At 36.0% G+C, this 72,089-nt stretch overlaps 1 protein-coding gene and 2 non-coding genes across 3 annotated transcripts; all 3 read left to right on the forward strand.

Annotated features, from left to right (window-relative positions):
- Positions 1-24,414: 24,414 nt before the first annotated feature.
- CENPW (centromere protein W) lies at positions 24,415-32,589 on the forward strand. The gene is made up of 3 exons (XM_034991515.1): positions 24,415-24,718; positions 30,349-30,462; positions 32,437-32,589. Exons 1-3 carry the CDS (start codon positions 24,593-24,595, stop codon positions 32,461-32,463), a joined length of 267 nt encoding a protein of 88 aa, XP_034847406.1. The 5' UTR covers positions 24,415-24,592; the 3' UTR covers positions 32,464-32,589.
- Positions 32,590-34,819: 2,230 nt separating this feature from the next.
- LOC118001678 lies at positions 34,820-34,923 on the forward strand. The gene has a single exon (XR_004676787.1). It is a non-coding gene; the product is annotated as a U6 spliceosomal RNA (small nuclear RNA).
- Positions 34,924-37,926: 3,003 nt separating this feature from the next.
- Positions 37,927-38,032, forward strand: LOC118001690. The gene has a single exon (XR_004676798.1). It is a non-coding gene; the product is annotated as a U6 spliceosomal RNA (small nuclear RNA).
- Positions 38,033-72,089: the final 34,057 nt, after the last annotated feature.

A 72,089-nucleotide genomic window follows, 5' to 3' on the forward strand; every position in this document is an offset into this window, starting at 1 on the left:
TTGGGTTTTTTCTTACCTTCTTGGCTACTCTTTCTCGCTCTCTTCACATTTGGACTCCTTGTTTTGTAATATTTTTTTTAACTCAAATTTTGTGGTATAATTCACATAAATAAAATGTTCTGATTTTAGGTGAACAGTTGGATGGTTCTGACAAATACTTATACAGCTATTTAACCACTACTCCAATTAAGTACAAAATCATATCCAGTTCTCCCCCAAATTCTCTCTTGCTTCTTTATAATCAACACTCCCCAGCCCTGCCTTTAGGCAATCAGTGATCAATAAAGATGCTGAGCATTGTTTTGTATGCATTATGGCCATTTTTCTTCTTTTGTGAAATATTTGTTCAAGTATTTTGTCTAGTTTTACTTCAGTTTGTTTTCTTGTTATTGAGGAAATCTTTATGTATTGTGGATATAAGCCCTTCATCAGATGTATGTATTATGAATTTTTCCTATTCTCTAGTTTGCCTTTTTATTTATCATTAGCAATGTCATTCGAAGAGCAAGATTTTAAAATTTTGATGAAGTCTAATTTATTAATATTTTTATCATATAGTTCTGCTTTTTTGTGTGCAATCTAAGAGATCTTTGCCTCTCCCATTATAGCAGATTTTCTCCTGTTTTCTACTAAAAGTTATATAGTTTCAACTCTTATATTAGGCCTATGATATATTGCAAATTAATTTCATATATTGAATGAGGTAAGAGTCAGGAACTAAGTTTTTTTTTTTTTTTTTTAAACAATATGGCTATTCTATTGTGCCATTTGTTGAAAAGGTTACCCTTTCTGCATTGCACTGCCTTGGCATTTTTGTAAAAAATCAATTGACCATATATATGTGGGTTTATTTCTAGATTCTTCTGTTTCATTGATCTACATGTCTAATCTTACATTGTACCATAATGTTATTGCATTTTTATAGTAAGTATAGAGATCAGGTAGTATAAATCTTCTAACTTTGTTCATCTTTTTAAAAATTGTTTTGGCTCTACTTGTTCCTTTATACTTTCATAAGAATTTTAGAATCAGTATGTCAATTTTTACAAAAAGCTTGCCATATTTTGGTTGAAATTACATAGAATCTATAGACCAATTGGGCAGAATTGACATTTTAACAATAGTGAGTCTTCCTATCAATAAACAGGGTATGCCAGTCCATTTATTTCACACTTCTTTAATTTCTCTTAATAGTATTTTGTAATTTTCAGAGACAGGTAGTTTACATCTTTTGATAAACTTATCCCTAGGTATTTTGTGGTTATGCTACTATTGTAAATGGTATTTTATAATTTTGAGTTTTCCCATTGTTTTTCAATAGCATATCCTCATACAATTGATTTTTTATATTCTTCTATTTCTTCATATGAATTGTATCCTACAGCCTTACTAAATTCACTTATTGGTTCTCATAGTTTTCTTTGTTGATTCATTATAAATTTCTATGTACTCAATTATCTTGTTTGTGAATGAAGACAGTTTTCCTCTTTTTTTAAATATCTGTATACATTGACATCTGTCTACATTTTATTTTTTTCTCTTGCCTTATTTCCCTGGCTAGGACTTTCAGTACAATGTTTAATAGAAGGGATGAGAGTAGATATCCTTGGTTTGTTCTTGATCTTGGGGGGAAGTAATTTTGTTTTTCACCATTAAGTTTATAATAACTATAAGGTTTTTTAGATGTTCTTTATCTGGTGAAGGAATTAATTTTAGTTCTAGTTTAATGAGAGTTTTATCAATAATGGGTGTTGAATTTTGACAAAAGTATAGGCCCAGTTTCAATACTGGTTTTCCCTTTTATCTTTAATTAAAACATTTACTTATTATAGTCATATCATTCAGATATTAAAAAGTGCAAAATTCTTCTGTTCTTCATCTTCCCAGTTTCCATTCTTTATCCACAGATAAACACTTTTATTAATTTTCTGTATAATAGGCTTTCTGAATTTTTAAAATGTAACTAATAGAAAATATCAACATATATTCTAATTTGCTCCATCTTTTAAACACATAGCATTCTATAAAATGGTTTTGCACAGTGCTTTTTTTCCCACTTAATAGACCTTAGAAAACTTTTCTTGTGTAGTGCTGTTATGGACTAAATATTGTATCTCCCCTCCACTTCCCCTAAACCCCCATGTGGAGCTTTTGGGTTGTAATTATGTTTAGATGAGGTCATGAGGGTGGAGCCTCCATTAAGGGATAGTGTCCTTATTAGAAGAGGAAGAGACCGGAGCTCTCTCCATCTCTCCATCATGTGAGAATATAGCTAAAAGGTGGCTATCTACAAGCCAAGAAGATGGCCTTTGCCAAGAACTTCATCCCTACTGGTACCTTGATCTTGGACTTCTCAGCCTCCAGAACTGTGAGAAATAAATGTCTGTTGTTTAAGCTGCCTAGTCTATGGCAATTTGTTATAGCAGCCCAAGCAGACTAAGACAGTACATAGAGTGATACCTTATTATTTCTTATAACTACATAGTATTCTATTGCAAGGATATACATTTAGAAAACCAGTGCCCTTTGATGAAAATCTGGGCTGTTTCCAATTTTTTGTTGTTGTAGGAATGCTGCAGTGGATAACCACATATATATGTCACTTCCCATAATTAGTAACCCAGTTCAAAGGGTACATGCATTTGTAATTTTGTTAGTACAAATTTGCATTGACTTGTTATTTCTCATTATCATGAAATGATGAGACTCTTGCTCAGATGTGTTATGGGAATGCTCTGTCCTGCTCTTGTCTAGAACCTGTTCTTCATTGATTGTTCTGGCTCCAAGTTATGTGCTCTTTCCCTTTTAGTTTCAACAATGTATCTCAGAATAGACTGTCAGGATGATTACATTATTTATCATGATTTTATAGTGACTGTAAAGAATTCACAATCCCTTGATTTGCCGTTGTTTCAGTTCATTATCAGTTACATTCAGTTGTATTTTTGCGACTAAAGCTGCTGGCGTTGCTAGATTACTGTAGAAAACATACATGCAAAGTTACAACATAAAAAGATCTTTATTCTCCAGTCAGGTTGGAAAATACCTGCTATAAAATTAAACCTCTTTCTTTCTTTGCACTGTACTCTTTCTTTGCACTATTTCTCTCTGTCCTTGAGAAAAGGGTTATACAGTTCACTTGGAGTAGAAGGAGTAAAAAGACTGACAAGTTCAGTACTATCTAATTAGTTTCCCACATTTTGAAAAAGGGATTGACTCTATCTTCTCTCAAAAACAATTGTGTTGGCATCGAAGCATGTTTTATTGAACCATGTATGTACCCTGGGTGGAGACCATCCCTGCTTTTGTTATCTCATGAAAAGGAATGATAGGAACTTTCACAAATCCAGTAGATGGGGCCTCAAATATTACTTGCCTATGTATAGGGCTGACTTTAGATTTACTCATTACATTCAAATAAATGCCAGCTTCATCTTCTTTGTATTCCCTGTGGAAAAGAACTAGAGATGGTTATGTATGCTAGAAATAATACTTCAGATGGCCAGTAAATCCAAATAAAATAACAAACTTTGATAATATATTATCCTGCTTTCTCTGAAGCTTTTGATAATAGGCCCTTTTCATCCCATTCCTATCATTTCTATCTTTGGAAGCACCTCTGAAGAGAGTACAAAAGGCAGAGAGGGGGATGCATGCCAGGAGAATAGCACTCACTGTACAGAAATTAAAAGTGTGATGAAATCTCTTGGAGGAACAGAACAGTATGCAAAGCATTCTTGTGTGACTTTAATTTGAGCAAATGACAATGCTATAGAATTTAATCAACAGTATTTCAAGAAATGCTACAGAAATGTACAGTGTCAAAATCTCTCAGACCCTATGTTAGATTTATATTCCTCTCAAGTAGTTTTGGATATTGGTGTGAGCGAGCAAGGAGATATTTAGGGCTAGAGACTAAGCAGAGCAACAAATTCCCTCCTACTGCTTTTAGTTAAAGTGAATAGGTTTTATTCATTTATTATGATCTCTTCAATGAAGAATACTTAATTGGAATCACTTTTATATCCCTTTTGTGCTAATATATTGAGTTAGTTTATTGGTTTGCTGACTTGAAAGAAATATTGATTAAGAGCAGTGGTACTGGAGCTAGACCCTGACTTTGAATTTTGGCTTCCTCATTTATTAACTAGTTGTCTCACATAAGCCCTGATTTCTCAGAGGCATAATTTCCTTCTTGGTAAGACAGACATAAAAATACTTTATAAGGTCATTGTAAGGATTAAATGAGATAACATATGTTAAACATTCAACATAGATTGCTGGCAAATAATAATTGTTTAATAAATGATAGCAAAAATGAAAAGAACAAAAATTATTTTCCATTCCAGGATAGCTGCACTAATTGAATATGAGGAAATATACTTTGAGATGATTACTTTAAGTAAAACAATTCAATATACAACAAAACTTTATATAGACATACATATATAGATGCACAAACACAGATACACCCACAAACACAGATACATATATGCATATATATAAAGCAATGGAGAAAAAGCACTTTAGGTAGCAAGAAATGAATATGCTTAATCCATTTATGTATGTGTTACAATTACTTATTCTAATAATTGTATCTGTTTCTATATTAGCACATTTCAGAAAAGTAAGCAATGTTTCTAGCACTGCTTACTCAGAAAACACATCTGCATGTACTTTAAGAATCCATTGGGTTTCTAGGCTCCCTGTAGTATAATGCTGTTGAGTATAACTTAGGCTGGAAATCTTTCAGGGATAGCATCATAACACATCCCGTGACTTCATGCATTATCTGGCTGGCATTGTTCCCAGTAGGGCAAGAGAGACACACACCAACATGGCTGTCGAAACAAGTTAAGATGAATTATCTGAAAATATTTTAAAGAACAGGATTAGTGAGGACAGCCTACTAATTTTCATGTAAGTGTTTTGTAATATCAGTGGATATTAGACCGTCTGTTCAGGAACATACCACCTGCAAATTCTATTTCTTTATTAAATCCAAAAAGTCTAACTTTGGAGTAGATGACAGAGAGCTAAAAGGAAATGGGGAAAAGTAGAAACTTATAAAGAAGAAGTTTTAAATGAGATGACTGAAATTATCCAGAGAATCATTTTTATCATCAGTAAATATGCTTTTCACCCTTTCCTCTTGATTCACATAAATTTAATAAAGAGAGTAAAAAAACGTGTGCTGGCCTGCATTTTATTATGTCATAACTTTTGCATGGTACCGCTTCTCTGTTTCTCACTTCATCAGAGCTGTTTTTCATTTGGTTGGACCTCCTCAGCTGTGACAGTGTCGGAAAAAAGCATCTGTAGTTGTGCAATCATCTACTGAAAGCTATTCTGTTTCCATGTAACTATACGTCTCTTTGAGACCAAATGGGAGATGGTTAATGTTAATAAATAAGCAGTTTCTGCATAAATAAAGACCAGGCCCTGAACTCTACAGACTTGATTAATTATTTTTTTCTGTGCCAAGCCAAATGGACTCATAAAACAAGCGATAAAGCTGTGAATTGTACACTTAGTTACGAATGCATTCAGATAAATATGGTTTCTATTTGTAAATACAAATATTATAGCGCTACGGGATTCAACCTTAATCCATTACAATAGAGAGAACTACAAATATATGACCCTTGTGCATAAAGTGCATTTGTGCCAAAGTACTGCAGCAATGGATAATGTTTGTCTTTGTTTTGGACGCCAAAAATGTGCCTCAGAGCCCTGGAAGATGTGACCAACTCACCTCCTTTCTGGCCTCTCACTGTTCCTCACAACCTTTAATATTTAATCTGATCAATGGGGACATTACATGGGGATTTTCATACTTGCTGTGTATATTTTCATGCATTAAAAAAGTAGTGGTACTAATTTTTTAAAAAGCGATTGCTTTATACTTCCATAAGTGTAGAAACTGAGGACTCTAATAAAGGAGGAGTACGTTAGCTTTTATTTTTCTGTTGCTATGAGGATAATTTTTACTACTGTCTGAATAATTTGTACAAATACTCTCTTTTGCTGCAATTTTTCTCATTTGCTACAGTGAGACCATAAATTCATGGCTGACTACAATAACAGTCGGTTGCCCTGGGTTGGATTTTGATGTCACAAATTCACCATTTCACTTTAGGATCCAATAGCTGGAGTACTCAAGTTTGGAGGAAGGAAAACCCTTTTCAAATATAAATAGCTTTGCCAATCATCTGGGATAGTTAAAAGGATTATGAGAAACACATGAAAGGTAATAGATACTTTTTTCTTGACAACAGAGTTCAAAGTTTCTTCTGTTCTGAATGTTCTACTTTACAAAGAGAAAATATAAATTAAAATGATAAATTATCATATTTAATTTGTGGCCTTGTTTCCATTTAACAACAAAACTAGTTTGTGATGATAAGATCCTGGTAAACTATTGTCTTCTTTTTAAAAATCAACTACTTTTTTTACTAGCAGGATATTTGGAAAAATTGGCCCTTCAAGAATACCCATTCATAATTAATGTAAAAATATAATTAAAAAAATAAACTATGCCTTAAGGAATATGAGGTCCCCGTTAAGAAGCCCCATGCGTTTTCTGAAGTCCTGATAGGCTTCAGTTGGTTCCACTGGCAATTGCCTTCTGCCCAGTCTGTATTTAATACCTATTACATTCAACTATCCCCCTCCAATCTGAATCCAGTATCTATGTACCACTCTGTAAATATTTGTATATTGATTCCTGAAAAGGAGGATGGTGACCAAAACCACTTCTACACCAGTATATATTTTTCATGCATAAATTTAGAGTTGCGATGGAATTAAGAAATTGAAGAGAACGTCACAAAACAGGTACAATTTGATTTGAAAATTGAAATCAATTTTCAGTTTAGGCATGAAAAATATATACTTACTTACTTCTGTTAATTTGGGCCTAAAACATTTTAAGATTCCACACAATATATACACTTTAAGAAATGAACCATCAAGATCTTATCCATGTTTGGCTAAAAGTGATAGAATTAGCTCTCAAATTGGTCTAAGTTAAAAAGGAGAATCATAAAAAAAATGCCAGGGTGGACCACTAAAGGAAGGTAACAGGAACTAAGATAGCCCTGGATGTCAAAAACTTTCTGCTTCTAATCAGTGCTTCTTTCTGGGTGTTAGGGACATGGCTGCTGGAAATTCTGGTGTCTTTGAATTTGAGCTTCATGATCAGGAAGGAAAGAGATTCTTATCATGTCTAGCAGAAAAATCCTGGGGAAGAACTCTGATTGGCTTACCTGAACACATAGACCCTTCCCTGGACCTATCCGTGTAGCCAGAACTAAAGCAAATTATGAGTTATCCAGCCTGGATCTCATGATGACCTCTATGGTGGAGAAATAGGATTTTTTTTTTTTTTTTAAGGAGGGTGATGGGGATGCCAGGCCAAAAATGGCAATTGCTGCTACGAAGAGAACCCAATCATTTTTATTTCATTAACCTTTTATGCCTCATCTGTAATGTCTTTGAGATTACAGAAAAATAGATTTATATTAGGTGCCAAATATTTGTAATGGTGCTATTAATTTAAAGGTGATAATATTTTGTCTGTACAGCATTTAAATATTTTCTCCTGCTAGGGATTATTATGAAAAAAACAAAAACAAAAACAAAACAACAACAAAACAACACTATTGAGGCCAGAAGTTAAAGTGAAATTTTAATTGAAATATTAGAATGTAATGGGCTATGAAATTCTAAAGTGAGATGCCAAACCAAGAAGAACATTTTCAAAGGAAATGTCTATAAATGGGCTTCTTGATATTAAAAATCTCTTACTCTCATTGGGAATATAAATAACAAAGAGCAGAGGGGGAGTGGAGATTAGTGAACAGGATTTTTTTTTTTAACAAAATTAGGATTCCCTCTTCATTTAAAGTCAAGAGAGGATTTCTAACAGGATTACTCAGAGACTGAGCTATGGCTTGGCAGTTAGGGAGTCACAGAAATGTAGAGGTAAGGGAGCAGCTAGCTACAATGGGAGTGGAATGTAGCTCCTCTGTTGGGATTGTCCTGCTATACTTGTGTGGGGAAAAGAATGCCTAAGTGTTTTGTGCTCATCATATATGGTTGAGAGAGAGACTTTTCATAGATGTTTATTAGATAGTATACAAACGGGTCCACAAGAAGGCAAACAAGCCTCAAAAGGAGAAGGCTAGAGGTGAATCACCAAACTCAATATGGCAGAGAAGGAGTAAGTGACCACAGAAATAGAGTGCATTTGCCCTTGTCAAGAGAACTGCAGATCTGAGACCACCTCAAAAGGGAGGAGGGTGGGGGAGGGCATTCCAGACAAATATAAAAGTTCCCCAGAAGAGAAAGTGTTAGCTTTAAACATCTGCCAGCTCTTGAGAGATAGAGAGCAACTTCAGACAATGGCGGTCAAGTAAGAATTTTCTTGCTCCAACTCATCTCTTGTACTTCCTCTCAGAGTATCTCCAGGGGGAAGCTTTAATAACCACAGTTAGCAAGAGAGTGGTGTAGGATTGACGGCTTAAGGAGAAGAGGAAGAGGGGAAAAGATCCAACATGAGTACCTCTCACCACTTTATTGGCTTCTTACAACAGGCCTATAAGCTCCACATCAGGGTCTAGGTGTAGCTCTAATTTTCAGTGAAGTTGGATACTTTGACTATTACATGAGACTGGACAGTCTAAGTACCAAATCCGGGCTTTGAAACCCAGAGTGATCATAGTACTTTTTATTATCTGTAAGTGAGAAGAACAGTTATGGTGCTACTTGTGTTTTATTCCTGAGTCAAAGTGAAGAGCTCATATCACTGAATAAATTTTGAAAGGAGAGTGGATGGGGGAAGAAAAGTGTATAATCCTTACGTTTTTTTTCCTTGCTTGCTTGCTAGATTTTTCTTTTTCTTTTTTAAGCAGATATAGTCCCTTAGCTGAATTATCAGGTTCTTAGGCTATACCTAACCAAACAATTCTTGTGAAGAGGTAGACCTTTTATTTTATCACGTTTGATACATAGAAATTCTGTGTACTGCATTATTTTTGTTTGTGTGCATGTACATTTTGTGTTCTTTATCATTTAATTCATCTGATGTCCCAATACAATATTAATTATAGGAATACCTTTGTTGAACTTAAAAATTATTTGAGAGTCAGATTCATATTATGAAAGCAATAGAGAAAAATCAACCACTAATTAGAGCTTGGAAAATATATTTTTACAGATTAAAATGAAAAACAAAATGCCATTTAAATGTTTTAATTGGTTTCAGTTTTACAACTGCAAACCAGATGGTTTCTTTTCAAGTAGTTTACAATGTCTTTGCCGAATAACTGAATTACCAAACCAGCTGTTATTATTGACATTTACCTAAACAGAAAAACATGTCTGCTATTTGTTTGCTTAAAAAGTACCTGCTTTGCAAAAGTTTGGCAAATAAATACTATGCTCTGGATAGCATAGTATTTTAATAAAATAGAGAGCAGAGATAAATCGAGGTGCACATATTAACTTATGTACTAAAATGAGTGCTAATTTAAAATTTTAACTTATTTACCAGGTATCAGAACCAAGCAATCTCTTGTGGATTCTTCCAATTTTATGATTCTACAATTGTAAAATCCATTTACATTTTTAATGTGAAGAGACTGTTTTTAGACTTGTTTTAAAACCCTGTTAATAATTCTCTTTAACTGCTTGTTAAAATATTATATTTTGGAAACAACTGGTCCTTGTAGAAATTTGCTTCTGATGTAAGCTGAGGCTTTCTAACTCTAAACTGTGAGCAAATGTAAACTTGTAGATACCAATTGTAATTGGAGTGTTGAATGCACAATCAGTTCTCTTTAGAGTCCGTTAAGAAAGAAGACATTTAAGGGGAAGTAATGGTGAAGAATGCTATTTCTATTCTTTTACCAAAAAGATAAATTATCAGGGAAAATTCTGACTACAAAAATGACATTGTAAACATTCTATTACAGTCATTTTCCAATCAGAATTTTCCTTGTAATTTATTGCTTTGGTGAAAGAACTGAAAACTGATTTTTGTCTCACAGCTCTATGATTGGCTGGGCATTTTTATTGATCTGGGTTTAGCTTAAATGATCTCAGCAGGACTCTCTCAGACATCTATCAGTCAGTTGGAGGCTCTGAGGGGGCCAGTTGGTGCAGGATGATCAACATAGTGATGACTCAGCTCTCCTCCTGGTATTCCTCACATTTCCCCAACAAACTAGTTCCGGTATGTTCTCGTGATTCCGGTAAGGAGCAAGAGATCAAGTCACGGTGCACAAGAATTTTTCTCACCTCTGCTCGTATCATGTTTGATGACATTTCTTTGGCCAATGCAAGTGCTGTAGTTGAGCCCAGAGTCAAAGAGTAGGACGGAATGCCCTGACTTTGATGGGAAGCAGAAAGAATTGGAGCCATCAATGCAATCAATCAAATACACATTCATATAGGTTTACACTAGCATTCCTGGGCATGATGTACTATAATTTACTTACTCATTTCCCTATTTATGGATATTCAATAGATTCTAACCCTTTTTTTTTTTTTTGCAATTACAATCAATGCTGCAATAAAAATCTATGTACGTATAGCTTTATGCATAGGTACGAATTTTTTTTTTTTTAAAGATTTTATTTATTTATTTGACAGAGACACAGCGAGAGAGGGAACACAAGCAGGGGGAGCGGGAGAGGGAGAAGCAGGCTTCCCGCGGAGCAGGGAGCCCGATGCGGGGCTCGATTCCAGGACCCTGGGACCATGACCTGAGCCGAAGGCAGACGCGTAACGACTGAGCCACCCAGGCGCCCCGGTACGAATATTTTTAAAATTTTGAACATACAAAAATATGTCCTCACCACTGAGATAAAGTAGCTTTTCATATTTTCTCATACTTGTTTCAATATTTGTGAGTGTCTTGTTTGTTAGTTTGAAGAAACAGTACCAGCTGAAGCCCCATCGTTTATCCATCCCTCCATTTCCAGAGGTAACCACTACCCTGAAGTTGCTCTGTGCAATTCCAATATGTGCTATATATATATGTCCAACTATACCGCTTGCTTTACATTCGAACATTTTTATATCAGTGTTATCATACTATATGTAAGTTTCTACAGCTATTTTTATCCAACATTATGTTTTTGAGATTTAACCATATTAATGCATACAGATTTACTTCAATAATTTTTTAACAGCTCTATGCATCATTCCACTGCATGAGTAAGCCAATTATTGGGAGGTAGTTGTATTTTTCCAAAGTTTTATTGTTGGCAGAGTGCTCAGTGACCATCCTTGTATATATTTCTTAGCATATGTATGTGAAAGTTGTCAAGGGCAGAAACCCAGAATAATTTTTGGTTAGTAGGGGCACCTGGGTGGCTCAGTTGGTTAAGCATCTGCCTTTGGCTCAGGTCATGATCTCGGAGTCCTGGGATTGAGCCCCATGTCGGGCCCCCTGCTCAGCTCCCTGCTCCCTTTCCCTCTGTGCTCTCTTGCTCTCACTTTTGCTCTCTTTCAAGTAAATAAATAAAAATCATTAAAAAAAATTTCTGTTTAGTAGAGTATGTGCATATTGTTTGCTTTTTTACAATCTTACCAGGAATGTATAAATGATTTGCCTTTCCTCACATCTCACAAAACTTTGATATTATCTAACCTAATAGCTTATGTCAATCTGACGATTCTGAAATTGTATTTTGTTACTTAAATTTATATTCCCATGATTTTAAGCATATTTTCATATGTTTATTTTGTATTCCAGTTTATGTCCTGTCCGTTTATTTATTTATTTTTTTTTAAGGGCTTAAGATCTCCTGGTTTCACATATTCAATTTTATTATTATTTTTTTAAATTTTATTTTATTATGTTATGTTAGTCACCCTACAGTACATCATTAGTTTTTGATGTAGTGTGTCTCTTCACTTTTTCATATAAATTTTTGGATTTACTTGTTACGTTCCATAAAAAATGCTGTGGATTGAAACTGCATTAATTTTATAGATTAATTTTGGGAGAAACTGTCATATTTTTATTATTCATGATTGCTATTCATAAACATTTTATAGCACTTATTTAAGACTTTTACATGCCTTTGAATAATATTTTGCTATATTCTGTAAATGTTGTGCCTCATTTATTAGGTTTATTCTCAGGAAACTTATGGGTTTTGCTACTATTGTAGATGTTATCTTTTTAAAAATACATTTTTCTGTTTGTTGCTCAAGTATATTGACCACTATTGATTTTATATACTGAGCTCATGTCAGAAAAACTTGCTAATGTCTTTTATTCACTGAAATTATCTGCAAATTTTCACAATAATGTTTTTTTGTTTTTGTTTTTGACAAATAGGGACAGTTTTCTTTCTTCATTTTCAAATGCTTCTTCTACTTCCTATTTTTTATTAACTCTTTTACCTTATTTAACTGGAAAGATCTTCCAATATAATGCTGACTAACAATGTTTCTGAATTATAAGGGATTGCTTATCATGTTTTGATTGCTTATCATGTTTCAGAATTGAGTTTGTTATCTGCTGTGGATTTTGATAGATAACATTCATCAGGGAGAGAAGTTTCCTTCAATTCCTAGTTTGCTAGTGGTTTTATTAAGTTATACATGTGTGATGAGTTTTATCAGAATTGTTTACATCTGTTGAAATATTCATATGATGTTTTCCCCCTCCTTTAAAGTCACTGTGGTGAATTTACATTCGTAGCTGTAGAGAGCGAGATGGCGTCACTCATGTCCAGCAGCGGCCTGTGTCCAGCAACGACGCCAGCAGTTAAGCCCAGACCAGCACCAGCTGACCATACCCCAGAACTGATAACAAGCAGAAGCAGAGGAGGTCTGCAGGGGTCCAAGACTGATTAAGTCCCTTTAAAAAGAGGATTTTTGCAGCAAACTGTGACTCCTCCCCAGACACTGACCCTTCTATGTCTGACCACTTCAAAAAGGCAGCTGCCGCCAGAGGCTCTGCCCGATTGATCTCTGAACAGAACTGAGGTCCTTCACTGCTTGATCATAACAAGCAGTGAGTGCCCAGGGCTGACCTGGACTGGACTGAGGCCTTATCTCAACTGTGCGCCCACCAGACTGACTTCGGGTTTGGCTCATTAACTTCCTCTTCCCTGTGCTATCTTGTTTGTTGTGTAACCTGTCTTGTGTTCTGCTTTGTGCGCTGTTGCAAGAAGTCAAGTTAATCACGTGGTGAAATGGCACTCAGTTTGGAATCCCGAACCTGCTTTCTAATTATGTTAACCTTGGTTTATGACTGAATAAAGCCGACACTGTGGAAAGACACAACTCATGTGTATGCCTTCATAGGGTGCTCATGACAGTAGCTGTTACAAAGTTAATCACCTTACATTCCTGGGTTAAATCGATTTCTTAACATGTTGCTAATTTTTTTTTTTTTTTGCTAAGATTTTTATTTAAAATTTTCTATTTACTTCATAAGTAAGAGCCTCTTATATTTTTCTTTCTTTTAGTGTCCTTATCTAGTTTTATGTTAAAATTATACTCTCATCATAAAAAAATGTGAAGAACTTTCCCTTTCATCTTGTTCCTCTTAAGATCCACCCTATTTCTTGGGTTTTCTGCAATTTCCCTACAGTGCATTTGTTGAATATTAATTCTTTTTTTTCCTGCTTGTACTATAGGAATCTGAGATTTTTGTATCTTCTGTCAACTCTGGAAAATTCCAAGCCATTCAAAAAAGTATCACCTCTCCCTTTATCCTCTCTGTTCCCTTGATCTGGAATCATCTTTATGTTGGACATTCTCATTCTATCCTCAACACCTCTTTACTTCTCTTTAGGAATTTCTATAATTTTATATCTCTGTTCCACATTGTAGATAATTTGTTAGATTTATTTTCCAGCTTAGTAATCCTCTCTTTAGTTTTTATGCATTTAATCACTTTAAGAATACTGATTTCCCTTCAAAGTTTTGTTCTATTATCTCATATACTTGTGGGTAATAATGCTGTTGTTTATACCTTCTGCCTTTGACTAATTCTGTCTTCTTTTGGATTATTTTTTGGTGGAAGTTATATCTTCTATTCTTTTTTTAATCCTTTCTTATTTTAATATACATACTTAATAAAATATAAAGTTATCCAATATTTCTACTTTCCTTCTCCCAAACAGAAGAATATCACATTATTTTCATTCTGATTATTCTTCCTTCTACCTCAAATGTCATTGTTGTCTAGGATTTAACTTCCACCAAATTCTCCCAAATTGAATATTATTATTACCCTTTATGATCAATGTTTGTTTAGATTTACTCACGTGTATATTCATTTTTCTTTCTGGTTTTAATTTCTTTCTTCCTGAAAGACATTCTTTAGACATTGTCTCTGTAAAAGCTATTGATGGTAATGATCATTTTTTGTTTGTCTGAAAATGTCTTTTATATTGCCCTCAACTTGGATAGTTTAGTTATAAAATTCTATGTTGAATCTTATTAGCTGCAGTAGTTTGAAGTTGTTATTCCCCTATCTTTTGCCTTCTATCAATACTACAGCAAATTGTATTCTCAGCTTATTTCTCTTCTTTTGAAGGCTGTGGTTAATCTCTAGATGCACATACCATATTTCCTTTGTTAGTGGTATCCAAAAGTTTTCCTAACATGTTTCTAGGTGTGGATTTTGTTTTATTTGTCTTGCTTGAGATGTATAATGTTGCTTGAAAGTAAAAATTCAGTTCTGGAAACTCCTAGCCATTAAGTTTTGAATATTTCTTTTCTTCCATTATGTCTACTCTCTCCTCCTGAACTCTTATTTTTTTCTTCCATATTTAAAAAATTCTCTTTCATATTTTCCATCACTTTGTAATTTCCTCAGTTTACAAGTCACTACTTTCCTATTTTGCTGCTCCTAATGCCTTAATTATTTAATTTTAAATAATACTTTAAAAATTTATTAATATTCCATTTTATTTTTGAAAAAATATGGCTGGCTTCATTTTTATAATGAGTTACTTTCTAATTTTTTAAAAAAATTTAAGCATTTATTTTATATTCTATAGTCCATCACATTTTTATCTGATGTTTTTGAGGATCTACTTCAGATGCCTATTACTTCTCTTGTGCTTGCTGCTGGTTATTTTTTTACATGTTCCCTAATTTTGCATTAGAAATTTATGTACAGAAGTAGATTGGTAGAGAGAATAGAAGCTTGGATTTTGGAGCATATTACAAGGATACCATTTTCATCACCTGTTCTGTAGTCAAATGCAAAATTTTTCTTTTAAAATACATCTTTATAGGAGGTGTCTGGCTGGCTCAGTCAGTAGGGCATACGACTCTTGTTCTCAGTGTCATGAGTTCAAGCCCTTCATTGGGTGTGGAGCCTGCTTAAAAAACAAAAAAACAAAAAAACCCAGATCTTTATGTTTGGCGTATGATTATGATAATTGAATCATATAATTTGATGATTAATTTTTGGTTGGAAAATATCTTACAGAACAAAATAACAAATTATAATAGGAACATTAATGTAAACAGAAAATTGTTCATATCTCGTGTACTGTGATGACAGCTTTACAAGACTCACACAATAATTATTTCCTGTCAAAATAGGAAGGCAGCCAAAACTATACTATATAGTTATATACTATATAGGCAAATGTATACTATAGTCATAATATTAGGTATTTCCCCCTTTTCAGACCTTATATTTCATGGATATATTTGGATATGATATATATCATGGATATATATGGATATATTTCATGGATAAAGAGATTAGTCATTTTTTTAAGGTCTCAAAGCTAAGTTATAGACATGTACTCAGAGTCTAGTTTATTTGACTTCAAAATCCATTCTAATCTCTATTTATATTGACTGTCAGTAAAACCTCATGTGTCAAAAGCTGCCAGTTATTATATATCCTTTGGTTTTTAGCTGGGCACATTGTAGCCCAAATACAAATAGCATTTTCTACCCTGATTTATGTCTTGGTGTCATGATGTATCAGAATTCTTTTCAAGGGGCACCTGGGAGGCTCAGTCGTTAAGCATCTGCCTTCAGCTCAGGTCATGATCCCGGGGTCCTGGTATCGACCCCCACATTGGGCTCCTTGCTCAGTGGGAAGCCTGCTTCTCCCTCTCCTGCTCCCCCCTGCTTGTGTTCCTTTTCTCGCTGTGTCTCTCTCTGTCAAATAAATAAATAAAATCTTTAAAAAAAAAAAGAATTATTTTCGAAGGAACAGAAGTGATGGGGTTGTGTAGTTTTCAGATCCTGACCTTAAAGAAAGGGGCATGTACTTCCCTTCTGCTTCCTCTTTTGTTCTTGCTGGAACACAGATGTGCTCATAGAAGATCAAGTTTAAGGATATGGCCATGTTAAAAAATGAATTTTCAATAAGGTGTAAGAAAATTTTGTGATTGTCATTGCTAGTCTGATAATACTAAAAATCTAGCTTAAGTCAATGTTTGAAATATAAACCATTTGACTGGTTTTGATGAAAATTTCAAGTGAATTACTTTTTCCATTTTATTCATTTATTCTTCCAGTAGAGATGCAATGTTACCACATTAAGTAAATAGGAAATTACAGAGAAAAAAAATCACCCATAAAATTAGCACCCTTTCATTCACATTTTGTGATTTTTCTTCTGGCCTTTTTTTATAAACTTTATTTTTAACAAAAGATGTATAAACTAAATCACCAATGATAGAATATCTTGATTTTTTTCATTTACCATTATTAAGCTATATTTTTACATACTTCCACCTGGTGGTTAAGATCATTGCTCTAAGTGAATGTACGACAGTCCAAGGACATGTTTATTTAACTGGACATTTATGTTATTATGTTTATTTAACTAGACATTTGATGTTGTTTCCAGGTTTTGCTGTGATAAATCTCATCTCATCTCTACTAAAGGTGTAAGTTTTGCAAAGTTACCACTGGGTATCCCTTTCCTTCTCTGTAAATGAGGATAATAATAGTACTTACCTCTGGAGTTCTAGAGAAGATTAGATGTACGCACATGTGTTTGGTATCTAGAGCAATCTGGGCTCATGGTAAACATTCACAAAAGTATAGTTATTTTTATCATATTTTTTGTAATGGCTTAAGATTATTGAACAAGCCAGATTTGATGAAGTGTAGGCAGAAATTAACTTTATTCCTCCCTCCAAACCTGTTCTTTTTTTCTTGGAGGGAAATCTCAGGATTTTATTATCTCTCGGTGATAAACTCAAAACCCCTGTATTTTGATGATTAAAAGTTTAGTCTAGTCTCAGAGGATTAGAAAAGATGCCCTTAGCTGAATAAACTTCCGAAATATGAATATTAATTAAGAGATGCTCAAGTAAGCTGAAATTTTCTGAAGCTTCTGGAATACTTTGTCTTACAAACCACTGTGTTGGTGAAAAACTGAAATAGTGCAGGTTCCAAAATTTTGTGAAATTCTGTATCTCCCAAATGATGAAGGAAGCCATGACGATGGTATTTTATTTTATTTATTTAATTTTATTTTTTACATTTTTTATTTATTTGACAGAGAGAGACACAATGAGAGAGGGAACACAAGCAGGGGGAGTGGGAGAGGGAGAAGCAGGCTTCCCGTGGAGTATGGAGCCCAGTGCAGGGCTTGATCCCAGGACCCTGGGATCATGACCTGAGCCAAAGGCAGACGCTTAACGACTGAGCCACCCAGGCGCCCCATGATGAAGGTATTTTAAAGTTACAAAAATTTTGGCAACTGTGCTGCATCTGGCAGATTAAAATTTTTGTTTTATTTTATTTATTATTCAATATTATTTATTACATTATTTATTTATTCATGTTTTTACTTAAATTCTAGTTAGTTAACCTATAGTGTAGTATTGGTTTCAGGAGTAGAATTTCGTGATTCATCACTTACATACAACACCCTGTGCCCATCACAAGTGCCCTCCTTAATACCCATCACCCATCTAGCCCATCCCTCACCCAACTCCTTCCATCAACCCTCAGTTTGTTCTCTATACTTAAGTCTTTTATGGTTTGCTTCTCTCTCTCTCTCTTTTTTCTTCCCATATGTTCATCTGTTTTGTTTCTTAAATCCCACGTATTAGGGAAATCATATAGTATTTGTCTTTCTCTGACTGACTTATTTTGCTTAACATAATACAGTCTAGCTCTATCCACATCACTGCAAATAGCGGGATTTCATTCTTTTTGATGGCTGAATAATATTCCATCATCTTCTTTTATATATATATGTAAGGTAGTATCTCATCTTGGTTTTGATTTGCATTTCCCTGATGATGAGTGATGTTGAGCATCTTTTCATGTGTCTGTAGGCCATCTGTATGTCTTCTTTGGAAAAATGTCTGTTCATGTCTTCTGCCCATTTCTTAACTGGATTATTTATTTTTGGGGTGTTGAATTTGATGAATTCCTTATAGATTCTAGATACTAGCCCTTTATCTGATATGTCATTTACAAATATTTTTTCCCATTCTGTAGGTTGTCTTTTGGTTTTGTCAACTGTTTCCTTTGCTGTGCAGAAGCTTTTTATCTTGATAATGTCCAAATAGTTCATTTTTGCTTTTGTTTTCCTTGCCTCCAGCAATGTGTCTAGTAAGAAGTTGCTACAGCCGAGGTCAAAGTATTCTCCTCTAGAATTTTGATGGTTTCCTGTCTTACGTTTAGGTCCTCCATCCATTTTGAATTTATTTTTGTGTATGGTATAAGAAAGCGGTCCAGTTTCATTCTTCCGCATGTTGTCCAGTTTTCCCAACACCATTTGTTGAAGAGACTGTCCTTTTTCCATTGAATATTCTTTCCTGCTTTGTCAAACATTAATCATTATTATAATCAACCTAATTTTCTTATGTCCTAATAAAACAAAAGTGTCAAAACTTTTTGCAAACTATAAGATTCTACCTACACAGTGTTAACTATTATTAACACTTTTGTAATGCTTTGTTAACAAGCACAAAAGCACAAGTCAGAAACAATCTTCTAAATCGTTCATTTCATTTAAAATGATCCAAAAATGTTAATTCACATGAATACATTGTCTAGTAACATATTCCATATGTGTGCATTAGTTCAATATATGAAAAACAAAATCAAATTATTTTCCAGGATGTGTCAAATACCAGAAAGTATCATCAATTATTTTTTAAAGTTTTTCTAATGTAGCTTTCTTAGAGAAATATGTTAATGAAATTTATTCAGTAAACATTTTAAACTATATACAATATCAGTTAGCTGAAATATGAAATATCTCATCATTTCTTTTTTAAAGTATGTTTATTGTAGAAATTGGACATTTAAAATAATAAAAATATCATCCATATTCCCATTATCTAAAAACTAAGTTCATATTTTGCTATATTTCTCTCAGTGTAGTGTGTGTGTGCATGCACATACATGTTTTTCAATATTCTTGGGGTCATACTATATTCAACTTGGTATACACATATTTTTCTCCCACTTGACATTAACATCACCTTCTTCTTTTTTTCTTTCTTTCTTTCTTTCTTTATTTTTATTGTTATGTTAATCACCATACATTACATCATTCATTTTAGATGTAGTGTTCCATGATTCATTGTTTGTGCATAACACCCAGTGCTCCATGCAGAACGTGCCCTCTTTAATACCCATCACCAGGCTAACCCATCCTCCCACCCCCCTACCCTCTAGAACCCTGTTTGTTTTTCAGAGTCCATCATCTCTCATGGTTCGTCTACCCCTCCAATTTCTCCCCCTTCATTCTTCCCCTCCCGCTACCTTCTTCTTCTTCTTTTTTCTTAACATATATTGCATTATTTGTTTCAGAGGTACAGATCTGAGATTCAACAGTCTTGCACAATTCACAGCGCTTACCAGAGCACATACCCTCCCCAGTGTCTATCACCCAGTCACCCCATCCCTCCCACCCCACCCCCCACTCCAGCAACCCTCAGTTTGTTTCCTGAGATTAAGAATTCCTCATATCAGTGAGGTCATATGATACATGTCTTTCTCTTTTTGACTTATTTCGCTCGGCATAACACCCTCCAGTTTCATCCACATCGTTGCAAATGGCAAGATCTCATTCCTTTTGATGGCTGCATAATATTCCATTGTATATATGTACCACATCTTCTTTATCCATTCATCTGTTGATGGACATCTTGGCTCTTTCCACAGTTTGGTTCTTGTGGACATTGCTGCTATAAACATCGGGGTGCACGTACCCCTTTGGATCCCTACATTTGTATCTTTGGGGTAAATACCCAGTAGAACATCACCTTCTTCTAGACTTAATTCTTTCATAAATGTGATTTTTAATATGGCCACAATAATAGTTAACTGAATGTATGTGTCCAAATTTCCACATTAGATATGTTTTTTAAAAATATTTTTTAAAATCTCTGGGCATAAAATGGATTTTATATTTAGGATAATTTATGTAGGATAGGTTCTGAAAAAAATGCATCCATATTAAAAAAAAGAATCTTAGTGGACATCAATAGATGTCACCAACAAAAAAGGCAAAAATTCTTGAAATTTATATTCATAATTGTTTCTCATATGTTAGAATAGCATGAGGGGGTGAAAATCTCTCAGTAATTTTCTTTGAGCAAGTTTTATTTTTGTAAAGAGCAAAGTAAACAGCAGTAGCAAAGGGGCTTTGTGCTTTTCAAATCAGGGCAAAATTTACATTAGAAGAAGTAGTTGGGATAAAGAAGGGGATGTATTTATCTTCTAGTGTAAATGCAACTCCTGTCCAGACCTTGTTCTTTCTATCTTGATTCCCTTTTACTTTCCCTGGATTTGGACTTAGGGCTGTCATCATTCAAGACACTTTCAGTTTTGGGGGAAGATTCTAGTTTTTGGGTAGGCCAATAGCTGCCTTGTGATTTTTCACCCTTTGAATCAAAGGAACTTAATTACTGAAAAACCATAAAATAAAAGAAGAATGTTTTGAAAATTTAGGTTGTGATGAAATTTTCCAATGTTTTACTCCATGAAGGTGAAAGTCTATAAAAAAAGTTTTTTTAAAGGAAAGCAATTGAGCAGAATTTAAACACTTCTCTTCTATTTAAAGATAGTATAACATATTGGAAAATGAAAATACCAGAGTTAATGCCTTAAATTTTCCACATAAACTTTTTTACTTTGGGCCACTCAAGCTCTCTGATCATTTAATTTCATGTACAATAGAAATAATAACACCCCATACCAGCCCTACAAATACCATAGGTTTGTTAAGATCAAATAAAATAATATATAGGGACATGCTTCACTACAGGGATAAATACAATTATTACTGTCATACTCTACTTAACTATTGTTTCAAATGTGTAAAAATTTAAAAACAAAGTGTTCTCATTGTAGAAAGTATGAAAAATGCAGATAAATTGAAAGTCCTTTTTAATCCTGTTCCCTGGCTTCCACACACCTACAAAAGTGTCAAAGAGAATTACTTGTTGGAATTACTTGTTAGTTTGCTCTAACTGCACTGTCCAATATGGTAGCTACTAGTGACATGTGGCTAGTAAATATAAATGTAAATGATATTTAAATATATTGTTAGTGACACTAGCCATATTTCAAATGCTCAATGGCCACATATTGCTACTGTATTGGACAGAGCAGATATAGACCATATCCATCACTGAAGAATGTTCTATTGAACAGTTCTACTCAAGAATCAAGTCCAGGAAGAGATCATGTAGTAAGCAGAATAATGCTCCCTCCCCCTAAAGATAGCCATGTCCTAATCTCTAGAATCTGAAAATGTTACCTTACTTGGCAAAAGAGTCTTTGCAGATGTGATTAAGGATCTCGAGAAGATTATCTGGGTAGGCCCAATGTGATAACAAGTGTTCTTAGAAGAAGTCTGGCAGATCAAAGTCTGAAAAAGATGTGCTGATCAAAAGAGAAGGTAGACTGATGTGCTTTGAAGATGGAGGAAGGGGCCTTGCATCAAAGAATGGAAATGGCCTCTAGAAATTAGAAAAGTCAAGGAAACAGACAGTCCCCTAGAGCCTCCAGAAGGAAGGCAGCATTGTTGACACTGTGATTTTAGGAGTTCTGACCTGCAATCTGAAAGATGGTAAGTTTGTACTGTTTGAAGCCATTAAATTGGTGGTAATTTGTTACAGTCATGCTAGGAAACTAATACATACAACAATAGGTATTTCCAATCCCCTCTTAATGAATATCAACTATCTCCAATTATTTCTATAATAAATAAAGCTAGAGTAACATTTTCCTATATGTAGAAGCATTTATTATATGATGAAAAGTGCTATAGAGAAAAATAAACCACAGGGTGGGTTAGGATGTTCATCTCAGCAGGGATATGTGCAGTGCTATGTTGGTAAACGTTTAACAGCTTTCTTTCCAGGAAACAAAAACAAAGACCCCTGATTTGTGTATTTGCCAATTCCAGTGGTGTAAATATTTTTGGCTACCAACCTAATGTCACTGAACACAGTGCTGAGACTATAAGTCAGCTTTTGCACACTGCTGGGCCTGTGTATGTGTATGTGCACATGTGTGTCTAGGTATATGTGTGTGTCTAGGTATACATGTGTATACATGTGTGGAGTTTCTATTTTAAATAGGAGGTCTCTCTGATACTTGTTAGAGCAGAGACTTGAAGGAAGTGATGGAGACGCTTATGCAAATAAATGAGGAAAAAGTATTCTTGGCAGAGGGAAAAGTAAGTGCACCTGATGGGGGAGTGTTTGGTGTATTTAATGGATTTCAGGTGTATCTGAAGGCTATCAAGGATGCTAATACAGCTGGAGGAGAGTGAGTTGCTTAATTGTGGGAGATAAGGTCAAATGGTTCATTGTGCATTTGTAAGTGTGTTTGTACTTGGAGGGCAGGTAAGGCCTCAAAAGTCATTGTAGGAACTTTTATTTTGATAGAAATGGAAGGGGCTTGAGGAGAAGAGTGACATAATCTGAGTTAAACCTGGCTCTTCTCTTGAGGATAAAGAGAAACAGGCTGAGGCACAGTCAGGAGGGTGTTGCAATAATCCAAGTAAGAAATGATGGTGACTTGGCCAAAAGTGATCAGAGACTGCAAATAGAGCTGACAAAATTTGATGAAAGATTGAGTATGGGGTGATAAAAAGAGAGGAGCCAAGGATGATTCCAAGATTTTAGTTTGAGTAATTGGAAAAATGGAAGTACCATTAGCTGTAATAGGGAAGTTGGTGTAAGGAGCAGGTTTGGGATATAGGGACTTATCAAGAGCTAATTTTGGATGTGTTAAATTTAAGATGACTTAAGATTCCAGTCCAGTGGAGAATTGGATATGCATGTCTGATTAGGGAAGAGAATTAGCTGGAGATGGCTAGAGAGCTGAGGTGAAATGCAAGGGAATATTCTAATAATGCACAATGGACCACAGGAGGGAGAATAAGGAGTAGAGAAGGGTTGGTGGCCTGGTAGCGATAGAAAGAAAGAGACTGCTATCCCATCTAAGTGGCATCTAAGAATTATTGGATTTGGAACACTGGAAGGAGTGAGTTGAAAAGATAGATGAGGTTGAAGAGTGAGACAACTGATTGAGAATATGGAAGGGTATGGTATTTGGTAACGATATGCCCTAGTGTATGACTGCAGGTGTGAATGATAAGATATCATCATTGGCAGAGAGGAGGTCTTGGAAATGGGAGGCCAGATAGTGGAAGGATCATCTGTGTGGATATTGAAATCACAATAATTACTACAGGTATAGTATAACATAGATAATTACAATGAACATCACAGTGATCTCAGTGCGGTCCTCAAACTAGGAGTACCAACAGGACCTACTTGTTAGAAATGCAAATTCTCAAGTCCCATACATTTCTATTCAATCAGAAACCCTCAGAGTGGTGCTTCATCTGATACATAATGAAGTTTAGGGACTACTTGTACTGATAGCACAGAAGATAGAAAAAGTTAATTGCTTGGAGAAATAGCAAGGGTTTTCAAGAGGTAGCATTTAAACTATATCTGAAGTAAGTGCAGGGGCCTTAACATGAAAGGGAGCTGCGTTTCTAAAAAAACAGCAAAAAAGCTAGAATCATGAAAGGACTTCAAGTAAGATCAAGTGAAATTACGTAAAAGTGTAAATTGTTAGCTATTGATATTAGAAAATCATGCCTTGCTATGAAGTCATTGGTTCTTTAGGAATCCTGATAAAACATCACAAACTTCTATTCATCTACTTCTTAGTCCACCGGTAGTAGGCTCAGTATATAGAATAAGTGTAACTGCCTTGGCATGCCAACATTTTCCAGTTTCTCAACACTCCTGTGAAATACAGGAGAAATACTTCCAAAGCTTAGGTACAATACAAATGGCGATTAACGGAAGCCTCCGACCTTTAAGGATATCACAGGGTCTCCACCGAGGGTGTTTTCTATGAACAGCCGGCACTCCGGGGGCGGGGCTTGCGCCAGGCTGACGTCACTACCGAGCGCCGGGCGCTCTCTTTCGGCGGCGGATTCAAACGTTTGGGCGGGGGTTTTGGGGCCTGAAGAAGTGTCGTAGCGGCTGAGTTGTTCTTGCTGTTGACTCCGGTGTGAATTTCTGTGCCGTCCCCGGAGGATCTCGGAAGCTAAGGAGGCTGGTGCCTGAGGGAGAGAATGGCGTTCTCGACCACAGTCTCGCAGAGAAAGCATATAAAACGGAAGGCTCCCCGGGGCTTTCTTAAGCGCGTCTTCAAGCGACAGAAGCCTCACCTTCGCCTAGAGACAAGTGGCGACTTATTGGTGAGATTCTGTCCCTTCTTTGGCTGGGAGTGGAGCAAGAGGGAGGTAGAGGAAATAAACCCCCGCTTTTATTTCGCCACCCCTAGCACCGTCAGGCCTACGTTTAAGGTGTTTCCAGCAATGACGAGGCAGGTTTGCCCCCGCCTGACTGGTCAGTTCATATTCCTGACGCTTAGTTGCCTGGGGCCCTGTGAGATGTAGATATCCGGACCTTTTTTTTTTTTTTTTTTTTTTTAACGGGAGGCTATTAGCCGTATCATCTTAAGGGGGAAAACTAACTTAAGTTTCTGCTTATGGCTTTTAAATATCACTTTTCCAGAGCATGGTCTGGTACTGCGCTTAGTGTACTTGCGAAAGGTGTGAAAGATACAGTTTAAAAAAAATAACTTTTTGAATTCAGGCAAAGTCCTATTTATTGAACTATTGTAAAAGGCATTACTGACATGCCTCTTACGTGGGTGCCTCTTTCTTTGCCTTCCTCCTTTTTTTATGTTGTTAACCAAACATCTTGCCCTATTTCCCATACTTTAGCTTAGTTATTAAAGAACCCCAATTCAAGTTTACTTGTTAGTATGTTTTCAACTATGAATTCATTTTCCTAGACAAATAGAGCACCTGTTAGTGAATATTCAAGGCAAACCACGAAAGCTTGTTTATCTGACTCATAATTCCTGCAGCATCATGCTCACTTAATAGCCATAACTAAACCCCTGTATATTTCTGTGTTGAAATAAATTTGGAGGGCGCCTGGGTGGCTCAGTTGGTTAAGCGACTGCCTTCGGCTCAGGTCATGATCCTGGAGTCCCGGGATCGAGTCCCACATCGGGCTCCCTGCTCAGCAGGGGGTCTGCTTCTCCCTCTGACCCTCTTCCCTCTCGTGCTCTCTCTCATTCTCTCTCTCAAATAAATAAATAAAAATCTTTAAAAAAAAATAAAATAAATTTGGAGTTTTTATGTTGAATGCCTGGAACATGTATTTCTCTAGCAGAATAAACACTCTTTCCCTAGGTTTAAACCATAAGAGACACCTCCTCCCTTTTGTCACAAGAGCTTTTTGAATAAAGGAGCCATTATACGTGGGCACCTAATTTCCAGGAAATCAAGGTAAAGAATTGTTGGTAGCCAGGGCATAGGGCATGGAGAATGTCTTCAAATGCATTATCCATCTGTTCTTAAGCTACATTGGGTTTTTCCAACTCTCTTCTCTACAGCCTCCCCAAGTTCACTACTGCCTTCCCATCTGTTGCCTGCAAGTGCAGCATTTCTCTTTTTGCTACACTACTATAGAATTGTCTTTACTTTTCCATTATTTGGTCTCTGAAGCCAAAACAGCTTTCTTGGAAATGTAGTTCTTCTACTATCTCCTGCCCTTCATTTCTTAAACTCTGTAGGGAAAGACAATATAGTTGACCTTTGAACCACCCTTTAATGACTCCTCTAACCCCCCACAGTTGAAAATCCATGTATATCTTTTGGCTCCCCCAAGAACTTAACTAATAGCCTATTGTTGACCAGAGCCTTACTGATAACATAAAACAGTTGATTAACACGTATTTTGTAAATGTATACTGTATTCTTACAGTAGTGTAAGATGGAGAAAAGAAAATGTTAAGAAAATCACAAAGAGAAAATGCATTTACAGTACTGTATTAATAAAAAGAAAAAAATTTTTTCAAGGGTCAACCTGTGCCTACTGTTTTGAATGCCCCCGCCCAGTGGTGTTAAAGGTAACCTAAGTGAACTGGATTAAATGAAATTGATCTGCAGAACATTTTCAGGAATTTATTCTGGAGTTTTCATTGGAGCTGGGGTTCTAAATGGAGAGGAAATGTACCTGTTCAGGAATATCTAGGAGATTACCAGCTGGTATAGATTGTTTGGCAGAAATTTCTCAAGTAGAGTCCTCGCACATCCACAGCTGTCTGCCTCAAAGTGATCCATGGACACCTGGGCTCTACTGTGGAGTGGGATTGGGATCCAGGTGGTGTGGGAAAGAAAAGGAGTTGCAGTGGTAGGGGAAAGGAAGTTCTTTCTGTTGGCACCTATTCCTAGGTTGTATGCTCATCTTTGACTTGCGTTGGTTCTCTTACTGTCTTGTATATGCCATGCATCACCCTGGTTTCTTTGCTTATGGTTTCCTGCTCACCTTTGACACTTCGTAATCTTACCCAGGCAGTTGTCCCACATCATCCATAAACTTCTCTACAATTAAGGCAGTCTGTTTTGATCTCTTTTTTCTGAACTTTGATAGCAGTATAAGAGTTACATAATACAATTTAGCTATTGAGACTCTGACACTGTTCTGTTAAGTTTCGTATGTCGTTTTGTCACCCGGTGTGGTATGCAGCTTTTTGAGAGGAAGGAACCATACAGATCTCCTTTTTGTGTCTCTCATTATCTTTAATACAAAACTAATCTACTTTTATGCTGTCTTTTGTTATATTGTATTTCTTCTGCCTGAAGATAACCTCATTCTACTCCACTTGGCAAACTCCAATTTCAAAATCCAGTTCAAATGCCAGCCACTTCCTGAGTCTTCCTTAATCTGAGAACCAACTTTATCTTTATCCTCTATTGTCACATGTTTGCCTTTAATTTCTTATGGGTTTGGTTCTCTCATCGGATGGGAACTTTGAGTTGGGAATTTTTTGTATTTCTAATGTTCGGCATAATACTTTGAATATTATGAGTGTACAAATAATGTTGGGAATGCATTGTAACTAATGTGGGTTGATTGTTATTTCTAACATTTTACTCATAATTTATGTTATTTCATAGTTCTTTTGCACCAGCTTTTTGTTTTATTTTATGCTTTATTTGATTGTATATCTCCAGGGCCAGTACTGGTGAGTACATCTGTTAATCTGAATAAATTGTTCAGCTTTCTCATGGCTCAGTTGGTTTTCAGATTTCTCACTGAGGAAATATCTGGATGCTTATGGTTTATGTAAAACTCAAAAGTCCTATGATGAAGGGAGGAGGAAATCAGACTGGCCCAGTGTTTTGGTCAACTGACACTGTTAAGGAATGGATATTTCTTTGTAAATTATCTTTTGATTTACCTTTCAAGCAAATTTTTGATGGAATGGCCTTTTTCAAGTTTGAATGTCTAGCTGAATACCTTAAAATTTGTTTTTGTTTTGACTATTTTAATTTAAACCTTAGTGCACGGATGCCTGGGTGGCTCAGATGGTTGAGCATCCAACTCTTGATTTCGGCTCAGGTTGTGATCTCAGGGTCATGAGATCGAGCCACACTTGGGGCTCTGTGTTCAACAGGGAGTCTGCTTGAGCTTCTCTCCTTCTGCCTCTCTCTGCCCCCCATGAGCTCTCTAAAATAAATAAATCTTATTTATTTATTTATTTATTTATTTATTTGGCAGAGAGGGACCCAGCGAGAGAGGGAACACAAGCAGGGGGAGTGGGAGAGGGAGAAGCAGGCTTCTCGCAGAGCAGGGAGCCCGATGCGGGGCTCGATCCCAGGACATTGGGATCATGACCTGAGCCGAAGGCAGCTGCTTAACTACTGAGCCACCCAGGTGCCCCTAAAATAAATAAATCTTAAAGAACCCAAAAAACCTTAGTTTGTGCATTTGAGTGGCACCACTCAATTAACAGTTTTACGAGAGAGAATTGGGTTGCTTAAAAAAATTCTGTGACGTCAAAAAGTAATATTAATTTGTCTCAGAACCTATGGCTCATGCTTATGAAGAGGAAAAGACTTTCCATATAGGTTAATAGGGTGAACTAAGTCTCAAAACGGTGTAGTTTTTTTTGTTTTTTCCCTTTTCATTTTTTCAAAATTGAAGTATAGTTGATGCACAACATAGTGATCAACAAGTTTGTATGGTATGCTCACCACAAGTGTAGCTACCACTACCATACGAGGCTATTACAATACATTGACTATATTCCCTAAGCTGTGCCTTTTATTCCTATGACTTATTCATTCCAGTGGCTTATTCATTCTGTAACTGGAGGCTTGTATCTCCTATACCTCTAAACCCATTTTGCCCATTCTCCCCCACCGCTCTCCCCTCCAACACCCATCAATTCTCTAAAACAGTGGGTGTGGTTTATTTGGGATTGACTAAAAAAATTTTTTTTTTGCCTAATTCGGGGAGATATGGAGGGATCTTTTGTTCATGCAATGATAATTGTTGACTATGTATTGTGCCATGGACTAAAGATCACTGAAGATATAATGTTGGGGAAGATAAACATAGTTCTTATCCTTGTATTTGATTGAGGAAGACATGAGAAATTGCTGCATGGTGTATGTAGTATGTGCAGTGGTAGGAAGTTCAGGGTGCATAACAGATATTGGGGGGAATTTGACTTTTCAGAGAAGTTTACAAACTAGTAGAATGCCTGTAGGCAAGGTTTCATTTGAATACAGAAAGAAGTTCAAAAGACTTACTATAGAACTGTAAGCTGAGAGATGAAACTGGAAAAGTCTAGTCAAGTGGGGTTTAGTATTGGAATTTATCTTGGGCATAACTGGAAGCTATTTATCTTTAGAAGTAGGAAATCTAGATTAACAGGAATTGTGCCATGTTATGGAATGTTTTTGCTGCAATAGGAAATGGGATGTCCTTGGAAGTTTAAAAAAAAATTGAATAACATGGTATTACATAATCAGAATTGGGTGCTTTACCCTAGAGTTCTTGTGAGAATTAAAGAAGACCGTGCATCAAAAAAGTACCAAAGGAAGATGTCTTCCATAGGTTCTTTATCTTATTAAATTTAAATTCCCAAAGTCCTATTTTTTCCAGATATCAGTAAAACATTCTTCAACATCTATAACCATCCACTAAAGATTTCTGCATAATATTTAAATTTAAAACACCACATTACCTAGTTATTTAATGTTTAATAAACTGTGGGGGAGTGGTTGTGTGCGGTACACATAGTGAACATTAGATGAGTATTCTAACTGCAAAGAACATGTAGTATATAAATCACCAGTATATTAAAGATATTATCTAATTTTACCTAAATAATTAATATTTATTATCTCCTTATATTATCCATTTTAATTTTTTAAGAGCCTCAAAGATGATTAATAGTAGATATGATTATTTTGATATGTTGGATGACATGTAACTTGACCTTTATATATATATACTTTTCATTCCAGTAAAGTTAACATTTCAATTATTAACATGGTTTTGAATAGATTATTTCAAATTAAATATCTGGTTAAAAAATCTTCAACCCATGGATTGTAGAATGAGAGATTGATTAGCATTAAACAGTTGGTGATATGTTTTGTTTTTAAATTTTTGGGAAATCCCATTATGAATTTAAATTTATTTGGAATTGGAAGCAAGAATATTTGCTAGTTAATAAAGTCCTACGTAAGCTTTGTAATTATGCTTTACAATAATGTTATTATCTATGGCCTTTGGTCAGCCTTATATATAACCTTGGTTTATGTTTGCAGTAACTAAGTCTCTTTTGTATAGAATTTAAGTTGGACTTATAGTAAATTGAATTCTGTGTTACTTTAAATAATTGACTTAAGCACACTAGTAAATTTACAACAAATTTTGGAATCTTTTTAAAAATCATTATTTCAAAGCATCAGTGTTTGAGTTTAAAAATCCTTTTGAATTTTCTCTTTTAAAGGTGCATCTGAATTGTTTACTGTTTGTTCATCGGTTAGCAGAAGAGTCCAGAATGAATGCTTTTGAGAGTAAGTGTGGAGTCATTAAAAAGGAGCATGTACAGGCTGCAGCAAAGGTAAAATCTGACTTTCTTTTCTTGAGCAAGAATTAACTTAAAAAAATATCATCTAGTATATCATTTCTGTCTGCTTTGGATTCCTTATTCAGCTTTGTTGACTGATGTTTTGCTCCCCCCCCACAATTATGCTGGCATCCTGGTATAGTTAACAACAGAGTTGGCACGGATGCTAACCAGTTATCAGCTGCTGTTTCCCTAGCAGTGTAACTCTTGCCTAGGTACATGGCAACCTAGGCAGCTGCCTACAGCTGGGGGTGTTTGGTTTTTATGTTATTGGGTTTAATTATGGAGATTTTTTTTTTCTATGTGTATATATAATGGATTTCTGATGGAAAGATTCATGGGCACTGCTTTATCATTACTTAAGGGAAATGAATGTTTGGCTGCTAACCTATATGATTTATAGTAGGCTGTTTATAGTTGAGAAGGTTTATCACCTTGAAATTTATGAAAACTTCTTGATCATTTTAAGTTTTCCTAATTACTTGTTTTGAGATTTGAGTGACTTATGAATCAAATCACTTAAATAAGCAGAGAAAGTTGCTTCTTACTGGTATTTCTATATAATGTAAGAATATGATGTCTAGGATGGTTTTTTCTAAATATGTCTCCAAGATTATTATTTTCATTTGATTTTAATAGATGGCCCACCAAAAAAGTTTTGGGGGTCAGATAAATTTAGATGACCTACTGTATCTCTTTGAATAGTCACAATGTTATATAGAGAGCTTTGTTTCTAAAATAATATGCAAGAAACTGGCAACCATGGTTGACTGGGGGATGATGTGGGAGAGAGAATTATTTTTGACAGTCTACCTCTTTGTAGACTTTTATTTAATTTTTTTTAATTTTGAAATAATTATAGACTCACAGAAGATGCAAAAATAATAGAGTTCCCATGTACCTCTTATCCAGCCTTCGCAATGCTGTCATCTTTAAATATAGTTATGTAAGGTTTATGAAAGTTTATGAGAAGCAGAGGTAAATAAACTTGTCGAACTCTGTTTAACTTAGCATCTTAAAGATTTGGGTGCATAATATACTCAGCAAATTTGAGTATGTCGTACTTTCTTTTGTAGTGCTCATGCTAACATGTAGAACCAGAGAAGTACAAGTACTGGCCTGGGATATAGACCTATTTGATGGTCTTTGTGGAAGCTTAGAAATGTGCATGCCCTGGTACTTTTTTAGGGGCTTCAACTTTGCTTATATTCCAATATGTTTCTAGACTATTAAAGGCAATATAAGTTGTTTTTTTTTTTTTTTTTTTAGGTAGAAGTAAGGCTTAAGAGTTTGTAGAGTGTATGTGCGTATTTTAAATTTAGGGTTTTTATTATAGGTGTAGTTACCTATAAGTAGGTAAGTTCTTTAAAAAAATTTCTGGATATATTCTGGTCTACTGCTTCTAGTTTTTTATAGCTAAAGATCTGATTTTATTTTATTTTCTCATGGGCTATATGTTTTGAAAATTGTCTACCTAATGAGTTAAAATTTTAAGAATATAATGACTAGTCTTTGTCTCTAAATTGATATAATTCTAGCTCAAATATAAGAAATTTGGTGTTGCAGTGGATTTGTATTGCCTTATAGTTGTTAATGCCTGATTTATAATAGGATTTTTGACTTTTGGAAAATTCTTTAACTCCCTAGATTACTAAATTGTCTACAAACCTCAAGTTGGGAACCACTAATCTGGGTACTTTTGGCTTACATTTGAAGAAATTGACAGAAGTGACTATAAAACCAGATTTTGAGAATTGCTTTTTCCACATTTTTTGATAGAAGTGGACTATTTTAGGGGAAGTCTAGGACCATTTATAAGGCAAAAGATTCCATAATCACCTTCCAAATTGGGTTTTATAACTCAGTCTTGCATATTATGCACGTAAGATGATCTAACTTTTTGTCGAGGAATTCTGTTTTATTTGCCTTGGGTATAATATGAATCTTCATTTTTTCCCCCCCTCACAGGTAATTCTAAAGAAGAGCAGAGGTTAGAAGTCAAAGAACACATTTTTGAAAATTACATAATGTATTATTTTAGGTGATAACAGACCGTGAAAGTACTTTTTACATATCCATTAAGATTGTGTATTATTAAAATATTAAATATTGACTAGTTGAGGGATGTGTGTATTTGTGTGTGTGTGTATATATATATATATATTTTTTTTTACTGATTCTGGAATATCTCAAACACATATATAACTTTTTTTTTTGAGGAATTGTTTCTTTTTAATGGCCTCATTTTACTTCCATTTTGTTGGTGTTACGAACGTTTTACATAACAAAAATGACATTTTACATATGTAGTAGTTTGAAGAGATGTGTTAGAATTGTTTATAAGGATTTAGATTTAGTTACAGTTAACTATGGAATCAATTTAATTTCTGAAGAAAGACAATGTGCAGTCAATCTAGGTACATTTTAATACTGATTTTAACTATTTAATGCTGTCACATAAGCGATGCAATTTTTACCTTATACCATTATTGACATTTCTCAACTAGAAACATCAGCAAGGTGTTTTCAAAACCTGTTTCTCTTTACAAGCCAAAAAAAATAGTAGAGCAGACTGACTTACTTTAAGTAGGTTTAATAGATGGGTGTTTCATTTCCCCTAAGGAGTCCTTTAGAAGTTTATTGTGTATTATCTGATAGTTATTTTTATTTTTATTCCCCAGTGGTTACATCTTAAATAGTTATAGTATAACCCAAACCAGGAATTTGATATTAGCACCATGTGGGTGTAATACTGTACCATTTTATCATGTGTAACCACCACTATAGTCAAGATACAGAACTATTTCATCACCAGAAAGTTCTCCATCATGCTGTCCTTCTATAATTAACATTTAGCCTTCTATGGACACCCCTCCCCTCTAATCCCTAAGCCCTGGCAATCACTAATAATCTCTTCTCCAGCTCTATAATTTTATCATTTTAAATGGAATCATACAGGTAATGACTTTTGGGGATTCCCCCCCACTCTATATAACTTCCTTGAGATCCATCCAAGTTGTTGTATATAGCAGTTCCTTTTTATTACTGAATTGTATTCCCTGGTATTTATGTACCACAGTTTCTGCAGCTATGCACCCATTGTAGGGCATTTTGATTATTTCCAGTTTTTGGCTATTATGAATAAAGCTTCTATGAACCAATGTGTACAAGTTTTTATACAGATAAAAGTTTTCATTTCTCTAGGATAAATGCCTGGGAGTGTGATTGCTGGGTTGAATGGTAAGTTTATCTTTAGTTTTTTAAAAAGAAATGGCCAAACGGTTTTCCAGAATGGCTGTACCATTTATATTCTCATCAGCAATTTATGAGAGATCCAGTTTCTTCACATTCTCATAAACATTTGGTATTGTTATTTTTTATTTTAAGCTGCTCTGATGGGAGTGTGTCTCATGTTTTTTTCCATTTCCCTAATGGCTAATGATGTACATATTTTCATGCTTATTTCTCATCCATTTTTCCTCTTTGGTAAAATGTTTCTTCATTTCTTTTGTTTGTTTTCTATTTGGATTGTTTGTTTTTCCAATGTTGAATTCTAAGAGTTCTTTATTCTAGGTATAGTCATTTGTCAGATATGTGGTTTGCAATATTTTTTTTTTCTGTTGCCTTTTACCCTCTTAACAGGGTCTTGTGAAGATCAACAGTTTTTAATTTTGATGAAGCCCATCTTAATTGGGTCCCCCCCCGCCCCCGCCATGGTATTGGTGTAATGTTTAAGGACTCTTAACCAAGCCCTTGGTCCTGAAGATTTTCTCCTATATTATTATTACTTTTTTTTTTTTTACAAGTTTTATAGTTTTACATTTAAGTCTGATCTATTTTGAGCTAATTTATTTTTTTAAAGATTTTATTTATTTATTTGACAGAGAGAGACACAGTGAGAGAGGGAACACAAGCAGGGGGAGTGGCAGAGGGAGAAGCAGGCTTCCCTTGGAGCAGGGAGCCCGACGCGGGGCGATCCCAGGACCCTGGGATCATGACCTGAGCCGAAGGCAGACGCTTAACAACTGAGCCACCCAGTGCCCCTATTTTGAGCTAATTTTTATATGAGGTATGAGGTTTAGGTCAAGATTTATTTTGTTGTCTGTAGATACTATTTCGGCACCATTAATTTGAAAAGACTGTATCTCCTCCATTGAAGATCTTTTGCATTTTTGTCACAAATCTGTTAGTCATACTTGTGTCGGCTGTTCCTGAGTTCTCTGTTCCATTACTTTGTCTGAGTCCCTCCACCAATAACACATAGTTTTTATTACTGTGGCTATATAATCAGTCTTGAAATCAAGTAGAGTGATTCTTCTCACATGATTCTTGTTCAGAATTGTTTTGGCTTGTGCTGGCTTCCAGAGCACATATACTAAAATCGGAATGATACAGAGATTAGCATGGCCCCTGCGCAAGGATAACTTGCAGATTCTTGAAGTGTTCCATGTTTTTAAATGGTTATCAGAGATAAAGACTTAAATGCTTGATGAAAACTGGTAAGAAAAAAAAATTGTTTTGGCTCTTCTAGTTCCTTTGCCTTTCCATATAAATTTTAGAATGATTTTGTTTGTTTCTACAAAAAAAAATCTTGCCAGTATTTTGATAGGAATTGCATCAAACCTGTGTGTCAATTTGGGGAGAATTGGCATCATTACTATGTTAAGGGTTCCAGTCCATGGGTATGGAATGTCTCTGTTTATTTACATCTTTGATTTCTTCATCATTGTCTTGTAGATTTCACTTTTTATCATTTCCTTTCTGTATAGAGAACTTCCTTTTGTTATTCTTTTAGGGTAGGGCTGCTGGTGACAAATTTTCTTCATTTCCTTCATCTGAGAATGTCTTGATTTCCCCATCATTCCTGAAACATATTTTCACTGGATAGAGAATTCTGGTTTGACTGTTCTTTTGTATTTGAAAAATGTTGTATCATTTCCTTTTGGCTTCCATGCTCCTTGATGAAAAAAAGTGTAATTAATACATTGTTTCTCTGGCTACATTCAAGATTTTTGTTTTATGTCTTTGTTTAGAAGTTTGATATGATGTGCTGTGGCATGGATATCTTTGCATATATCCTATTTGGAGGTCACACTGAATCTGTGTGTGTGTGTGTGTGTGTGTTTTGCCAAATTTGGGCAATTTTCAGTCATTGCTTTTTTGAATACTTTTTAGCCCCATCCATCTTCTCTTCTGGGTCTCTAATGACATAAATGTCAGATTTTTTTTTTTTTTAAGTTCCATAAATTCCTGAGGCCTTTTTTTGGGAACGGGGGGGTGTCTATTTTCTCATATATTGGGTGATTTCTATGTTCTGTCTTCTAGTTCACTGGTTATTTCTTCTGTTTCTCTATTCAGTTGTCCCATTTTTTTTTCCAGTTTAATAATAAAGTTTAATAACTTTTTAGTTCTCAAAGTTCCATTTGTTTTTTTCTTCATATCATATATATTTGCTGAGACTTCCTATTTTTTTTCATTAAGTGTGTTTGTAATTACTCAAGAATTTTTATGATGGCTGCTTTGAAATCCTTGTTTGATAATTCTAACATCTGTGCCATCTTGGTGTTGAAATTTGTTTTTTTATCATTCAGTTTGCAATCTTGATTCTTGGTATTATATGTGATATTTTTTATTGAAACTTGGACGTTACAAGACTGGATTTTATTTAAATCTTGTGCTATCACAGGACTTTTCTGGCAGCATTCTAGTGGATAAAACATGGTATTGCCTTGTTACTGCTGGTGAGGATAGAAGTCCAAGTTCTCTGCTTAGCCTCTGTTGATGGCCAGTGATGGTGAAGGAAGGAGCTGTCCCATTATTGCTCGGTCAAGTGTGGGAGTTTAGGCTCCCCCCTAGGTCTTTGCTGATACCATCCTGGTTGGGAGAGGGAGGGGGCACCTTATTACTGCTATTCACCTGTATTCTACTGATGTTGTGGCAAGGTAGTCATGTTACCCTTGAGCAATGGTGAAAAGTCCCAACTTGACTAGTCTCCAGTACTACCCAAGGGGGAAGGGATAGAGTTTTTTGTTACCACAGCATGAGCGTGAAATACCAGACTTCTTATGAGGTCTTCATTGACTGTGAGGGTGTACTCTCATTACTACTGAGTGGTAAGGGTCCTGCCTCTCCAGTAGGTTCTGATACCTCCCCAACAATGAGAGGATGAGATTCCTTCTTACTGCTAGTTGTGGATGAAATTCTGGGCTCAGGATGGTCTTCTCCGACACCACCCTGACAGCAGGATTTAGAATGCTACATTATGTCCCTGCAAGAGTAAAAGTCTAGGCTGTCTACTTGACAGTTGCTGAGGGGGGGTGGGGAACAGAGGCTGTAGTTTTTATCTGTGCTGTTTGGCTTGGAGCAGATTGGTTATTGTCTAAAATTTTTTTTGCTAGGATACCCTTTTTTTTGTCTTTTGGTTAGAGAAAGTAGGTTTTTTTGGAGGATTTTTGGTTTTCTCCCTCTTGTCTGTGCTTATTGGTGTTTCTGAGTTGCTGCCTTCTCTAGTATCTAGTCTAGGATTGAAATGGAAAAGAGTAAACCCAGGGTACTCATCACTGTTCTTATTTGTTTTTTGGTCTCAAGTTTCTAGCTAGTCTGCTGTTTTCTCTCTACTTTTCAGAGTCTCATATATGGATATATGTTTATATCCATATATCTGGACTTTATCATATGCTATGTACATCCATCCTAGTGACCTAATCCTCTGTGTAATTTATTTAATTTCTTTAGAGAAAAATCTCTAGTCCCACACTTTTTTTTCTGGGATAAAGTTTGGGGAATGGACTGTCCCACACATAGATCACCTGTTAATCATTTTGTTATTGCCCTATCTTACTCTCTTCTTCCATTGTGCATGGCTGTCTGGACTCAGGAGAAACCCTAGAGTTCTGCCTGGGCAGGTTAGCTGAAGCATCTTCTCTTGTTACCTGTGTCTTCTTTGGCTCTACCTCAACACTCTGCATCTAAAAGTTTCCTGACTCTCTTGAATATCTGTATCTTTTCAATTTTGGCTTATATCCTTTTATACTTTATTATTTTAATGGAGTCTAAGGAGGGAAATTGTGTGTGTGTGTGGTGTCAGTCTTGAACAGAAAGCTTCATGAATTCTTTCATTTATGTTGAATGTAATACTTATAAAGCATTAATGTGCCAAGATTTCAACATCTTATTTGCAATATAAATACACATTTTAATATAAAATTATGTTTAATATAAAGATAAATTATAGATAAATATTAAGATTTTCCATGAGAATGTGTAAGTTTGAAAAAACATGCAACTAGAATATATAATTCATGCTGAAGTGTTCTATAAATACATGTAATATGAAAATCTTATTTTTCCCTTGACTTCACTTTAAGAGCTAGATTAGGGAATTTTGGATCCAGGACAACTAGAACTAATATATTCCAAGTTAATATTTAAGTTATTTTAAAAATGAGGTTTTCCCTTGTGCTTGCTTTGGGAGTACATATACTAAAATTGGAAGAATACAGAGAAGATTAGCATGGCCTCACTCAAGGGTGACATGCAAATTCATGATTCCTCCCATTTTTTAAAAAATGAGATTTTCCCATCTTTTCTATTTCTTATATTGTGACAAATGATCATCATAATGAGGTTAGGCCCACTACCACTTCCTGAAAAGACTTTCAAATAATTGACTTATTTTTACATTCTTTCTATTAATTAGGCTTCTATATGCAATTTTTCTACCTCACCCTAACCTTTAAGTATGAAAACTAGGAGAGTGGGCTGATGAAGCTTCTCCAATTGAAGGGCAAAATAGGATTCTAACTGGGTGTTTGGAAAAGCTTGGTGGTTTTTGCCCCCATCATTGCAGACCATGATATTGCTAACCAGCAGGAAAATACAAGACCAAAAGAGGTGTGTGTAGTCTGGGAAGTGGGGTGGGATGAGGGGAGTTGGTAGAGGTATGAGTCAGTAGAGGTAGTAATAGCGTCTATGTGGCTTTAGCATCTCTTCTGGGAAGTTTTTTGTTACAGGTAGAAATTTTACTATGTTGGTAAACAATTATAACTCGAACATGTTCCTGAGAGTTAGAGGTTGAAGAAAGCCAGAATCAAGACACAATGTAGAGGAATAGTAGGAGAAATTTATTGGCTTGTCTTCTGTATTTTGAAGGAGTTATATGCCACCCATCCCTCACACCTGAATTAGAAAAGATGAAGAGAATCTAGGGTATGAGTTCCAGCAGAGGTGGGGAAAAAAGACTAAGTGAATTGTGTTCTGCATGTTGAGGAGGGCCTGTGAGACCTTGAACAAGTAATTTAAATGTTGGCTCAATTTCCTCATCTGTAATATAGTAACTTGTTTTTGGCTATGTACTCTCCTTCCCACTCTATCCCTTAAACACTTTTAGGCCTTGATTGCTGAACGTGAAGGTGGGTATAGTACCTAAGGATGGGTGTTTAGTTGTCCTTATCTTTGGTATTTTGAATCTTGACATTCAGTACAGAGGTGGCTGGAGATGAGTTTCATGATGCCATACTCCCTAGATAAGTGATTTTCAAGCTTTACTAAGCTTCAGAATCACCTGGAGGGCTTAAAGTATAGATTGCTGTGTCTAATCCCTTCCAATTTGATTCAGTAGATCTGGGGTAGAACTGAGAATCTATTTCTATCAAGTTCCCAGGTGATTCTAATTTGCTCATATAGAGGCCACACTTTTGAGAACAATTGCTCTAGATCAGAAGTTTTATAAATCTCTATTGGAATATAGACACACCTGTGCCTGTTATCTATGACTGCTTTCATGCTACAAATTTTGGTACAGTTGATTAGTTGCAACAAATACCATATGTCTTGCAAGGCTAAAATATTTACTATCTGGTATTCTTTTTAAAGATTTTATTTATTTGAGAGAGAAACAGCACAAGTGGGGGGAGGGGCAGAGGGAGAAGCAGACTCCCTGCAGAGCAGGGAGCCCTACTCCGGGCTCTATCCTGGGACGCTGGGATCATGACCTGAGCTGTAGGCAGACGCTTAACCGACTGAGCCACCCAGGTGCCCCTTTCTATCTGGCTCTTCACAGAAAGTTTGACCCCTGTTTTAGATCATTTCCTAATCTGGCTATATTGCTTAAACTCGAGTTGCCAAATGACAGATTACTACTCCAGAGGCTGCTTTTCTTGCAAGTTGTGCTCTATGGTTGCCCAAATACATTAGGTTCAAATCTACCCACCTTGTTCATTTGACAAACACATGGCAGTATGCTGGCTTCTGAGTATTTAAGCAAAATCCAGACAATAAGAAATGGTTGGTTCATTAAGTAGATAAATGAATTGTCCTGCTCTGGGGATAGATATTTATTAATTTGTCATTTAAATCATTCCTCTTGGGGCGCCTGGGTGGCTCAGTTGGTTAAGCGGCTGCCTTCGGCTCAGGTCATGATCCTGGAGTCCCAGGATCGAGTCCCGCATCGGGCTCCCTGCTCGGCAGGGAGTCTGCTTCTCCCTCTGACCCTCTTCTCTCTCATGCTCTCTGTCTCTCATTCTCTCTCTCTCAAATAAATAAATAAAAAATCTTTAAAAAAAATAAATAAATCATTCCTCTTACTTGAGGCATGTAGTCAAAATCTTGTATCCAACTAATATTGCTAAATATTATCAATAAAACTCGATGGGCCCATTGACATGCTGTAGTTAGTTTCCTCCTTATATCAGCTACATTGAAGTGCAATACTTTCTTGATTGGATATAGTGAGGGATAGAGTTTTGAGATTTTCCTTTTATTACATTTAAAAACATTTGCCTTATTTTCTTAAGATACTGTCATCTATGTGCGATTTTCTTTTTTGAGTCTTGGAGTTCTCTGACTAGCTATGAGTTTTCTTCAGTTAGTATTTGTATGATATGTATTTTTCCATCATACTTTTCAAACGTTCTGTATTCTTCAAAGTGTGTCTCTTGTAATTAGCATATACTTGGGTTTTGTTCTTTTATCCAATATGATAATATTAGTAAATGAAGTTTGTAGTCCACTTATATTTAATGTAACACTGCTACATTTGGGTTCGTATTTACTCTTTTACTAATTGTTTTCTATGTGATCAAGCAGTTTTAAGTGCCTTTTTCTTTTTTGTTTTCTTTTGAATTTTCTGGTTCATTTTACTTTCTATTACCCTAGTTATACATTGTTATACTAGATATTATAATATGTATCATTGACTTGTTATACTTTTTATTAATCTGTTTATGCAGTCTCTTACTAGAGATTGCAACATGTACCTGTGACTAATTCTAGAACCTTAGAACATTGTAATTCCATTTACCTACTTCTGTTTTTTGCTTATTTTAATTTTACATTTGTTAAACCACACTAGAATTATTACTTGATCCTGCCAGTATTCAGTGTATGTTTATATCTACCTTCATATCTACTCTTTGATCATTCCTACAATTCCATTTTTTTTCTTTGGAGTTTTTTTGTGAAATTACCTGAAGAACTCCCTTCAATATTTTCTTTAGTGTCTATTTCTTGGTAATAAATTTTTTTTGTCTGTGAAAAAATTTCATCTTTTTTTAAGATTTATCTATCCATTTGACAGAGCACAAGCAGGGGGAGTGGCAGGCAGAGGGAGAGGGAGAAGCAGGCTCCCCGCTGAGCAGAGAGCCCCATGTGGGGCTTGATCCCAGGACCCTGGGATCATGACCTGAGCTGAAGGCAGACGCTCAACTAACTAAGCCACACAGGTGCCCCCAAAATTTCATCTTTAAATTTAAAAGATATTTTTGTGTAGAATTCTAGATTGGCTGTTATAGCACTTTAAAAATGTTATTTCATATCTTTAGGCTTCCATCATTTTTTGAGAAGTTCATAAGACTTATAGCAGTATGTCTTTTTTTTTTTTCCCCTGTTAGCAAAGGTTTTCCTTTCTGGTTTTTAGCAGTGTTAGTATGATTAATTTCCCTAGATTTGTTTTATTTTCATTTTTATTTTGCTTGAGGTTCCTGAATTTTCTGAAAATAGGGTGGTACCTTTCATCAGTTTTGGAAGATTCTTAGTTATCTTTTTTTTTTTTTTAAAGATTATTTATTTATTAGAGAGTGAGAGAGAGAACACAAGCAGGGGGCATGGGAGAGGGAGAAGCAGGCTTCCTGCTGAGCAGGGAGCCCGATGTGGGGCTTGATCCCAGAACCCTGGGGTCATGACCTGAGCTGAAGGCAGACACTTATGATGACTGAGCCACCCAGGTGCCCCAGTCGTTATCTTTTCAAATATCGATTCTGCCCATTTTCTTTTTCCTCTTCTGGGATTCCAATTATGTATTATCATTAGACTTCTATAGGTATCCCTTACACTATATATATATATTTTTTAGATTTTATTTATTTATTTGAGAGAGAAAGAGAGCATTAGCAGGAGGAGGGGCAGAGGGACAAGCAGACTCCCTGCCAAGTGCAGAGCCCCATCGGGCTGGATCCCAGGACCCTGAGATCATGACCTGAGCTTAAGTCAGATGTTTAACTGAGACACCTAGGCGCCCCATCTCTTACACTCTTATTATTAGACTTCTGAAGGATCTCTTACACTCTTAATGCTTTTTACATTAAATTTTTTCTCTGTCATTTAGTTTGGATATTTCTGTTCACTTGTCTTTGAGTTTACTAATTTTGTCTTCTGCTCTGTTTCATCTGTTCTCAAACACATCTGATAAGTTCTAAATTACAGATCTTTTTTTCCCCCTTGAATGCCTGCATCTGATTCATCTGTTGAAATTCTTAATTTTACCCACCCTTTCCTCTGTTGTCTTGGACATATTAATTGTATTTTAATGTAATTGTCAGTGAATTCCAATATTTGGGTTATCTGAGGTTTTTTTTTCTTCCTCTTCTTTTTTTTCTTTTGGTTTTTGTTCATGTAGTTATGTCTTATGGCATGCCTAATAAATTTTACTCAAATCTGGATATTTTGTTAAAAAAAAATTCTCTCCTGCACTAGGCAGACAGTGATGGTTGATCACCTTAATCTAATCAGTGACTGGGCTAACTCATGGCTGAGTTGTAGTTTGGAAGAGATTCAGTTCATCTCTTGTTTGCACTTGGCCTTCCATGTATTTTAACTGGGAGCTTGATTATGTTTTTTAGTGGCTCTTCTTCTGGCATGTACTGAACGCTAATCTTTGACACATGAGAATTCCAAAAACTCTGCTTACTTTTCAGAGTCTTTCCCACATAGGCCTAAGAATTCTATAAATGCCCTGAAGGAAAGACTGACCTTGTAATCCAACATTCTAGGTCTCCATTAAAAGCTCTGCTATAGCAGCCTGGAGTCTCAACTTTCTTCCTTTGTTAGAATTGGCGGATGCCTCCAAGGTAAAATTTGCTGCAAATATTAACTTACTTTTTTAATGTTCTGCCCTCTGGAGTCTTAGTCCTTCCATTTCTTGTTGCCTTAGCAGATCTCATTTGTCTTCATATAAATGGTTTCTGTATGTTACTTAATTTTGTTCTCAGAGGGAACACTGGTTGGCTGTAAGTTTACTTCAGTGAGGGTGACCACCTGTCCCAGTTTGCCCAGCTGTTCCAGTTTAGCACTGTAGATCCTCCATCCCAGGAAACTCTTCATTAGCAGGCAAACTGAGACAGTTGGTCATCCTAATTCCAAGCCATCCAGAAACAGAAGTTAGTAAATTTAACTTAACATGAAACTAGTATGTAGGAAGGTGCTTTTAATAAAACTCATGTGAGAAAGACTACTTTTCACACGGAGGTTATATGTTAAATTATTTACTTTAAAATTGTTATAGCCAATATTTTCATGAATAAGTGTTTCAGGAAAATGCAAATAGTTATTGTTTAGAAATTATACCTATTAGAAATTTTTAAAAGATCATCTAATCATTATTCGGTTAATTGTTCTAAGCAGAAAGTTGGTAAAAACATTGGTTTGTCTTTGAAATGGTTTTAAGTGTCTCTTCCTTAGAGTTGGAGTTGTTTTATACAAACTCTAACTTTCATTTATCTCTTTTTAAAGTGTATTTTATGACTCTAAAATGTTTTTGATCAGAAACTTTTGTGTCTAAATAAAAATTCATGCTGGCCAGTATATCCTGTGTTAAGGCAGTGGACTCAGTGCTCTTAGGGCTTCATAGCTAATAAGCACCATAGAAAAGTGAGGCAGGGGAACACTGTGCTCTTGGAGACAGAGAAGTTGTATTCACTAACTTCAAGTTTCATTTATAGATGCTGTATCTTATTTTACTGATATTTAAAGTTTGAAAAAATAAAGTTTGTCCACTAATTAATGCTACAAAGGCAGATATTTTTACTAATAGAGGTATAAGTTTCAAAAGGTTAGATTGAATATCCTGTATGTGATACAGTTTCGGGCAATTAATTACCTGCTTCGTGATAGTTCTCATCTGTCCTAAATTATATTTCAGTTTATATTTTTAATTGTCATTTTATATTCATTTCTGATTTTGCCCATAGAATATAAGCTCTTCTAGGGCAAGAGCTTCTAATTATTTAATCCCTCAAAGCCCATATACAGATTTTTATTTAATTTCTAAAAGGACTGCTTTTTCAATGGGCAGGGCTTGATGGAGATGTAGTTTCAATTCTTTCAGTTACATATGGCCAGATATGCATCTTTATATATATCATGACCTTACCAAACTCCAAAAATAATCCCAAGGATAGAACTTTGCTGCTTGTTTTAAGAAATATAGATGACCATCTCGAGTCTTCCATTAACTACACTTAAGCAAAGTAGCTTCAGTTTCTCCCTCTATAAAATTAAGGACTTGAAGCCAGTAGTTTTTAACATACCTTCTAACTCTTCAAAAATAAAAATAAAAAACACTGAGGCGCCTGGGTGGCTCAGTTGTTCATCGTCTGCCTTCAGCTCAGGTCATGATCCCAGGGTCCTGGGATCAAGCCCCACATCGGGCTCCCTGCTCAGCGGGAAGCCTGCTTCTCCCTCTCCCACCCCCCCTGCTTGTGTTCCTGCTCTCACTATCTCTCTCTCTCTGAAATAAATAAATAAAATCTTTTAAAAAAAATAAAAATAAAAAATAGACTGGTTTCTGAGAAAGCTAATATGGAGAACATTCTATTTGGATGTATCCGAGCCTTAACCCATGTTGTCTGAAGTCCATGAATCACCATGATTATAACAGTTCTGAGCTCCCTACTATCTTTAATTTCATTTGCATAAAAGCCCAAAAGAGGGAAACTTTTTTGTTGGTAACTTTTCTTAAGTCTGTTGCATTTAGTTGTTTTTCCTATGTTCTCTTCATTTCTAATTTTTCCCCTGTGTTTTTTTTTTTTAGTAATTGTACTGAAAACAAGCTTTTCAGAGTTAAGATTCATACTCTTCTTGATTTATCATAAAGCTACATATAATGAGAGGAAAACTGTTAGAAGATAGCTGTTGTTTCAAAGGTATATCTTGGTGAGGTTGGGATGGTTTTGGCCTATATACTTAAATTTTATTATAAAAGTCTTTGTAGTTAACATAGAAATGTATTTTAATAGAAAAATGGCTTATGTCTGTTAAGTCTCAAGTCAGGGATTCTTTGTGGACTCACAGGAACTGAAACCTCTTTAATGATAGCAGCACTACCTGAAGACTGTATACTGCTAAATAAAGAGTATTTGGGATTTGTATGTTGACTTCATAACAACTAGATCAGCTAGGGGAAGTGTTTATGTTCATATTGGAGGGATTTCATCAGCTGTCCACCTATAATGGGGTATAATAACCACCATGAACTGGGTGGTTCAAGTGCTATATTTGGGCTGCAGAGTTTTGTTTGACACACATAGTTTTGGTGTTTTTAATTGAATTAATTACATTTTAAAATTAAATTTCACCTCCAAATTTAACTTCTGGCTTTTTTTTTAATTGGACAATATGGTAATAATACATCCATAATCAGTTGGGCCTAAATAGTAGCTTCTTTCAGATGACAACATTCTTTTGTTCACTCCACTTAATCAGGCCTGCTTTACTTATATATGTTAACCCTGAACCTCTTTCTTTCTCTCTCTCTCTCTCTTTCTTCTTATGTTAACCCCATACATTACATCATTAGTTTTAGATGTAGTGTTCCATGATTCATTGTTTGTGCATAACACCCAGTGCTCCAGGCAGAATGTGCCCTCCTCAATACCCATCACCAGGCTAACCCATCCTCCCACCCCCCTCCCCTCTAGAACCCTCAGTTTGTTTTTCAGAGTCCATCGTCTCTCATGGTTCGTCTACCCCTCCGATTTCACCTGCTTCATTCTTCCCCTCCCGCTACCTTCTTCTTCTTCTTTTTTCTTAACATATATTGCATTATTTGTTTCAGAGGTACAGATCTGAGATTCAACAGTCTTGCACAATTCACAGCGCTTACCAGAGCACATACCCTCCCCAGTGTCTATCACCCAGTCACCCCATCCCTCCCACCCCACCCTCCACTCCAGCAACCCTCAGTTTGTTTCCTGCGATTAAGAATTCCTCATATCAGTGAGGTCATATGATACATGTCTTTCTCTTTTTGACTTATTTCGCTCAACATAATACCCTCCAGTTCCATCCACGTCGTTGCAAATGGCAAGATCTCATTCCTTTTGATGGCTGCATAATATTCCATTGTGTATATATAGCACATCTTCTTTATCCATTCATCTGTTGATGGACATCTTGGCTCTTTCCACAGTTTGGCTATTGTGGACATTGCTGCTATAAACATCGGGGTGCACGTACCCTTTCGGATCCCTACTTTTGTATCTTTGGGGTAAATATCCAGTAGTGCAATTGCTGCATCATATGGTAGCTCTATTTTCAGCTTTTTGAGGAACCTCCATACTGTTTTCCAGAGTGGCTGCACCAGCTTGCATTCCCACCAACAGTGTAGGAGGGTTCCCCTTTCTCCGCATCCCCGCCAACATCTGTCGTTTCCTGACTTGTTAATTTTAGCCATTCTGACTGGTGTGAGGTGGTATCTCATTGAGGTTTTGATTTGGATTTCCCTGATGCTGAGCGATATTGAGCATTTTTTCATGTGTCTGTTGGCCATTTGGATGTCTTCTTTGGAAAAATGTCTGTTCATGTCTTCTGCCCATTTCTTGATTGGATTCTTTGTTCTTTGGGTGTTGATTTTGATGAATTCTTTATAGATTTTGGATACTAGCCCTTTATCTGATATGTCATTTGCAAATATCTTCTCCCATTCTGTCGCTTGTCTTTTGGTTTTGTTGACTGTTTGCTTTGCAAAAGCTTTATATCTTGATGAAGTCCCAATAGTTCATTTTTGCTCTTGCTTCCCTTGCCTTTGGCGATGTTTCTAGGAAGAAGTTGCTTCGGCTGAGGTCGAAGAGGTTGCTGCCTGTGTTCTCCTTTAGGATTTGGATGGACTCCTGTCTCACATTGAGGTCTTTCAACCATTTGGAGTCTGTTTTTGTGTGTGGTGTAAGGAAATGGTCCAGTTTCATTCTTCTGCATGTGGCTGTCCAATTTTCCCAACACCATTTGTTGAAGAGACTGTCTTTTTTCCATTGGACATTCTTTCCTGCTTTGTCGAAGATTAGTTGACCATAGAGTTGAGGGTCCATTTCTGGGCTCTCTATTCTGTTCCATTGATCTATGTGTCTGTTTTTTTGCCAGTACCATACTGTCTTGATGATGACAGCTTTGTAATAGAGCTGGAAGTCCGGAATTGTGATGCCTCCAGCTTTGCTTTTCTTTTTCAACATTCCTCTGGCTATTCGCGGTCTTTTCTGGTTCCATACAAATTTTAGGATTATTTGTTCCATTTCTTTGAAAAAAGTGGATGGTATTTTGATGGGGATTGCACTGAATGTGTAGATTGCTCTAGGTAGCATTGACATTTTCACAATATTTGTTCTTCCAATCCATGAGCATGGTACGTTTTTCCATTTCTTTGTGTCTTCCTCAATTTCTTTCATGAGTATTTTATAGTTTTCTGAGTACAGATCCTTTGTCTCTTTGGTTAGATTTATTCCTAGGTATCTTATGGTTTTGGGTGCAATTGTAAATGGGATCGACTCCTTAATTTCTCTTTCTTCTGTCTTGTTGTTGGTGTATAGGAATGCCACTGATTTCTGTGCATTGATTTTATATCCTGCCACTTTACTGAATTCCTGTATGAGTTCTAGCAGTTTTGGGGTGGAGTCTTTGGGGTTTTCCACATAAAGAATCATATCATCTGCAAAGAGTGAGAGTTTGACTTCTTCTTTGCCGATTTGGATGCCTTTGATTTCTTTTTGTTGTCTGATTGCTGTGGCTAGTACTTCCAATACTATGTTGAATAGCAGTGGTGATAGTGGACATCCCTGCCGCGTTCCTGACCTTAGGGGAAAAGCTCTCAGTTTTTCCCCATTGAGAATGATATTCACTGTAGGTTTTTCATAGATGGCTTTTATGATATTGAGGTATGTACCCTCTATGCCTATACTCTGAAGAGTTTTGATCAAGAAAGGATGCTGTACTATGTCAAAAGCATTTTCTGCATCTATTGAGAGGATCATATGATTCTTGGTCTTTCTTTTGTTAATGTATCGTATCACATTGATTGATTTGCGGATGTTGAACCAACCTTGCAGCCCAGGGATAAATCCCACTTGGTCGTGGTGAATAATCCTTTTAATGTACGGTTGGATCCTATTGGCTAATATTTTGGTGAGAATTTTTGCATCCATGTTCATCAGGGATATTGGTTTGTAATTCTCCTTTTTGATGGGGTTTTGTCTGGTTTTGGGATCAAGGTAATGCTGGCCTCATAAAATGAGTTTGGAAGTTTTCCTTCCATTTCCATTTTTTGGAACAGTTTCAGAAGAATAGGTATTAATTCTTCTTTAAATGTTTGGTAGAATTCCCCTGGGAAGCCATCTGGCCCTGGGCTTTCATTTTTTGGGAGATTTTTGATGACTGCTTCAATTTCCTTAGTGGTTATAGGTCTGTTCAGGTTTTCTATTTCTTCTTGGTTCAGTTTTGGTAGTTGATACATCTCTAGGAATGCATGCATTTCTTCCAGGTTATCTAATTTGCGGGCATAGAGTTGCTCATAATACGTTCTTAAAATTGTTTGTATTTCTTTGGTGTTGGTTGTGATCTCTCCTCTTTCATTCATGATTTTGTTGATTTGGGTCATTTCTCTTCTCTTTTTGATAAGTCTGGCCAGGGGTTTATCAATCTTGTTAATTCTTTCAAAGAACCAGCTCCTAGTTTTGTTGATCTGTTCTACTGTTCTTTTGGTTTCTATTTCATTGATTTCTGCTCTGATCTTTATTATTTCTCTTCTCCTGCTGGGTTTAGGCTTTATTTGCTGTTCTTTCTCCAGCTCCTTTAGGTGGAGGGTTAGGTTGTGTACTTGAGACCTTTCTTGTTTCTTGAGAAAGGCTTGTATTGCTATATACTTTCCTCTTAGGACTGCCTTTGCTGCATCCCAAAGATTTTGAATAGTTGTGTTTTCATTTTCATTGGTTTCCATGTATTTTTTAAATTCTTCTTTAATTTCCTGATTGACCCATTCATTCTTCAGTAGGATGCTCTTTAGCCTCCATGTATTTGAGTTCTTTCCGACTTTCCTCTTGTGATTGAGTTCTAGTTTCAAAGCATTGTGGTCTGAAAATAGGCAGGGAATGATCCCAATCTTTTGGTACCGGTTGAGACCTGATTTATGACCTAGGATGTGATCTATTCTGGAGAATGTTTCATGGGCACTAGAGAAGAATGTGTATTCTGTTGCTTAGGGATGGAATGTTCTGAATGTCTGTGAAGTCCATTTGGTCCAGTGTGTCATTTAAAGTCTTTATTTCCTTGTTGATCTATTGCTTAGACGATCTGTCCATTTCAGTGAGGAGGGTGTTAAAGTCCCCCACGATTATTGTATTGTTGTCGATGTGTTTCTTTACTTTTGTTATTAATTGCCTTATATAATTGGCTGCTCCCATGTTAGGGGCATAGATATTTACAATTGTTAGATCTTCTTGTTGGATAGACCCTTTAAGTAGGATATAATGTCCTTCCTCATCTCTTATTACAGTCTTTGGTTTAAAATCTAATTTGTCTGATATAAGGATTGCCACCCCAGCTTTCTTTTGGTGTCCATTAGCATGGTAAATGGTTTTCCACCCCCTCACTTTCAATCTGGGGGTGTCTTTGGTTCTAAAATGAGTCTCTTGCAGACAGCATATCGATGGGTCTTGTTTTTTAATCCAGTCTGATAGCCTGTGTCTTTTAATTGGGGCATTTAGCCCATTTACATTCTGGGTAACTATTGAAAGATAGGAATTTAGTGCCATTGTATTGCCTGTAAGGTGACTGTTACCGTATATTGTCTGTGTTCCTTTCTGGTCTATGTTGCTTTTAGGGTCTCTTTGCTTAGAGGTCCCCTTTCAAGATTTCTTGTAGGGCTGGTTTTGTGTTTGCAAATTCCTTTAGTTTTTGTTTGTCCTGGAAACTTTTTATCTCTCCTTCAATTTTCAATGACAGCCTAGCTGGATATAGTATTCTTGGCTGCATATTTTTCTCATTTAGTGCTCTGAATATATCCTGCCAGTTCTTTCTGGCCTGCCAGGTCTCTGTGGATTGGTCTGTTGCCAATCTAATGTTTCTACCATTGTAGGTTACATATCTCTTCTCCCGAGCTGCTCTCAGGATTTTCTCTTTGTCTATGAGACTCGTAAGTTTTACTATTAGATGTCGGTGTGTTGACCTATTTTTATTGATTTTGAGGGGGTTTTCTCTGTGCTTCCTGGATTTTGATGCCTGTTTCCTTCCCCAAATTAGGGAAGTTCTGTGCTATAATTTGCTCCATTATACCTTCTGCCCCTCTCTCTCTTTCTTCTTCTTCTGGGATCCCAATTATTCTAATGTTTCGTCTTATGGTATGTCTTATCTCTCAAATTCTGCCCTCGTGATCCAGTAGTTGTTTATCTCTCTTTTTCTCAGCTTCTTTATTTTCCATCATTTGGTCTTCTATATTACTGATTCTCTCTTCTGCCTCATTTATCCTAGCAGTTAGCGCCCCCATTTTTGATTGCACCTCATTAGTAGCCTTTTTGATTTCTACTTGGTTAGATTTTAGCTCTTTTACTTTTCCTGAAAGGGTTTCTCTAATAACTTCCATATTTTTTTCAAGCCCAGCTAGTATCTTTAAAGTGATGATTCTGAACTCTAGATCTGACGTCGTACTAATGTCCGTATTGAGTAGGTCCCTGGCAGTCGGTACTACCTCTTGTTCTTTTTGTTGAGGTGATTTTTTCCGTTTTGTCATTTTGTGCAGAGGAGAATAGATTAATGAGAGAACAAAATGCTAGCAGAGTAACCATGTCCCCAGATAATATACTCTAAACAAATCAGAAAAGACCTGAAGCAGTGGAAAAAGAAACGGAAAGAGAGAAAAAAGAAAAAAAAAAAAAAAGAAAAAGATAAAGATAAAAAGAAACAAAAACAAACAAAACAAAACAACAACAACAAAAAAAACCAGAATGTGATCAAATATGATCAGGCTGGTATATAGATCAGTGCCACACACTAGATTTGGGGTGTATTTTGGTCTTTTAGAAGAAAGTGCCTCTCAAAATTTTAAAGAAAGAAAAACTTATATATGTACAAAAATAAGGGTTGATATGATGAAGGGATGGAATATGACTGTAAAGATGGAAATTATAAAAAATGTTATAAAAGGAATTGATAAGAAGTTTGAAAAAAGAAAGAGGATTTAAAAAAAGAAAAAAGAAAAAAAAAGGGAGAGAATGTGATCAGGCAGGGGAGTAGAAAAAACCATATACTAGAGATTTAGGGTATATTTTAATCTGTTAGAAGAAACTATCTCAAAATTTTAAAGAGAGAACAACTCATATATATATGCCAAAAATATGGGTAACTACTATGAAGGGATAAAATATGACTCTAAAAATGAAAAATAAAAAATTTTTTTTAAAAAAAGGGATTGATAAAATGTTGGTTGAAAAAGGGAAAAAAAGATTAAAAAAAAATCACGTTAAAAAAAATTAACTTTGAAAGACTGAAGAATCATGGTAAAAGTAAAAAAGCCGTGAATTCTATGTGCAGTAGTCCCCTAGCGCTGGAGTTCTGCCGTTCTCATTGATCGGTAAACTTGGTCTTGGCTGGCTGTTCTCGCTGATCTTCTGGGGAGGGGCCTGTTGCCGTGGTTTCCAAATGTCTCTGCCGGAGGCGGAATTGCCCCGCCCTTGCCCCCTCCCGGCTAAGTAATCTGCTCGGGTTTGCTCTCCGGGGCTTTTGTTCCCTGCGAGCTTTCCGCACAGCTTTGGAGGCGGAGAGTGAAAATGGCGGCCTCCCAATCTCCGCCCCGGAGGAGCTGAGAACTCGGGGCCCCGCTCCTCAGTGAGCCCCCAGAGAAAAGCCGTCAGTCACTCCCGGCTCCCCGGTCTCTGGCCGCACTCTGTGCTCGCCCGGCCTGTGACCGCGCGTTTCTATCTCTGGCACCCAACCCCGGGTGGAGTCTCCAAACCCAGCAGATCCCTGCGGTGCACTCCCGCGCGGCTCCTCCCGGGGCAGGAAGGTGAGTCTCCCCGGATCTGCCGCTTGTTGGGTCCCTGCTGGAGGAGCCGGGGCCTGACTGGGCCGCGGATCACGGTTTATGGCCACCCCGAGCTGAGAGCCCGCGCCTGGGCTCCGCCTCTGCAGCCGGCTTCCCTGCTCCGATCCCTGGGAGCTCTGCCACACTCAGGCACCCCCGGTCTTTCTGTGACCCCGAGGGTCCTGAGACCACACTGTCCCGGAGGGTTCCACCCCCCGCTTAGCCACCAGAGTGACGTCCCTCGGCGGAGCAGACTTTTAAAAGTTCCGATTTTGTGCTCCGCGGCTCTATCACTTGCCAGAAGCGGCCGACGGAGGCCCCTCCCCCGCCGTCTATCCTCCCGAATATCGCCTCGGATTCACTTCTCCGCACGTCCTACCTTCCAGAAAGTGGTCGCTTTTCTGATGAGTGAGTTGTTGCTCTTCTTTTCTTCAATCTCCTGTTGAGTTTGTAGGTGTTCAGAATGGTTTGATCCCTATCCAGCTGAATTCCTGAGAGGAGACGAAATCCAGGTCTCCTACTCCTCCGCCATCTTGCTCCGCCCCCCAACCCTGAACCTCTTTAAATATTTGAGTTCACAACCTATTGGAAAACTTAAAAATTGGCATTTTTCTTGACATGCCCTAGCCATGACTTAGTTATGTTCTCTTTCTCAGCATGGTATTTTCCAAAATTTTCTCATTTCTGGTAGTAATTAGCTTGTACCATTGGCACCAAAGCTTGTTCTAAGTCCAATAGTAGCAGCAAGGTCCTTAAAGAATCTGGTCTCTGGCAACAGATAAGGGCAAAGTGTTTGAACTCATCCAAGCATATCTCTCCCATCAACCTTATCTCACCCATCTGGTATCTATGTAAGTTGGATTAAAATTCATGTCCAATTTGCAATTTCCTAAGGAAGTTTCTTAGACTTTCTGTATATGTTGCACAGGTAATAAATAATGTTATACAGGATTTACTTCTTTGTATATTCAGCACCAAAAGGAAACTTCTCAAATTGTATTCAATAATGTCTCTTTCCTTTATGATGCTGTACCAGGAACCATAATAGCACACAGTTATTTGTCTTGTACTCAATCCATTGCATCCTGACTCCCAAGAATTTGACAGGCATGGTGAAAATGCACTCTAGGCTTAGTTCTATAGTATCTTAGAGTTATCTGGTACTAAATCTGAGATCTAGAATTCTAGAGGGTAGCCCTGCAAAATGTGCTACTGTGGCTGCAGCAGTTGCACACTCAGTTATATATCTGGTGAATGGGTGAGTAATGGAAGTCACTTAAAATTGACCACTTAGCCTGGTCTTTGCTGTGTCACATTCAAGAAAACAAACCTGTTTTCAAAGGTTTTAAAGAATAATGCAGATAATACATCTTCCATTACTCATCCATTAAAGGCACAGTATAGGGTTTTCTATAGCATTTTACCCAGAAAGCGTCTAAAATTTTTCTTCAGATAGATTTTCCTTTCCCTATTTATGAAATCTCAAAATTTCTGCTGCTTTCACTCTCCAGAGTAGTGTCACCACCATTTTTTGCCCTCAGTGTTTACTAGCTCTTCTTTTCCTATGTGGAACTTTCAGACATCCTAATTCTTGTGACCATGTGACCCTCCTTGTTTGGTGCTGTCCCCACCCCCATTCCATTCTAAATGTAATTTTCCAGTCAAGGTTCCTTTTCTCTTCAAAAGCTGCTGTTGTGAATGGGTGAATAAACTGATCACTTTATTATATGTCAAAGAAAACTTGAATGAAGGAAATTTGTTTCTTGTTTCTCTGCAACTATTTTTTTCACCCACCCAACCAGAATTGAGAGGCATGAAGGAGAATTGCTGAAATGGTATGGGACATATAAAGTAAATTTAATATGCAGACAAATCATGACTGAATAAAACCAGGTCAGAAGACACCCCATCGGCATGATGGTAAAGGTTTTTAGTTCTTATTAGAATCCTATAAAATAGATGTTATTTACAATTACTCACTTAAATCACAAATCAGGAAACTAAGATTCAGAGAGAAGTAACTTGATAGCTCATAATCACGCTCAAAATTGCCTGTGGCTGGCAATTTTCATGTAGACAAAAAGGCTGAAGGGAAAGGTCCTGGTAAGTCTTGAGACCTGGTTGTGAAAATGACTGGAATTTTTATATTTCTTAATTTTCAAATAGAACCCAGACCACTGGGGATGGTAGCATTATAATGAACTCAGATCAGCTGGCCTAATCCTACTTTAAATACTGTAAACTTAGGGGTCAAAGATTATTAAAATGGAATTGTTACCTAATTAAATATTTTCAGAAATTTATATGAGCTGGGATTAAACCACAACTAGGATATCACAGTGTAAAGAAAAATAATGTTATCTGTGTATAAAAATATGTGCTTATGATGAAGATCTTCTAAAGCTACCATTTAGGGATTTCAGTAACTAGTAAAGCAAGAAAAAAAATCCCTGTTTTTGTTCTTCCTCACTCTGATCCACAAAGCGTTAAATGAAAATGAGCATTTTTATGTTTTGTGGCCATAGGAGTTCCTCCCGGCTTCCCCCCCCCACCATATTTTGTGGGTGATGAAATTCCTTAATTGTGAAGTCCAGATTTCTGATTAAGCAATTGTTCTTAGTGGGCTTTTAAATCAAATTTTATCTCTGGGCTTTGAGAGTTAAGGCTGCCAAGATTTAAATAAAGAAAACATTTATTTTGATCCCTACTGACTTTAATTTTAAGGCTTTGCAGTTGTAAAACAAATACTAAAAATTCAAATTTGAAAATAAAGTTGGGATTGTGCTATTATTTTTATATTTACAATGAAGGGAAGAACCAGTGCAGTCTAATTAATGTATAGTTACATTTGATTTATATTGTAAGATGAAGTTAGAGCCTTGAAAATAATTTTTTCTTTTATAAAACTTTTATTCTATGGGGCGCCTGGGTGGCTCAGTCGTTAAGCGTCTGCCTTTGGCTCAGGTCATGATCCCTGGGTCCTGAGATTGAGCCCCACATCAGGCTCCCTGCTCGGCGGGAAGCCTGCTTCTCCCTCTCCCTCTGCCTGCCGCTCTGCCTACTTGTGCTCTCTCTCTGTCAAATAAGTAAATAAAATCTTAAAAAAAAAAACAAAACAAAACTTTTATTCTATAGTTATTTTCAAAAAATTATTTTATTCTTTATATTATGAAGCCCATGATATAAAAAGAATACATATCTTTCAGTAATTTCCTTGCATAAACAGTTTGGCTAATGAAATTTTCAAGACTATGCAAGATTTTCAATTATTTTAGAAAACTTATTGAAGTTTTAGTTATAACTTAAATCATTAAAGTTTCTATTTTTAAAATTGTCATATAGTATTTAAGTATACTCTACCTATAATATGTATTTATAAATACAATATACTTAGCTACAAATCCCAGTATGGAGCACTTGGGGGATGAGAAGGGGTGGGTTGGTGAGACAATCAGATCAGTAAATTGATTAAATTCTCCTAACCCTGTAATTTTGTGCATAGAGCACCCTGTGCTTTGAAAATTAGATATTCTTAGATTTTCATTGTAACTAGGCTGTTCAGTGCTCAGAGGGAAAGAACATATCTAATTCTAATAAAATAAATACCTATTTATTGTCAGTGATATATGTACATTTTTGATCAATTTAGATTTTAAGTAGATTAAGTATTAATGAACCATAACTGCATATGTATCTTTGAGATCTAATAATGTCTTTTGAGTGTCATCTTAGGAATAGTTTCTAAATTTGTAAGTGTATACCATACACTCAAATAATCATGTAGGACATATTCATTCATTTTAGTACTTGCCATGTGCTAAGCACTCAAGTAGAGTGAAAGAGGAACAATATCCCTACATTCAAGAATACCATCTAACTATATGAGGGTTTTTACTATAGAGTTTGCTTAAATATTTGTACATATATATATGTGGTTTTTTTTTTTTGTAAATCAAGGTCATAGTAATCAGAAATTAATGTAAAGGATTTGAATCAGAAAAACTTCCTCAAAGTGTTTTGTTTTGTCTTCTTTTTTTTTTTTTTTGGTAGGGGACACCAAATTCAAACATGGTGGAAAAGGATAATGGAGGGTTGAAAGTTGGCAGAAAACACATAGGAAATGGTACAGACAAGGAGGAAGGAATAAACCAGAAGATGAGCTCAAGATTAGAGTGCAGGGGCATATATGCTGAGATTGAAGAGATTGTATGGAAGACTTCCAGATTGTGGGAAAAGTGAACCATCAGGAATTTAGAGTCGGTGCAGGAGACAGGAGGTAGTCAGTGAGATTCTTTGAGTGGGGTTATAAGTAAAGAAAATGTTTATTTTTTGTTTAAGATTATTCTAATAACCATGAGTGGGTTAAGAGATAATAGAGACCGTGAAACTACTTTGAAAGCTGTTGCAATGTTCAAATATGAAGTAATTACATAAAAGGTTCAAAGTTTTGAAATAAATAGGAGATACTAGAGCTGGGAGAACTCACAAAAAGAAAGAATTTATATAAAATCTTTAGTGTCTAAGTCACTTCAACTTGTAATTTTAACCAGTGAGGAGTAGATACTGATAAATTATAATTGTGGATTAAACCATGATATAGAGGACTTTGGGGGAAGTAAAGATTGGTTATGGAAATCCCAAATATAGCAGCCTTGGCAGAAATGGGGGAGTGGCAGTTTAGGACTACTGCAATGGCTTAAATGTTTCATCAGGGTCTTGGACTCCATCTTTCCTCTCAGTCTTTGGGGTGAAGGCCTTTCTTTATATCCCCATTGTTTCAATAGTGGCTGCATTTCCACATATCCCTTTTGTTTTCCGTACGAGAGGACAAAAGAACAAACAGAAAGGGTGATACCTGTATCTGAAGAGAAGGAGCTTTTCATCCTATTGACTTGAACTTGTCATACAACTACTACTAGTTGCAGGGGAGTCTGGAGGAAATGATTTTTTAACTTTATTGACAAACAGTTGACAAAAATAATTGTATATACTTACAGTGTACAATGTCATTTGACGCATATATATTGTGGAATGACTACCAATATCAAGATAATACATCCATCACGTCACATAGTTAACTTTTTTTTCCCCTTTGGGTGAGAATGCTTAAGATCTACTTTTAACAACTTTCAAGTATACAATACTGTATTATTAACCATAACAACCATGCTGTACATTAGATCTTCAGAACTTGCACCTTAGATCTACATCACCCTATTTCCCCCTGTCCTCCTCCCTTCCCTGGTACCACCATTATATTTTCTGTTCCTATGAATTGGCTTGGTGTTTTTTTGTTTTTGTTTTTTTTTAAGATTTCATATATAAATGGTACCATACAATATTTGTGGTGTATACATACACATTTTCTTTATCCATTCATCCATTGAAGGACTTTTAGGTTGATTGCATATTTTGGGTGTTGTGAATACTGCAATAAGCATGTGTGTGTAGATATCTGTTTGAGATACTGATTTTAATTCTTTTAGATATATACCTAAGCATGGGAATTCTGGATCATATGGTAGTTCAATTTTCAATTTTTGGAGGGTCTACCATACTGTTTCTTTAATGGCTGCACCAATTTATGTTTCCATTAACAGTATAAAATTTTCATTTTTTTCCACATCTTCTCCAACATTTGTTATCTCTTGTCTTGTTGACAATAGACTTCCTGACAGGTGTGAGGTGCTATCTCATTGTGGTTTTGTTTTGTGTTTTCTTGATGACTAGTGCTGTTAAGCACCTTTTCATATACCTTTTGGTCATTTGTATGTCTTCTTTGGAAAAATGTCTATTCAAGTCCTTCACCCATTTTTTAATTGGTTTATTTGCTTTTTTGCTATTGAGTTGTATGAGTTTTTTAAAATACATTTTGGATATCAGATACATGATTTGCACGTATTTTCACCCATGCTGTAGGTTGCTTTTTCAATTTATTTATTTATTTATTTTTAAAATATTTTTATTTATTTATTTGAGAGAGAGAGACTGAGAGAGAGAGCACATGAGAAGGGGGAGGGTCGGGAGGGTCAGAGGGAGAAGCAGACTCCCTGCCGAGCAGGGAGCCCGATGCGGGACTCGATCCAGGGACTCCAGGATCATGACGCTTAACCAACTGAGCCACCCAGGTGCCCCTGCTTTTTCAATTTATTGATGATTTTTATTGCTGTGCAATAGCCCTTTAGTTTGGTGTAGTTCTACCTGTTTATTTTAGCTTTTTGTTGTGTGCACTTTTGGTGTCTTATCTAAGAAGTAATTGCCAAGACTACCAATGCCAAGGATCTTTTTCTCTATGTTTTCTTCTAGGAGTTTTATGGTTTTATGTCTTACATTTATGTCTTTGATCCATTTTGAGTTAATTTTTGTATGATGTAAGAGGTCCAGTTTCATTCTTTTGCATGTGGATATCCAGTTTTCCCAGCACCAATTATTGAAGAGACTGTTCTTTCCTTATTGTGTGTTCTTGACACTCTTGTCAAAAATTAGTTGGCCATATATCTGGGCTCTCTCTTCTGTTTCACTGGTCTGTGTGCCTGTTTTTATGACAGTACCATACTGTTTTGATTAATATAGCTTAAAATCAGGAAGCATGAGGCCTACAGCTTTGTTCTTTCTTAGGATTGCTTTGGATATTTGGGATCTCTTGTGGTTCCATACAAATTTTAGGATAGTTTTTTGTATTTCTGTGAAAAATGCCATTGGGATTTTGATAGGAATTGCATTGAATCTATAGATCACATATAGATAGTATGGACATTTTGACAGTATTCTTCCAATCCAAGAACATGGGATACCTTTTTGTGTCTTCAGTGTCTTTCAGTGTTTTATAGTTTTCAATGTTCAAGTCTTTCACTTCCTTGGTTCATTTTATTCCTAAATATTTTATTGTTTTTGGCACTTTGTCTCTCTGAGCACAGAGTTCTGTCATTAAAGAAAGGAGAAGCATATATTAAGTAGATGTCTGGCAGAAGAGTTGTTTTGTATAACCCACTGATTCTATAAAAAAAGAAATTAAACCATAAGTTGAAAACCTTAACATATTGGACTGGAGTTCTTTAAGTTGTCTGAATACTGACTCAGGACATTTGTTACTGTTTTTGATCCTATTGCTTTCTCAAACTATGTGGCCAGAGGAAACCCAGATTATACCCAGGAGAAAATGTAGAAAATTCATGTATCCTGAGGACCAATTTATAAATATGAAGAATATTAAGTAAATATGTGGTTTCAAACATCTTTAAATTTAATTTTAATTTATATTCTATGTTTATAGTATTAAAGCTCAATATCTTAAATTTTCAAAATTGTGTATTTTATGCTCTTTCTATTACCTGTGATCCCAGATGAAGGTAAGCCTTTTAAATTAAGTGACCAGTATACTCGTAACAATTTTATAATACAAAATAAATGTAGCCAGATTATCGGGTATATATAGTACTTGTTCCTCAATTGATATGTGACTTAGGTGCAAAATTGTATAGCTAAAGATATTTAGCCAATGAGATCATTGAATTGGCCAAATATTCTTGAATGTTTTAAGAATGAAGCTCTGAAGCTATGTGGTTATTTAAAATATATTTTCGGGGGCACCTGGGTGGCTCAGTCGCTGAGCGTCTGCCTTTGGCTCAGGTCATGATCCCAGAGCCCTGGGATCGAGCCCTGCATTGGGCTCCCAGCTTGGCGGGGAGCCTGCTTCTCTCTCTCCCCCCCCACCGCCCCACTTGTGTTCCCTCTCACTCTCTCTCTCTCTCTCTCTGTCAAATAAATAAATAAAATCTTAAAAAAATAAATAAATAAAATCTTAAAAAAATAAAATCTTAAAAAATAAATAAATAAAATCTTAAAAAATATATATATGTATATATTTTGGACAAGCCTTCAATGATGCAAAGGAAGTTAAAACATATAGCTAAAAGATTGATTCACTGAAGTGCAGAAAGAACCAGCAATAAGCTTGCGACATGTCTTTTCTGGAAATGCAATCATTTCATTTTTACTCACATAAGTCTTCTAAAGTGCTTTGGGATATCACGGGTAATATAGATTCTATGCCCTTGGGTAATAAAATAAAATGTTACTCTTAGTCATTTGGAATTTTAAATGTTACTCTTTTTCTAGATGCAGCTGAGTAATTTTTTTTGGTTTCTAAGGGAGGCCTCAGAATAATTTTATTATAGTTGAATAATTATGTAACAATGCTTCTTTGCATATGAAAAATAATAAAAGTACAAGATACAAATAATATCAAAATAATGTTTTAGTTTCTGAAAGCTTGTTAATAATATAGTCCTCAAATGTTTTTTATATATAAGGAAATTATTTTAAAATGAAATTAACTTTATTCTAAAACTTAGAAGAGCCAAAATAAATTAGATGGGCCTCTAAAGTACTTAAGTCTGTGGACAAAATAATAATCAGTACCTATATTTTTGGGGACACTGTGCTAGAAAGTAAGGGACATAAAAACCATTAAAACACATTCCTTGCCCTTAAGACAGGACTGTTTATTAATTTTTAAAGCCATTCCAGTCATAAAAATCTATGCTGCTAACATGACTGCCTGTTTTGGTTATTGCTGCATAACAAATCACCCTAACTTAATGGCTTAAGACAATAGCCATTAATTTGATTATTTTTCATGATTCTATGGATTGGCTGGGGCTCAGCTGGGCAGTCTGGTTTCACTTGAAGTCTCTCATACCATTGCAGTCAGATGATAGCTGGGCTGGGATGTTCCCATAATGTCTCATCTTCATGTAGTCTCTTTTTCCAGTGTGGTTTCCTTATGTCACACATTAGGTCTCCAAGAGTCAGGAAGTAGACATTTTTAGTACTCTTACGTCCTGTGATCGGAAGTATCAGAATATCCATTTTCACCCCATTCTATTGGTCAAGGCAGTCACAAGACCAGCCTGTGCTGGTGGGGTGGAGTCAGGAGAATAAGCTCCCCTCTTGATGTGAGGAAGAGCAGCTAGGTAGTGGAGGCATTTTTTGGAGGTCATCTTTAGGGATAAGCTACCGCAGTGGCTGATTAGTGGTCTAGGCCTTAATTGCTTTGGGGGTTATAAGAAATAGAGGATTCTCTGGATTTGGGTGGCTGAAGAATTTTCAAAGATTAGCTAAAGCTTTTCCTTGAGTCAAAAAGGCTGAGCACAGAGGAGATGGTTGGGGTAGAGTGGCAGGCAGGGGGGTGGATTATGGGATCCTCTAGGAAGAATAGCATATGCAAAAGCACACAGGTAGGAAAGCAAGGTGATTAGATTAATAATAACAATAAAAAATATGATCCAAGGTAATAGTCATCAGAGCTAGCCATTGCTTGTTTCAATTAATGTAGAAGGGACTGGTAAAAATGCATGGGAAAGTAGATGTTTTTAAAAGGCTGATGCAATTCTAAATAGGGAGCATACCATTTAACAGCAAAGCCAGTGACTCTAAAATTGAACCAATGATGGGCTTAGAAATAAGATGGTAAAATTTGATTTGGAAGAATTTTCTGTTGGTTTTCATCATATGTGAAATTTTATTCAGGTAGATGGACAATGCCAGACTAATGAAGCATGTTACTTGAATATAGGACAAGTAAGAAAAGACAGGTGTGGACATGGCTTGGGAGTTTTGCTTCCTAGATGATCCAGTTTGATAGAGTGCAGGTTCATAGCAACTGAGCTTATCATATTCATCAGCATTGAGCTGAAAGCTGGTAGCTCAGAGAGCAAACAGTACGAATCTCCTGAGAACAAATAAATCTTAACCTTAGGATAGTTATGTATGCTATGAAATAAGAGTCTAGTGTAAATTCTTAATAAAGCAAATCATTACAACTGACCCCACTTGGAAATTTAAGTAAAAACATCAACTCCATATATATAATAAATAATTCAGTTCATTCCTTTTACACTTCTGTGGATTAGCTGCTGTGTGAATAGCTCAATACAATGATGTATAAACTGTCCTAATTTTTAGGAAGTTTTTTATTAGTCTGGAACTTAAATTCCTGTTACTTCCATGCATTGGCACTATTTCTGTGCTCTAAATGAATATAAATTAATGTCTTCTACAAGATATTCCTACATCATCTGGAAGAACAAGGATTCCCATGACCAACTCTTTTTTGCACCCCAGATTCTTCAATTATTAATGTTATGCTGACGTTTTCATTATCCTCATTCATTCAGCAGACATTTATTGGGTTTTATCTATGAGTTAGACACAGCCAAAATGACTTTTGAACTATAACCTACAATATGAAAAGGAGTCAGCCTAGAGAAGATCTTCTAAGAGAGAGTTCCAACACAAAGCACAAAGACCCCAAAGAGGAAATTAACCTAATATATTCAAGGAACAGAAAGAAAGTCAGCCTTAGAGCATGCTGAAGAAGATGTTAGGTCACATAATGTGTAGCCTCGGAAGCTATAGTAAGGATTTGAAGTTCATTCTGAGTGGGAAAGGAGGACATTGGAATGTTCTGAGTAGGGAAGTGATGTGACCATAATTTACCTTTTAAAAGGATCATTTCTGATTCTGGGTAGAGGAGAAACAGGAATAAGGGTCAGGAAGTTATCAGGAAGCTATTACAATAGTCCACGATGATGATGGTGAGTTGCATCAGATCCAAGTGGTGTAATTGCGGAGAAGTTGGATGCTCTCTGTCCCTCACTGTTTTGTCCATCCCATCTTTGCTCTCCACATATTGCCCCTCTCTTTTCATTTCAGGGCAACAGTTGGTGAGTGCCTCTCTGGGACTTCACAGCTCTTTACTTCTTTTGCCTCAAGCCCTCTTTTCTTTCCTATTTTACTTCCTCATCTTTTTTTCTTGCCCATTTTCCTCTCATTTTTTTTTTCTATCCCATTCCTTCTGATTTTTACCTTTTCTCTCTCACACTTCATTACTTTTGCTTTATACCTTAGTGGCTTTCACATCTTGAATCAATGCTTGGGACCTAGCTGGATAAGTGTGCTAGGCAGCCCTCCTTGCTCCTGAGACAAAATGAGCATCTTTCAAGGTCAACATATTCCAGACTTAGGATTCTAGCCATCTGTATTTTTGTATTTATTGCTACATTAGTAATAGTAGGCCACTCTTGTTGTTCCTATCATTGATATTCAGAGGTAGTGACTCAGGAGCCAGTCACATATTCCACTGATAGTAATAGGGTTGACTGCAGGGGTTGGGGACTGCTAAGAGAGCAGACCAGAGTAGATATTGCAGCTGAGGTCCTAGAACTGGGCCTTTCTTGGGAATGTCCGCTATCAGAATTTCTATGGCTAATTCTATCATACAAATCATGTTTTTAGCTTTATTAAAATACTTAAATATTCTTTTAAGGCAAACCGAAGGACACATAATACTTTTTCTTAATCATAGGAATTGGCAGCAGGGAAGTATTTACATGGTGAGTAAAGTGCCACTGATTGATAAAAGGAGAGAAGAGTACAGAGTGCCTTGTGCTGATGGGAGCACCCTGGTGCTTCTTTGTACCTAGGCTATCGTTTGGTGCATTTGTTCTCATTTTGACAAAGCCCCCATGATATATTGAAGGAACTCAGCAGTATATCAATTAAATTAATTAAGTTTTATCTTTAGATTCTAGGATTTGAAGACAGAACTAAGATAAAAGATTCAGAGTCTTTTCCCCAGGGATGTGCAGAAAGGGGGATATGTGAATTGGGGAGAGCAGGAGAGCCTTTGACCCAGACTTCTATTCATAAAGAGTCTCACATTTATATTGCTATTTTTCAACTAAAGTTATATAGATGATTACAGAAATACAATTTAAGGAAAAGAAGGTATCCTCTTATGGAAACATGTATCCCCGATGAATTGCTCACTACTTTACATATTCATCAGTTTATCTTCTCCCCAGCCTCCTATTGTAAAGGAAAAAGTTCAGAGTTAGTTCCTACAGAATTGAGTGAATTATGAGTTGCTGCTTTTAAAAGACCTTATTTTAAGCCTTGGTAAAACGTAGTAGCAGGCAAGTGGTATCACTGTCTACTTAACTTTTAAGATGTGGCTCTTAATAAACTATTCTTTTGTAATATATGGAGATGGGGAAGGAAGAAGAAACAGACCAATAATAGCTTCTGCAGCATTGCTAAACTCAGGTTGAAGAAGGTGACAGTTAAGGACCTTGCCAGATATTTTAGCCAGTGTGAGTCTTGTACCACAAAATTGGGACTGTTAGGAACTTTTCTCAAAAACACTTATACTTTTAAGAGATGTACTTTAAGGTTTAATTTGTTTTGCGTACGTAAACCACATGCTAACACACCACTCACTTTAAGAGCACTATCCAAACGTCACAAAGTCAGTTCCAAAGTCCAGACAATTTCCAGTCCCTCTGTCAGAAAGCAAATAACAACAAAACACTTATTCCAAACGTAAGTCAACCAGAACCTTGGAGACCTTCATAGTAACTTGCTTTGTACAATAACGTCAGGAAATTTTGTGAATAACCCACAGTGGGGAGCATATAACCTCATAATACTCAGAACATATTGCCCAAGTTATACATGATGACAAGGTAAACATTTGCTTAAGAACTCCTTCAAAGGGGGAGGTGGTATGAAAACCAGGGGATACTCTCCCATCTTTGAAACCCCAAATTAGCTATAGTGTTGGCTGTACCCAACACCCTTAGGGTTCTGAGCACCACAAATTATATCATCTTTTGGTTCAAAGAAAACAGAAATTTACCTTTTCCACCAAAATGCATCTAATTGTTAACCTATTGGAATGAAGGTAGGAGTAGGTATGCATAGACGATAGGTGCTGTTATTTCTGCTTCTTTTGTAGTTGGTGTGTAAGCATTTGCCCGCTAGCTGCTAGTGACTCCATACCTAGATACTATTATTTATATATTCCTTTAGTACTTTCCTGCTGAAAAGCACATGATGATCGATCACTTGTGGAGTTTTTCAGCATGGATGCAATTCACGGTAATTGTTACAGTGCTATAAAACCATGGTACACTGACTTCATTTTAGTAGTTTTATACTTAGCTATAATCCCACATACAAGGGCCATTAAAGTTAAAATGTCCCTTGAGCTTCTTTCTAACATTAAGTTTATTTCGGTCACTACAGATGGAAACAAAACAAAACAAAACAAAAACGTACTGGTTTTAAACACCATCCCTGAATAAAGTAAAGCTATAATGATAAAATATTTTATCATAGTGTTTAAGGACTCCTAGCTGTGATATATTGCCCAGTGCACATTGGGTGCATAAAACAGGGAATAGTAATTAATCTTAATGTTGAAAATATGAGCCTAAAGTCCAAAAGAAGGTCAGAGCTGTGTCTACACAAGATCCATAGAATGTGGAATGTCAGACATATCTATGTGACAGTTTGAAAATATTCCTGATTCTCATAGTTACACTCCTCAGAGGAAAAGGAAATCCATCTCATATTCTTTATGGAAAAAGGTCATGTATAAGTCTGAATAAAGAAGAAGCAGGAGAAGTTAGCTACTAGCATTGTAAGTGGAAATACATTGTATATAGAAACTTAAAGAATTTGATTTTGTATTAAATAAAGAAACATTTTGTATTAAATACAGAAAGAAACATCCAATTATTTTGTTATATCAGTGAATTTTTTTTGGTAGATAAATAATTGGCACTTTAGTGTTTGACCTTTTATGCTGGTTACATCCTGTTTTAACTCTTACTGAGTTTGAAAAATAAAGTTAATGCTGAAAAATGAATCGGTTATTGTAACTAATACATCCACTCAATAAGCATAGACAGAGCACCAGCTTTGTACCAACTTCTCTCTGCCTGGAACATGGATTATACAAGTAAGAGACAGTCTCTGTCTCCAAAGAGCTCCAAGTGCATGAAACAGTGCAGGTTCCCATAATCCTAGGAAACAGTTTTTTGTTGGAAATTTTTAAGATTAAATCTTAAACTATGAAGTGGAGACCTTACCTTTCTCTTATAAGGTGGTCCTTCATGGAAAATGGGTAAGTTTATTGGAAGAACACTAGAGGAGATTTTACTAATACTTGAGCCTGAGGTCTCCATAATACATGCCTTGGAAATAAAAGAAAGATACTGGCCTCCAGTGCTGTCAGGTTAGCTTTTTAGGTGAATTTAATGCTCTTGATTTTTATTATGCTGCTGTGCTTCCCCTAAAACCTACACTGGTTTATTCCAACCAATGTGGTCTGAATTCCATCCAACATTTTGCTAATATTTATCAGTGCTGAACTCAGTATTGCTTGATAAGTCAAATTTGTTGCAAATCACTTCCAGTTGTATAAATACATTATTTACTCATAACTGATAAAAACTCCATGCTCTCATTAAATGAGTCGACATATTCATGTAATTACCTAGGCTGGGAATCTGGTTAATCATGATTATTCTGAAGAAAGAAAAATCAAAAGAATTAAAGTATAATTACATGAAAACTATAATCTTTGACAGTTATAAAAGTAGACATTTTTTAAAAATGTGTTTCATTTTATTGTAACTTTAAAAATTTTTCAGTTTCTTTTTATAAAGTCCCTATAAATTGTCCAAAGTTTGGATGGATGTATTTAAATATTTCAATCAAAGCTTGGCAGCTGATGAACTGAACCTAGTTTTATTACCAGTTCCAAATGACCCACCCTTTAGATTGAGTTCATGGGTTATGCCACCAACCCCTAAGTCATGGGTGTAGTGACTCATTGCCAGGGGAAATGCTTGTGGCACAACTCCAATTTGGAACAGAGACTGGCAGTTGATTTAAGCTAGGGAGCAGAGGCAGGGAAGGAGCCAAAGTCTAAGCTGAAGCTGGATTAAGGCTGTGATAGTACTGAAACACATCCTCCCAGATTCACTGGGCTGTTCTCAAATTTCGTATTGAATTAAAAATAATGAGACCTCGGATCCGGTACTGATTTAGTCCTGAAACATACCTATGAGCTTGGTGATGAGCAATGGCCCTGCTGTTGTCTCTAAAGCTGGTGGTCAGGGCAGAAGGGGCTCCCTCTGCTTTAGGTTGAACTGTCACAAAAGTCATGGAAAGAACTGATGAAAAAGTTGGTAAATTCTACTCTGGCATGTGACTCTTGTCTCAGATATCTCCTTGAGGACATGGGCAGGGGTTACCCACTGTCTAAAATCTACCTGATCGTATAGTAGGCACAAAATATTTTGTTAATAAATAAGGATTTAGTAAGCTCCTATTATGCACCAAGTATGGTATACCTAGTATACAGGGTATATAGTAGTGGCTTCCACAGATGTGATACCTGTATCATGAATTTGAAGTATGGATTTGTTGGATTTATTAACTTCCTAAATTTAATTTTGCTTTTTTAGTTGGTTCTGACATAATGATAACAATAACTTGAAACCTTTAGGAGTCACTGTTTGTAGAGATATTAACTCTCTATATATTATCTTAGAACCTTTTAGTAGCATCTGAGTCACTTCTGTTGCTAGCAATACCACCCTTGGGCAGAGGGGCCTCACACTTCTTTAGAGATGTAGTTGATGACTGGATATCCCAAACACACACATACAATTTATTAAAGTACATGTGAGCATCTCTGTTACTCATGATCTAGTGTCCAGCCCTGATAGAGGTTAAACTTCCTGAACCTGAAACCTTAGGAACCTTAAACATCCTGAACATCCACTGTCAAGACTAACATCTTTCAGGCCCCAGGGAAATGCTTTTCCACATTTTTCCCCCCTGTATTCCTGAAACAAAAGGCGACCGTATGTAAATGTGGTGAGTTTGTGGATTATACTTCTGTTCTTTGAAGATGGATATGGCTTCAGTGTGTGAGAAAGATTTTTTCCCTAGCTTTATAGAGTTATAATTGACATATAACTTTGTATAAGGTATACAGCATGTTGATTTGATGAACTTATATATTGCATTATGATTATTACTGTGGCATTAGGTAACACCTCTATCACACATTCAAGTGGAAGGAACACTTAGGTAATTAGATAAATTGTTAAATCTTTCTTAGATAGCATGAATGAAATAAATTCTTGTTAACCAGTAGTATGTAACATATGTATTTACCAATAGTATATAACATATATATGTTTTTTGTGCTTTTATGTTTCAATTTGATTCTGGGGGTACTCACAGATTAGCATGGTATTTACAACATTTGCATGAGGCAGCTGAAAAGTGTTATGCAATATTTTACAATTTATAGTTCACTTAAATTTCTGTATATGTATACATGTAATATGCCTAAAGCATATCAGATATAATTAAATTGATGCTGAGTGTTAGAATTGCTAAGTTTCATTTTTATTAAGATATTTAATAAAATATTGAATACATTTAATTACATTTTCAAAAAATTTTTAGCATTATTTAAATATATTTAAAATTTTGATATGAATTATAATTTGTACCTTGCCCTCACTTTCAGTAGATGTTGAATACTTTAGAATATTTTTTGAATATGCATGCAAGATAATATTTTCACTTTTAAAATTATCTTAGTTAACATTTTTGTAAAAATATTCATATTTTGTACACATTTATGATTACATTTAATTTTTAATTCTTAAGTAACCCCTTTCAAAATAGCACAGACTGTAAAAATCTTGAGTAATGTATTTTGCTGAAATGAAGGTAAAAAAAATGATTTTTAAAGAAGTTTATGAGTTATAAGTTTTATTACTCAGTCCACTCACAGACCAGTTTTACAACAATATATTTTTTTAATGATTTTATTTATTTATTTGCCAGAGAGAGAGAGAGAGGGAGAGCACAAACAGGGGGAGCAGCAGACAGAGGGAGAAGCAGGTTCCCCGCTGAGCAAGGAGCCCAATGCGGGGCTCGATCCCAGAACCCTGAGATCATGACCTGAGCCAAAGGCAGATGCTTAACTGACTGAGCCACCCAGTCATCCCAACAATAATACTTCTTAAATTTAATTCTGTCATTTTGCTGAATTTAAGTCATATATGAAAAAGCATAGCTTTATACATTTATCTTTCTGTTATGAAGTTGTATTTGTCAGAATAGGAAGAGAGAATCTATTTTTATTTAAAAGTTGTCTTGATTTATAACTTTTGAATATATAGAATATAGTATGTTGGCCTCTATTTGTATTCTTGCCCCCGGGCTCTCAAATGTTAGGGTTCACCAGGATGGCTTGTTAATTGGTATAGACTTCACTATAGAATTTCAATGTGCCAACATTTTCTTTTTTATGAATTATTGCAAAATTGAAATGATTTAAACAAATATCTTTCAAGGGCTTACTTCAGTTTTTTAGCTGGTTTTGTAATTCCCACTTCTGATGGCCACCACTCAGGGGACTGTCTCTGCAGGCTTCTTGTGTGGCAGGAGCTTTGTAAGAGTTGCCAGGGGGTTATTGTGGGTGCAGAAACTGTGTCCTTCTCTGCCCCTCCTCCACCATTGCATCTAAACTTTTCTCTTGACTGGCTCTGTTCTGTTGATTTTGCTGCAAGATCTTTTCCTCTGATTTGCCCTTTTTATTGGTGATGTCTCTGGGCAGTTGGCCAAGTTTTTAATTTGGCATCACCTCAAAATGTTGCATTTGGTACCATTTTCCTCATACTTGTCTACTCATAGACCTTCCCAGCCCATCTTTCATAGTTCCCCAATGACCATTCCACCCATTTCCCATATTGGGAATGAGGAGAAGAGATAGTTTTGTAAATAAGCTGACCTTTCTTATAGCCAAATTCATTTGATAATACCTACAATCCATAAATCAAGAAATTACATTATAAATACATTTTTTTGAAATATAGGGTTTTATTAGATATAAAGGTTGTCGTACCTGGGGAGTGAGATTCAGTGTTAGAAGGCATCTTTTATCATTTTATTTTATTTTTTAAAGATTTTATTCATGAGAGAGAGAGCACGAAATGGGGGGGGGGGTGGCCCGGCGAAAGGCAGAGGGAGAAGCAGACTTCCTGCTGAGCAGGGAGCTGGACGTGGGGCTTGATCCCAGGACCCCTGATCATGACCTGAGCTGAAGGCAGAGGCTTAACCGACCAACTGAGCCACCTAGGTGCCCCTAATTTATAATTTTAAACCGTTCTGATTTTTTTTTTTTTTTTTTTACTACATACATGATCTACATTAAGTTCAATTAATTTTTGTTTGGTTTTACACCCCCCCCTTTTTAAAAAAAATATTTATTTGAGAGAGAGAGCATGAGAGGGGGGAGGGTCAGAGGGAGAAACAGACTCCCTGCTGAGTAGGTAGCCTGATGTGGGCCTGGATCCTGGGACTCCAGGATCATGACCTGAGCCGAAGGCAGTTGCTTAACCAACTGAGCCACCCATGCTTACACCCTTTAATAATAAGAGCTCAAATCCAGTCTGTGTGATCAGATATGAAACAAAGGTTTTCTTCTACCCTACTTGTGATATCTGCTTTAATCAGACTGTTTCACTGTCTCCTAGTTATAAAATAAACATCCAGTGTATATCAATGGAGGGAGAAAATCCTTGTGAAGTGAATGTCAAAGTTGTCAATCTACTGCAATGCCCCATCCTCTCAAATTAGCAGTGGCTGTTTGAGTTAAAGCAGCATAGGTCTTGTACTACTTGACCATTTTAGATTCTGTCCTCAGAACATAAAGTCATCAGTTCCTTTAGTCAATTTCCACAGTTCTTTGGATCCATTCCTGTACACTGTAGGCTATGTCAGTGTATGCACATTCCTGGGCCCATGCTTCACAGATAGGCAAGATCTTTAAACAGGTTACTGCTTACAGTTTTAAATCGATTGAATAGTGTACATTAGAGAAAAGTCTCCAAATTGGCTTTTCCCTTTGTTTTAAAACAATTTGTTCTTTTATTCAACACCTTTTCTTTTTCTTTTTTCCCCACTTAGCTTCTTCTAGGTAGATACTAGGGGTACAAAGGTGAAAAAAACATGGCCTTGATACTAGAAGAACTCATAGTCCAGAAATAATTGTATTTCATCTTGATAAGTATTACAGTTGTATATAAATAAAGTGTGGGAGCACAAAAGTGGGAAGCAAAAAGATTAAAAATGACATTCTCCACTTGAATGGAGCAGACTTTTTGGAATGTAGTCTATTTTGTAATAGTATTAAATATCATTAAAAAATAATTATAATTTACTACAGATAGATTATATCTTTTTAAATGACTAAGTGATTTATTTAGAGATAAACTGAGTTAAGGAATTTAGTATCTAGTGAAGAGTAAGTCCAGACTATGAATTCTTAATTTTAGTTATGAATTAGATAACTAAGAAAGTGATTTTTCTAGTTTTTCTTCTTTATAAATACATTCTAAGTCTTTCTCCTTTCCACTGAGAACCTATCTAATTTTTTTTTCTTCTTTTTTTGGTACTAGCTCCCAGTGAACTGTACCAGTCTTTTTTAGACACAAAATCTCCAGACCAGGCCACATCCTGGCTACTCTCCCAAATAAATCACGGTGAAAAAAGTGAACTTTGAAAAAGTTGTTGGAGGAATCAAATAAATATAAATTTGGTGTCTTATATCCAGTGTGCCTTGATTTTGGAAATTATATACAAATTCTACAAGGGAAAGTTGCTATTTATTTTTTTACTTTGGTTTTCTAACTAAAAAACCTATCATAACTTTTCTATCTTCACATAAAATAATAAGTATTTTCAAAGAAAATTAGTATACTTATCCTTCTCTAAATCAGCATCAAAAAACAAACATGTCCCTACTTGAGAACTTTAAGGCTAACAGCATTATTTTATGGACAGCTGCAAAGAAGATGTGAATTAGTCAGTATTATTAATTTATTTTAGCAAGGGGTTGAGTCTTCCTAAACCAATAATTAAGAGATTTCTAACTACTCTGAGGTTTACATAAACTGCTTTGGGGCTATCAGTTATTAATAGGTATATTTGTCGAAATGCCTAGATGAGTAGATTTGATCTGGAATGATAGTTCATATATAATTCAGAAGGGACAGCAAAACTCCCTGTGTCCATTTTCCTAAGTGTCAACCACATGTGTTTTTCCCTTACTACTCCCATATAAGCCTGAATTCTAGACATTATGAAACATGTTAGCCAGACCCCTACTGACTTTGAGTAAACAGAA

Source organism: Mirounga leonina, unplaced genomic scaffold, assembly GCF_011800145.1.
Source record: "Mirounga leonina isolate KUSES-001 unplaced genomic scaffold, KU_Mleo_1.0 Mir_53, whole genome shotgun sequence".
Taxonomy (NCBI): domain Eukaryota; kingdom Metazoa; phylum Chordata; class Mammalia; order Carnivora; family Phocidae; genus Mirounga; species Mirounga leonina.

What these genes read in the sequence shown, in the direction of transcription:
- CENPW (XM_034991515.1), top strand. Translation starts at nt 24,593, where the DNA reads ATGGCGTTCTCGACCACAGTCTCGCAGAGAAAGCATATAAAACGGAAG. An exon ending in AGACAAGTGGCGACTTATTG is followed by an intron (nt 24,719 to 30,348) that starts GTGAGATTCTGT and finishes TCTCTTTTAAAG; the next exon opens with GTGCATCTGAATTGTTTACT. An exon ending in ATGTACAGGCTGCAGCAAAG is followed by an intron (nt 30,463 to 32,436) that starts GTAAAATCTGAC and finishes CCCCCCTCACAG; the next exon opens with GTAATTCTAAAGAAGAGCAG.